The sequence below is a fragment of the Urocitellus parryii genome, chromosome 7 (genome assembly GCF_045843805.1).
Source record: "Urocitellus parryii isolate mUroPar1 chromosome 7, mUroPar1.hap1, whole genome shotgun sequence".
Lineage (NCBI taxonomy): Eukaryota > Metazoa > Chordata > Mammalia > Rodentia > Sciuridae > Urocitellus > Urocitellus parryii.
The window spans coordinates 109,156,830-109,228,918 of record NC_135537.1 but is presented as its reverse complement, the minus strand read 5'-3'; the positions used below and the strand labels follow the sequence as shown (position 1 = coordinate 109,228,918).

The 72,089-nt window shown below is 42.0% G+C and overlaps 2 long non-coding RNA genes across 2 annotated transcripts; both read right to left on the bottom strand.

The window, feature by feature from the left end:
• Positions 1–18,249: 18,249 nt before the first annotated feature.
• On the bottom strand, positions 18,250–23,839 carry LOC144255751 (uncharacterized). The gene is made up of 4 exons (XR_013343919.1): positions 23,775–23,839; positions 19,832–19,891; positions 19,590–19,728; positions 18,250–18,330 (listed from the first exon to the last, which is right to left on the bottom strand). It is a non-coding gene; the product is annotated as an uncharacterized LOC144255751 (long non-coding RNA).
• A 26,912-nt stretch (positions 23,840–50,751) lies between these two features.
• Positions 50,752–68,470, bottom strand: LOC144255875 (uncharacterized). The gene is made up of 3 exons (XR_013343971.1): positions 68,309–68,470; positions 58,437–58,518; positions 50,752–50,952 (listed from the first exon to the last, which is right to left on the bottom strand). It is a non-coding gene; the product is annotated as an uncharacterized LOC144255875 (long non-coding RNA).
• Positions 68,471–72,089: the final 3,619 nt, after the last annotated feature.

Sequence of the window (72,089 nt, the reverse complement as noted above, 5' to 3'; positions counted from 1 at the left end):
TCTGTGGATCAGCTGGAGTCAGGATGGTTTCTCTGCCTGAGAGGGAAAGTTCACTCCCCTTGCAAGGCTGTGGCAGGCACCTCCAGGACTCGTCCCATTCGGGGCTGACATTCCACTATGAGTGTGGTCCTCTATCTCATTAGGTATCACACACCTTTGGGTCCCTGAGAGGTACATGGAAGCCGCAAGACCTAGGCATGAGGGGGCTGCACACTTGGGCTTGGTGGTCTGGTGCTTACCTTGGGAACAAGAGATCCAGCACCTGCTGGGTGGGGATGGAATCCCAGGAGATTAACCCCATGTTGCTGCTGAAATGTAGGTTCCTCCCACCAATGACAGGCAGAAGCTCATTCCTAAGCTGGTCCTGCCTGTAAGGGTCAAGGCTCTGTACCCTGAAGGGCTCCTCCGTGTTCTGATCATTTTCACCCTGGGTTGGAACCAAGAAGGGTGGGTTCAAAATGGAAATGGTGACAAACAGAAAAATGACTTGTGCCAATACACTAGAGTCAAAGCACAATGGGACAGTTCCCATCAGTACAAACACACACACACACACACACACACACACACACACAAACAAACACAAACACACACACACACACACACACACACACACAAACACACACAGAGTAAGAATAGGAGTCCTTTGCTATTCATCAGGGATCAGACTAGAGGGCCTGCTGGGCTCACCTGCCCTGTGCTACTCACTGTTACTCTTGAGCTCCTCTGCGACAATTGCCAGAGGATCTGGCGTCTAAGATGAAGCCTCACCCAGTGTAACCACAAAAGGGCTAGTTGGCCCCCCTGAGATTCCTGGGAGTCTGAGGCTCGGCATTGTTTGCAAGGACAGGGGAACATCCTTCTCACTTCAGTGTCTCCATCCAAATGAGCTCGGATGGCTTGGTCAGTGAAGTGGGTGCCTGGATACCAGGGTTCCATGTTCTGTTTGATCCATTGTCAAGGCAATGATGTCATTTCCTGTGCCCATACCTGAGCCTCTTTTCACATAAGACCACTTTCAAAAGACCTATGGGCTGCTGATTTCTCCTCCATGCCTACCCATCTCAGGTGTTCACCAACAACTACCCAAATACCCCCACCAGCATCTGCCCTGCTTGGTGCCACTAGAGTTCCAGCTTGGAGCCTTCAAAAATGCATTCACAACCAGTCCTTCCTTCTCAGCAGCTTTTGGACCCTGGTCCCATCATTGTGTGACTCATGGTGTGCCCAGTCTTTTCTGGAAAGTAGGGTAGCATCTAATCAGGGATTGGTGTTCCTGATTCATACATAGCATATGGTTTCTATGAAATCCAGTGAGGGAGCAGGAGTAATGAAGCTGATTGCACAGATGACCTCAGGGAATACTGACAGGCCAAATGAAAAATATGTTCCAGCTAACCATTGGTATTTGGGCTTCTCAGCCCAGTCCTGTTTTTAAAAAAGGTGCAGATAGGCAGTGTTCATTAAAAAAAAATGTCTGCCATTTAAAAGTGGGTAATTTAAATGGCATCTAGTTACATCTGATAGAATGGTCTGGCAACATATGAATTTCATTCTAACAACAACAACAAAACATAGAAAAAAATAGACATAAAGATAAAAACTTGTCTTCACCAGGATGCCTAGAAATAGGTTTTATTTGGCTCATGCAAATATCTTTCAATAGAACTTCTAATTTCTGAATGAACTCATTCAATTTTATAATGTCTGAAACCCTCTGTGAGCATGGGAAGCACTGCTGACAAGATACCAGAGGGCCAGAGCACTTGTGCCCCCTGTAGGGGTGTCTCTTGGCTATCACCAAAGACCATTCCACTCCCGGGGCAGCTGAGAGCAAGCTGGGACTTGGAGCAAGGATTAGTGCTTCAGGTATAGACTATGCAAGCAAGGGACAATGTCTTTAATAAAACTAAAATTAAAAAGTCACTTTGAAAAAAAAATTTAAAAAGAAGAAGAAAATAAGGTCAAGTAGAGGAACGGGCAGAGGCATCCAGAGGAAGCCCATTTTCACAGGAGAAAATCCCCCAGTGAAAAGCATCAGAATAGATACCAAGAAAAATACCAACAAAAACCGTGTGCTCCCACTATGTATCTACTCCACATGCAAAAGTTAGAAAGCTAGATAATACAATCCTGGCCACAGGTAGAGCTATTCAGAAGAGCCACCTGGCAGTGCTTAGTCAAAGAAGTAAACATGCACACTTTGACCTAGAAATTCCACCTGTGTGTAAACCAGGTGGTGCTTAAGCAGTTTCACAAGGGGACATGCACAGGGAAATTTATCCTCAGGTTCCTTATAGAGTTGTCTGTGCTTACAGAAGGTTGAGGGCTGTCAGGGTGCCCACAATTGGGAAAGTGAAATGCTTAAAAGGTAATGGATGCCAACCTGGATATATTAATAGAAATCAATGAAAAACAATAGATTTACATGACAGTAAAATCCCTGAGTTCAAGTTCTTGCTAGCCTACCTACCAACAATCATGCTTGGTTAAGACACTGACATATTTCAAGGCAAAAAAAGGAGAAAATATAATGTCATTATTACTTTTCTTAAATGCAAAAAAGGAAATGATAATATTTACCCAACCATGACCTGTTATGCATAATATGTGAGATTATTGTGGACATGTTGGTAAATGATTATCTACTCAGATACGTTCTGCGACTCACCAAATGCAAAGGTCCATGAAGAATTACCTTCTCCATACATGAATTCATCGTCAAAAGCCTTGAGACAACAGGGGCTTCACAAAATGGCTTCTTGGCCAACTTGATGAGTGTGTCCTCGAACAATGCTTCCACCTGAAAGATGTCACCAACTTGTTCTCATTCACATTTCCACAGTGCCCCAAAAAAGAAACAAAGTCTGATACTCTATTGAGTGAATCCTCAAGTGGACCAAACACCATACTTCATTCCATATTTTAGAATTAACAAATGCAACTTCAACTCAATAACTTGCATTAGGCAACATGCAACCACAACCTCTTACACGTACTCTTTTACACACTCACGTGTCCTAGGTTCTGATCTAACTGTCCATTGAGCAGTCAGAACACATGCTACTTCACATTCCTTACAGGCGACCATCCCATTCTCTGCCAAGCTGAATACAAATCCCTGGTCACAGGAGAATGGAAGCCTATCTCCCACAACAACATGCATCAGGAAACATCGGGGTTTTCAATAAAAACTCTGGGGACACCCTTTTGAAAATCACTTAACCCCTGAAAAGGCGCCTGCCATTCTCCTTGCTGTGGGGGGCGGCGTATTTGAGTTGATTTTCAAACACCTCTTCACAGTTGAGAACATCACTGCACACACACAAAATAACAACAACAATTATTATTATTATTATTATTATTATTATTATATTATATTATTTTTAAAAATCACTGCAGAATGGCATGGAGTAGGGAAGCAGCTCAGGACAGGACACCCGGGAAGCTGAGAGAGTGCTCCCCTCACCAGGACAGAGTAGCAACCCCAGGGGCAGTCCCCAGAGACCCACCTCCTCCAGCCACACCCTACTGCCTACAGTTACCACCCAGTTAGTCCCCACCAGGGGTTCAATGCACTAATTAGGTTAAGGCTCTCCTCACTTGCACTGTCTCACACGGGAACTTTTGAGGGACACCAACAAACCATCACATCTGTGAGCTACAAACATCTGTACCCTCACCCTTTCTCATAGGATGTATTCCTGAGCTGTCAGCCCTCAGGCCTTCTGTAGTTTCATGGATTGGAAATCTCACTTATAAATGGTGCATCCAACTGAACACATTGCTCTACAGGGAGTCAGGTATTTCTGGTCCTATATACACTGGACAGAGAGATGTTGAGGTCCTACTACTTGTCAGGTACTGTTCAACATTCTGGGATACAGCACAGACCTGGCCTTGGCCTCCCAGAGTCTGTCATTTAGCTACTTGTTTATGTGTAGCCTGAGATTAAGCAAGCTTTGAGGGGAGGGTAGGGGTGTGTGTGTGTGTGTGTGTGTGTGTGTGTGTGTGTGTGTGTGTGTGAAGATTGTCACCATTCACAGATTACATTTAACTAATTAGTGTTGGGAGCATCAAAGGCAAATGAAACAAAACCTCTTCCCCAGGGCAAAAGAGGGGAAATAGGGTGCACACTCAAATTTTAGTAATTTTATAGGTTACTTCCGATACACTCTTATAATTTTCCTCATGTCTCTATGGTTCTACCCCTCATAAAAGAAGTCTGTATTTGTTGTAGAGGGATCTTTAAATAATATATTATGGAAAACATCAAAAGATAATGCCTTGCTTAAGAAAACAGCAGGCATACTAATGACCATTATAAAACATTGGGGTTTTTAAAGTCAGCATCCTGTTTTATACACAGTCTACTGGTAAGAATTACGCTTCCCACCTGGTGTGGTGGTGCAAAAAATATGTGGTTGGCCATTATTTTTCACATCCAATGGACTGTTTTTTTTTTAGTGGATTGATGTTATATTTTTATGAACAAAACTTCAGTTTTCATGAAGTCCAATATTTCTATTTTTTTCTAGTTGCCTGTGCTTTTGGCATCTTATCAAAAAAAAAAAATCATTGTCAACTCCGGTGCCCTGAATCTACTGCCCTATGTTTTCTTTTGTAGGTGTTGTATTAGGTAAGAGTTCAACTTCATTCTTTTGCATGTGTATGTCCCGTTTTCCCCAAAATGATGTGCTGAAAAGACTGTTCTTTTCCTCACTGAATGGTCTTGTGTCCTTTATCAAGAGTCATTTGATCACATACACCAGGGCTTACTTCTGGGCATTCTATTCTGTCCCTTTGGTCTCGGTTTGGCTTCCTGTCAACACCGCCCAAGGAGCGGAGGCCACACAGTCGGCACTGCGGGCCAGCCTTGTGACTGGAGAATGATGTGGGCTCTGAGGCGCAGGCCAGCATTCTGCCAGGTTTCCACTTAACACACTGAGGAGACTGAAGTACTTTCTCACACAGCTGTATTGCCAGAGGTCCGTGAGGCGAGGCCGCATCCTCTGAGTGGGGTCTCACAGGCGCCCATAAATGCACGGGCTGAGCCTTGCTCCTTCCTGGAGGCCTGGGGCTGCCCCTGCAGGTGGAGGTAACAGCTTTCCAACCTGCCCAGTGTCCTTGGTGGGCTTGGAGCGGTTCACCTCCTCTTCTGTCCTCTGTTGACATTAAGAGCCCTTGGGATTCCATGGGGCCAACACAGGTCATCTAGGGTGACCTCCCTATTTTTAAAGTCACTTGATTAGGAACCTGAATTACATCTGTAAACTCCTCATTTGTCTGAAAAGAAATAGATTATACACTTCCAGGGATAAGGGATAGAATCCTTGGGGCTGTAATTCTGCCCATCTTTCTCTCTCTGACCATGACCTTGCCAACCATCAGGACCTAGCAGATTCCTGCTGAACCATCCAGAAGGACAGTATGTGCCTACAATCCAACCAGCAGACAGACAGACAGACGAAGCAGCTGTCTCCTGACAGAGCATCGCTCAGAGAGGGAAAAGGCGGACTTGCTGTTTAATCATATTTATTGTACAAGCATTGAAGGATATAAAATTTGACAGTAATGGTAGCCTAAATTTAGACGGGTTCTTTTAAAATGGAAAGCTACAAGAGGTATATCTAGATATTCTGCTCTTAAGTATTGGAACCCACTTTCTATTCTGGAATCTTCTCTGAGTCTTGATTTAAGGACCTGCTCTGTCTTTGGGGGGGGGAGCCGTGGTGGGTTCTCCCAAGCACGCTTGTCGTCGTTTGGCCCCAGGAAACAGGAGAGGCAGGTGATCAGCAGTTGGCATCACCGTACCCTCCACGTGCCAGTTCTCTGCCTGTGTGGATGCTGCAGTGGAGGAAAACCTGTGTTTCTTTCTGGCGTCCTGTTTGTTATGGATCTGCCTGGTTCCTGGGGCTGAAGTGATGGAGCCCTGCTGCTCTGAGCAGAAAGCCCTTCCAGAGTGTGGGCGGGGCTCTCCCTGCACAAGTCCCTGAAGTGCCTGGGGAAGGGGAAGGCATCTGTCATGGAGTGATGGGCAGGACCCTCAGTGTGGCTCTCGCTCCTTCTGGGGCTGGCCCTGGTGAAAACATAAGCCAGGGAAGTCCCTGTCCTGCTGTGTTCTCATGGGTCTTTTCTTCCAGCCCTCCAATCCCTCCTGTAGGAAATCCAGTTTCCATGGAAGTGGTTTAACTGTCGCGTCTCCTCCTGGCCAGGCGTTCACTGTGGGTGCCCCTTTCATTCTTGCTGACGTCGGGGGAATCTATCTGCGCCTCCCGCCATGCAGCATGACCATGCTTCCGGTTCCCTCCATCGCTCAGGGCAGGTGGCTCTCCTCCTAGGTCTCCATAACTGCATGCAAGGGAGAGAGTTGGAGAGCGACATGGCTCAGGTCCTGTCCATGTTGAATGCTGGCGCCTTCCTAAGGCACCGAGAATGTCAGAAGGGCAGGTTTGGAGCGAGCTTCAGCATTAGGGACGGGGATGGCTCTGAGGACCCTTCGCAGCCCACAGGGGAGAGGGAGAGTGGGCAGGTTTTCCAGGGCCTGTGGGAGGGGGGATGTCGCCTGAGGCCAGCCTGAAAGGCCACAGAACCAGGATGGGCACTGGGAAACATGACCCAATCCTCCTAGGATGCCTGCCTACACCTTGCATTGGTTGTTCTCTTCGTACTTCATGACCTGCATCATCATCAACAGCCACATCTTCATGTCCGTCTTCCTGGTCTACAACAATGACCTGAAGATAAGTGCCTGAACCTGGAGCTGGGGGCCGGGAGGTGGGAGCGCCTCTGCTGACCCTTTGGAGGCGTCCCCTATTGTGTACTTGGGTGGAGCTGAGGGCTCCTTTGACGTCTTGCTCCTTTCTGCTCCACGGAAGTCTCTTACCAGTCTTCCTGGTGGGGCTCAGGATGTATCCGAGGAGATCCGAAGGACAGTGGTTAGCCAGGATACCCACCCTTGTGTGGCAAATCTCCTGGCTCTGCTTGTTGCTTTTAATGCCTCCTGAAGCTCATGGCTCTTTGCAGTGTGCATGTGCAATGGGACTGGGGATGTTCTCCAAGCTTCCACCCCTTCCCCCTCAAACGGAAGGGAACACTCTAGAGCAAGCCCTGTGTGCTCTACTTGTGACCACTGGCCTCCTGGGGGCAGAGGCTGGGCAGAGGTTTCTGAGTGCCCGGGTGTTAGGGAGCTGCATTTGCCTGGAGCTGCCCAACGCCAGCCGTCCCACTCCCTCGCTGCACGGACCTTCTTTTACTGTAAAACTTACTGCACAGAGAAACCTTTCCTGAAAGGTCAGTTTTCCTTCTGGCTCTTAAATTTTTGGTCCTGTTTTGAATTTCCTGTTGCTGAGGGGTGTCCCCACTGGGGGCAGGTAGAAAGTTGGGGAGAAGGACAGGGCTTGCGGTAGAGGGCAAGAGAGCAGTGGAACTGAGTCTCAGAGCTGGACTTTGAAGACATTTGGCTCTATCAGGGTCCCAAGGAACCTCGGGGCCTCCTGGCGCCAAGGCCAGGCCTCCCCTGGTGGAAGAGGCTGCTCCTCAAGGTCTGGGTCTCTCTTCACTTGAACTGCTGGACAAACAGTTGATGTGCCTCCTATGCCTCGAAACCAGCCTTCCTTAACATGCATCATCCAGCACACATGTCTTAGATGTGCTTTCTGTGCCTGGAACCACCCAAGGTTCTGCGGAATCCACAGTGACCGAGACCCTTTAAGCTGGTACCGTCCAGCTGTGGGAGCCCATCACCTGTTGCAGTGTTGCAGGACAGCTTCAGGGAGCAGTAGGACTGAGCAGGGAAGCTGGATGGCTGGTTCTAACCTGAGGGGCGTTGTTGAGTTTCCTCTCCTTCTGGAAAGTTCCCTGTGGTCAGACCAGATGGCAGCTGTAGGAGTCCAGCTCCCACAGGGGGTTTCAGGAGATGAACAGATGGTGAGGAGTCTTCGAAAGGGGGTGGAGAGACAACGCAGACACCAAGATGAAGGTGCTGAACCCAATCTTTACTTGTGAAGTTAATCATATATACTTTTCATTTTGGCAGGCTCACAGTACTTTGTGGTTACAAAACAGAAATCATTATTCAAAGAAGCAAAGTATTACATAGCTACAATTAGAATAGAAGAATGTATCTTGGCTTATGCATAAGCAAGCATTTTTACTTTCAGTTCACTTTGCTTTGAGCTGTTTCCACTTAGTTTTTAATAAGTTAGAAATGTCCCAGACTACTGGCCTACACCTTGACTATTCTTTCTTGACTAGAATTGGTGCCACCGTTATGGTAAGCGGTTAACTTTGAAAGAGAGGCTACTAATTTTAATCAAACAAGAGCAAGAGCACAAACCATTGTGCACAGGAATAAGAACAAGTTGCCCAGTACTAAGCACTAATCTGTCTTCTTAACATTAATTCTTCTTCTTTAGATTTTAATTTAATTTCTCAAAAACTTCCTCGACTGTTTTTCCTACAGGGGGTTTCTCATTAAACATTAACAATTTACGTTCCACAGTTGAATCATTGCATTTAGAGCAAACAGATCTATTCTTTAGAAGTAGTTGCATTAATTGGGAAATTCATGTTTTTTCCTTCATACTTAATGGTCATATGAGAAGTCGCAACTAGACTTATTAAAGGAATACAAAACCAAACCAGCCCATTCCCAGAAACATACTGCGCTCTTCCAGGTGATGGACGCCTGGCGCCATCCACCTCAGTAGGGCCTTGCCATTGCCTGAGTCAGGGGAGGGGGCAACAGGCAGCCTCGGCTGTCTCCTCGTCTCTCTAGCTGTCTTAATGGAGCCCTGTGTCCCTCTCCCTGTGTCTCTCTCCCCTCAGTGGTGCCCCAGCCCCTTCCTTTCTGGAATCCTTCCTTTGGGGCGGAGTGGAGTCTGGAGCCTTCTGCTGTCGGTCTGTTTCTCACCACAGATTGTCCTCCATGGGTTCCCTCATTGACACTTGGTAAGATGAGTCTGTGACCGCAGGCGTGGTCAGCAAAATTGACGTGGAGCAGGGTGGGTGACGTCCTGGTCATTGGCTGACCCGTCAGTGACTCTCCCTGAACTCCTCCTTGACCCCCACGTGTTTGGTGTTGAAGAAACGGACATCTTCTTGAATCTTCTCTTAAAATACCCCACTCTGCTTTTCTAAGAACGGGGTTCGAAAACTGGCCTCTCTGAAATGTCCCCAGGTGCTGGAGGCATTCCGCCTTCTGAAGTTCAAGGTGGGCACCGAGGTTGCGGTAAAGGAGGCTGCGTGGAAGCAGCTGGTGAAGGTGGTGGTGCCCGACATCAGCACCTCCCACCTGGAGCTACTTCTGAGGACCTCAGACGAGGGACAGAGGGACACGTGGGTAAGGAGCCATCACCTCTGATGGCCCTCTTCACTGTGCTTCCCAAAGCGATGGGAAGCTGGGGATGTGGCTCAGTGGTCGAGCACCTGCCGAGCGTGGGTGAGAGGCTGGATTCAAGTCTCAGCACCACATAAAAATAAATAAATAAAATAGGGGTATTGTGTCCATCTACAACTTAAAAAATAAAATAAAATAAGCGATAGGAAAAGCAGCAGCGCTGCACAGTCACTCAGGATCTGAGGTGTTGGTCCCAGGATCCCTGTAGACACCAAATCCCAGGATGTCAAGCCCCATGGGGGGTATGGCAGAGCAACTGCACAAAACCCAACACATCTTCCTGTACCCTCAGATCATCTCTAGATTTCTTCTAGTAGTTAATGCTGCGAAAATCCTTGTTACACTAGTAGTGACAGGAGAAAAAGTCTGCAAGTGTTCAGTGCAGACGCATTTTTTTCCCTGAATATTTTTTACTTGAGGTTGGTTGAGTCTGGGAATGTGGAACCCACAAGACAGAGGGATGACTGTTATTTTAATTAATAAATTTTATTAAAAAATGGTAGTGAGGATTGAACCCTAGGGTACTTAATCACTGAGCCACATCCTCAGCCCTTTATCTTTTTTATTTTAAGATGAGATAGGCAGAGTTGCTGGAGCTTCACCATGATGCTGACCTTGGCCTCGGCCTTGTGATCCTCCTGAGTAACTGGGATCACAGGTGTGAGTCGGCAAGACAGGTCCTCAGCATTTAGCCGGCTCTATTTTGTCACTTGAATCATGATTATAAGTTAAATGAGACCAAGGTTCACCTGATTTGCAAAAGGAATTAGTCATGGCCTTTTTTATAAAGATCCATCCATGTGGTGAAGAGAAGATGCCAGCAAGCCGCTGGGTTGAACAGACTCCCCAGTATTTTGCCTTTAACAAACAGCTGCCTCAATGTAAACATCACTCCTGGGCCAACCTGTTTTTGAGGAAGATAACCAGTCAAATTTGCTGGCTTACTTCTGTTCAACATAGTCCTCGAAACACTGGCCAGAGCAATTAGACAGTCAAAAGAAATTAAAGGCATAAAAATAGGAAAAGAAGAACTTAAATTATCACTATTTGCAGATGATATGATTCTATACCTAGCAGACCCAAAAGGGTCTACAAAGAAGCTATTAGAGCTAATAAATGAATTCAGCAAAGTGGCAGGATATAAGATCAACACGCATAAATCAAAGGCGTTCCTGTATATGAGCGACAAATCCTCTGAAACGGAAATGAGGACAACTACTCCATTCACAATATCCCCCCAAAAAATAAAATACTTGGGAATCAACCTAACTAAAGAGGTGAAAGATTTATACAATGAAAATTACAGAACCCTAAAGAAAGACATAGAAGAAGACCTTAGAAGATGGAAAAACATACCCTGCTCATGGATAGGCAGAACTAACATCATCAAAATGGCGATATTACCAAAAGTTCTCTATAAGTTCAATGCAATGCCAATCAAAATCCCAACAGCATATCTTGTAGAAATAGATAAAAGAATCATGAAATTCATATGGAATAATAAAAGACCCAGAATAGCAAAAACAATACTAAGCAGGAAGTGTGAATCAGGCGGTATAGCGATACCAGACTTCAAGCTATACTACAGAGCAATAGTAACAAAAACAGCATGGTACTGGTACCAAAACAGGCGGGTGGACCAATGGTACAGAATAGAGGACACAGTAACCAATCCACAAAACTACAACTATCTTATTTTTGATAAAGGGGCTAAAAGCATGCAATGGAGGAAGGATAGCATCTTCAACAAATGGTGCTGGGAAAACTGGAAATCCATTTGCACCAAAATGAATCTGAATCCCTATCTCTCGCCGTGCACAAAAGTTAACTCAAAATGGATCAAGGAGCTTGATATTAAATCAGAGACACGGCATCTGATAGAAGAAAAAGTTGGTTATGATCTACACGCTGTGGGATCGGGCTCCAAATTCCTCAATAGGACACCCATAGCGCTAGAGTTAACAAATAGAATCAACAAATGGGACTTACTCAAACTAAAAAGTTTTTTCTCAGCAAAAGAAACAATAAGAGAGATAAATAGGGAGCCTACATCCTGGGAACAAATCTTTACTCCACACACTTCAGATAGAGCCCTAATAACCAGAATATACAAAGAACTCAAAAAATTAGACAATAAGATAACAAATAACCCAATCAATAAATGGGCCAAGGACCTGAACAGACACTTCTCAGAGGAGGACATACAATCAATCAACAAGTACATGAAAAAATGCTCACCATCGCTAGCAGTCAGAGAAATGCAAATCAAAACTACCCTAAGATACCATCTCACTCCAGTAAGACTGGCAGCCATTAGGAAGTCAAACAACAATAAGTGCTGGAGAGGATGCGGGGAAAAGGGCACTCTTGTTCATTGCTGGTGGGACTGCAAATTGGTGCAGCCAATTTGGAAAGCAGTATGGAGATTTCTCGGAAAGCTGGGAATGGAACCACCATTTGACCCAGCTATTCCCCTTCTCGGTCTATTCCCTAAAGCCCTAACAAGAGCATGCTACAGGGACACTGCTACATCGATGTTCATAGCAGCTCAATTCACGATAGCAAGACTGTGGAACCAGCCTAGATGCCCTTCAATAGATGAATGGATAAAAAAAATGTGGCATTTATACACTATGGAGTATTACTCTGCATTAAAAAATGACAAAATTATAGAATTTGGAGGGAAATGGATGGCATTAGAGCAGATTATGCTAAGTGAAGCTAGTCAATCTTTAAAAAACAAATACCAAATGACTCCTTTGATATAAGGGGTGTAAACAAGGACAGGGTAGGGACGAAGAGCTTGAGAAGAATATTTACAGTAAACAGGGATGAGAGGTGGGAGGGAAAGGGAGTGAGAAGGGAAATTGCATGGAAATGGAAGGCGATCCTCAGGGTTATACAAAATGTCATATAAGAGGTAAGGAGGGGTAAGTCAAGAGAATACAAATGGAAGACATGATTTACAGTAGAAGGGGTAGAGAGAGAAAAGGGGAGGGGAGGGGAGGGGAGGGGGGATAGTAGACAATAGGACAGACAGCAGAATACATCAGACACTAGAAAGGCAATATGTCAATCAATGGAAGGGTAACTGATGTGATACAGCAATTTGTATACGGGGTAAAAGCGGGAGTTCATAATCCACTTGAATCAAACCGTGTAATATGATGTATTAAGAACTATGTAATGTTATGAACGACCAATAAAAAAAAATGAATAAAAAAAAAAAAAAAAAAAAAAAAAGATAGAAAAAAAAAAAAAAAAAAAATTTGCTGGCTTGCGGGTGGTTGATTATGTTTTTCAGGCTACAGCAGAGCTTTCTGCTGACTGGTGGCTCCTTCCTTATGTGCTACTTTCAGAAGACAGTTTTAATAATACAGGTCTTCAATTACACACCTCACTCGGTCTCACCTCGGAACAGGTGAAGGAGGGAAAGGGTGCTGTGGAGCGTCCCACGTCCCCACTGGGTCAGCAGATGTGAGGACTTGTGGATTCCAAGGCTGACACAGGAATCCTGTTAGCACCCAGAGTGTTGGAACTTGAATCCAGTGTTAAACAGAGAAGCATAAAATATAAGGGCAGAAAAAACGGGTGGAGTAGAATTATAATTTTTTTTTCCTTAGTGATATCTACTTTTTGTGGTCTCAAATGTTTTCTTAATCTTTCCTTTTTTTAAAAAAATTGATTTTTTTAGTTATAGGTGGACACAGTACCTTTATTTTATTTTCATGTGGTGCTGAGGATCCGACCCAGTGCCTCATGCATGCGCTCTACCTCTGAGCCACACCCTCAGCCGACAGCTTAATCTTTACTTTTTAACTGATACAAAATAACATAAAATTGTGTATATTTATCGGGTACCCTGTGATGTTTTGACACATGTGTACATTGTGTAATGTCTTATACTTGTTAATAAAGAGAGTATGAGGCAGGCAGTGTGGTCTACACTAAGGATGGGCCAGCCACAGTCCACTGGCCAAGTGGGACTCCCTGTTTTTATAAATGAAGTTCTATTGGAACACAGCCATGCGCATCCATTCATGTGCTTTCCATGGCCTCTTTCATGCCCTAATGGCAGAATCAAGTAGTTCTGACAGAGATGATGGCCTGAAAAGCCTAATGTAGTTACTATTGGACCTTTTAATGAGAGCTTGCTGATGCCTAAACTATGACATTACATGGCAGATGGGTACAAATTCCTTCTTAACAAAAAATTACTACGGTCTTGATTTTCTTTGGTCTGTCCTATCTGCTGAATCTTCTGGATTAACACATACACATTCAATTCCATCCACTGATGACATTTCTTTAAGTTATATGCTGTCACTGGACATTCATTCTTTAACTGAGTTGGGAACTGGCCAAGTGGGAGAGAGGTGACAGGGTGGTGGGGACATAGGACCCCAGGCATTCAGCAGCTCTTGGGACCATTGGCTCATCAGTCAAGTGGGTCCAAGTGGTTTGAGAAAACACACCTGCTTTTCGGCCTGGGCTAGAGGGTGAGCGTGATGAGGCCATGGGTTTGAGAGTTCGTGGGAAAGGACAAGGCAGTCAGGTGGGTGGAGAAGAAGGTCGGGGCCCAGGTAGAAGTACATGGGTTTCACCAGCTGCCACGGTGCATGCCTGTAATCCCAGCACTCAGGAGGCTGAGGCAGAAGATCGAAAGTTTAAGGCCAGCCTCGGCAATTTAGAGAGGCCCTAAGAAACTTAGCAAGACCCTGTCTCAAAATAAAAAAATAAAAAGGGCTGGGGATGTGGATCAGTGCTTAAGTGCCCCTGGGTTCAATCCCTGGTACTAAAAAAAGAAGAAGTATATCGGCTTCATACGTTTTGGAGGTGGGGAGAAGGACCGGCAGGACACATCAACGTGGGCAGCAAACCTAGGTGGGGAGGAATGAAGGGACAAGAGACACGAGGGAGGACAGCAAGAGAGGAGTTCTGATCAAGCTGCAAACTTTTATTGTTCACACAGGGGATGGGGAAGCTCTCTAATCAGCAATTGCTGGATATGGGTGGTAAAACTGCCAGCTGCAAGATGTCTGATGATCCTGATAACTGCAGGATATTCCAGGGAGATAGGTAGCTGCAGGATGTCTCCCAGGAGGCTGTTTCTTGTAAATGTCAGGCTATTCTTTGAAGGAGAATTTCCTTCTAACCCCTGAGAGGTCAGGGGATGGCCTGAGGGCAGAGTGAAGGGCACTGAGTGAGTGGGTAACATGCAAATGAGCAGAATACTGTCCTGCTGCCTTAAGTGGGTGGAGGGTCTGAACAAGGGCAGGCAGGTGGGACGCTGGGGGACAGCAGTATGGCTTCTTGCCCTCGGGCTCCCCCTTGTGGGGGCTTCAGGTCTTCCTCTGTGAAATGCAGAGCTCAGAGTCTACACCAAATTGACTTCACATAACTCAAAATGGATCCTCCAAGAATACTGACTGACTTTTTGTTGTTGACCAAATATGAAAAATAATGAGAAAAAAAAAAGGCTCACAGAGTACATATGGTCCAACACTATAGACAGTATAAAAGTCCCGAGTAGAGCAAGGGTCCATCTTCCACATGGTTATAGCAAGAGCCAAGTGCAAACGCTGGTATTAAGGCACACCCTGTTCCCTGTAGGGAGCAAATCTCAGTCTACTCTGCAGTCTCTATAACTAACCCTAACCCTAACCCCTAAGACAACACTTTGATCAGGGGTCTCCTTCAGCATGTTTTGTTTGTAGTAAGTGCAGAACTTGGAAAATCTCTTCTGAACTTCAGTTGCTTTCACAGTACAAACGATTTACAGCTTTAGAATAACTATATACAGAAGTTGAACTCCATACAGATAATATTGAAAACATTTAAAATACTATTTGACTAAGGCTAAGGTGACACTGGCATGAATATCTAGCTCAGGGCTGGTTCAGCCATGGGCTCGGCTGTCAATACGTGAATACAAGTCTTGAACAAACATAGCTGCTACGCTGGTGTTTAACAGAGACCGCTAGGCTTCTGACAAGACGAGCTAGAGACATTTTTTGAAGTCTTTCAGTATAGTCAATTATTTGACCAAAAATGTAATTACTCATTGTTTTAATTGACATAAAAACAATTCAAAATATAAGACTATAAGACCAAATACCCCATTTTTCATGCTTCCTCCGTTGATTGTATTTCTGGGCTCTCAGTTCTTCAAAGGAAAATTCTGATTCTCCATGAATAAGCTTTTCCTTCCAATACATAACGACCTGTTGAACATCAGCTCTGGCTGCTGAAGATGAGGGCACAGAGCACTCTGATTTAGAAATCACGATCACCCTTTGTTCCCTACAGGGGAAAACACATCACTTACAACAGTGTATGGAAATAATTCTGGAAGGAAACTAAGTAATAGAACTATGCAATGATTGTACTTGCATATTTGACTCTTTATCACAAGCTGAAGGTATTGCTCCAGACACTTCTGAACCCTAAAATACAGAAAACAAACAGAAGCATTAACTTACTGAAAAGAAAACTTTACACAAATTACCTCATAAATCAATATGACAATATATGAGTAGAAAGGCTTCTTAATCTCCAGTAGATTTCTACATGTTCTTGGTAAAATTTCAGTTAATAGCTAAAGCTTTAGTTTGCATCATCATTGGTAGTATAATTTTTGCAACAAAAAGAGCCCATAAACCTTTAAAAAAATCCATTAAAAATTTCTTCTGGTATTACTGAGGTTGTGGATGCCAACAGCTGAAGCTCTGGGTTTTTAAACTGGCTCCAATTGGGTATGAATCAAGGTAGGAATCCTGGGCCTATGAAAGAGGGAAGCAGAACAAGGAGGAAGAGGATCTTGGTAGGAGAAAAACTGCTGGGGAGGAAGTGAAGAGGAGAGGTTGTATGGAGGGGGCCCTTAGGTCCCATAACAAGTTATATTTGTGAGTTGAGTATAAATTTAGGGTAGATGGCCACGGGCCCAGAAAGCTGACATGGGAACGGGAAGCTGACATGGATGTTAAGTCACAGGAAACAAGGTTAAAGAAAAGAGATGCCAAGGTGGATACAGAAAGGAGCCAGGAGGACCGTTCAATACCACTCCTAGTTTCTGTACAACCTATAATAGTCACCATTACCTGATTCTTAGAGATAGATGCTGAGTTCTTTCCTTGACTTGATTTTGATGGTACCATTTGGTTTAAAATTGAAGCATTATGCAGAGGTTCCGAGGTCCTAGCTATAAGGGAAAACAGGATAAAATAAGGAGAAATAAGAGAAAAATCACAGTAACCAAAATTATCACACAATACATCCCCTTGATCTTTCAGTAAGCAGCACAAGAAATAAATCAATTCAATCACACTGTCTCAGAAAATGGAACTAAAATATTTTGTAAGTAAGTATTTTAGAGACAATTTCTGACCAAATCAAAATGTTCAAGAAGTACCCCCAAATAACTGTAAAACTGGTTATTTAATCAGGATAGGATAGTCAATGCAAATTGCTGAAATGTGGCATTTATTTCTAAGGGAAATAAAGCCCTGCCATGTTTCCTAAAGTTGCCATCAAATACATTTGATTCAATTCAGAACAGATGGAGTTCAGAGTATCTCTTTTTGATTTTGTTTTTTAAATCCCCAAAATAGAGTGTAATCATCAAGTAGATTTGTCTCCTTTAAAGTGCATTATTACCAAAGTGTCTTCCCCAGTACCTGAGACAGTATAGTTTAGTTTTCATTAAATACTAGAAGGATTTGCTTTTTAAAGGGAAAAGAAATCAGCAAAAATTAGTAACTAAATTACCAACAATCTGACAGTGCAGAAAGTATTATTTTACCTTGAGCTGGCAAATGGGTTTCAGTGAGACGTGTCTGAAATAACTAAATGATAGAAAAGGCATTAGTATAGATTTTAAGTTTACAGTCTAATATATACTGTATTAAAGTAGAAATTAAAGGTAACAGCTTACTATATGTTAATAAAGACCAAGGTTGAAGTAATATAGTCAGACAAAATGCTAGGAATATTTTCATATCTGATGTACATATATTAAAAAAATTCCTCAAGTCTGTAAATGTTATAATAGTGTTTGGACTCCTACTTTGGTTATTTTACCCATTTGGAACAAAATGAATATTAACATTTGGGAGAAAGAAGTGAAAGTACAAAGCTTATTCAAAAGGTATCTAGATCCATTACTGCCCATGCTCTGTGAGGACATCTCAAATGGGCCACTTCACAGCATTTTTACACATCAACTCTGTGGAATTATATGCAATTCCTAAGCCTGACATTGGGGAGTAATGCAAGCAAGAGTGCATACTAAAAAGAGGAGAGATCCACAACCAAATGCTAGACCTTGTTTTGCTCTTAATTCAAACAAACTAATGGTAGCAAAACCATTTTACATGATGGGGAAAGACTGAAAATTAGGTGATACTGAAGAATTACTTTTAATTTCATAGGTGAGATCATCTACTAAGATTCTGTAAGAAATAATCTTTTGGAGAACTTATAATAATAATTGGGATAAACTATTTAGCTAATTCGAATCTCCTATAAAAGTCCTTAGCACAGAAAAAACATGATCAAATGTAATAATTATGGAAAGTAGGTAACGGTAACATTTCTGAGCAGTTTCTTTTCTTTACTCTGTAGTGACCAAATTTTCCACAAGGTTTCCCCATAAAATAGATAACAATACAATGTAAAAGCAAACATTTCCTCTCCAAGTAGGAAATGCCAGGAGGAGCTGTACGTAGAAGCTACCTGTACTGCTGTTGCAAGAGCTCTTGAGGTTCAGCCTGGTTTTGAATTCCTCTCCGAAACACAGCACTGGCCTGCTGCAACTCCCCCTGGGCTTCCAGATGCCCTGCCCAGGAAATGTACAGAGGAGATGACTGGATTCCAATCCCCTGGTTGTACAGAAACTCAAAAAACTGATGTGGGTCACTGTTGTATTCAGCCTACAGGAACCCAGAAGAAAAGCACAGAAGAACAATGAGGCAAGGGTGGAGGAAAGATGTTAAGAGCTGGGCTGGGGCTGTGGCTCAGAGGTAGAGCACTTGCCTAGCATGTGTGAGGCCCTGGGCTCCATCCTCAGCACTATATAAAGTAAAATAAAGACATTGTGTCCACCAATAACTAAAAAATAAATATTAAAAAAAAGATGTTAAGAGCTACAGGGGTGCAGTTGGATAAGAAGAATAATTTCTAATGTTTTAGAGCATAGTAGGGTAACTATGGTTGGCAAATAATATTTCAAAATAAAGGGGTGCATGCAGGAGACAGAGCCAAACTGGCATTTATGAATGAATGTTCCCAACACAAAGAAATGATAAATTTATGAGGTGATGGATACTGTATCCCATAAATGTGAACAATTATAATGTGTCAACTAAAAATTTTAAAAATATATAAATACCAAAATAAATTAAAAAACAACAAAAAAAATAAAACACAGAACTGCTAATCTGGGTCAGCCCAGAATCTAGCTGGCCCTCCACCTTTCTATATTTGTGGAGGCTTGAGGATATACTATGTAGGCAAAGGTGTGTATGGTTCTCTGGTCACAAGCCTAAGTTAGGATCATTCCTTTACTTGACATTCAATATCCCCAAAATTACCCAAACTATTTCCTTAGACAGTAAGTCTATAAAAACCCATCACATGAAGTATTACTTGTGTCTTGCTCTGAGCTTGCTCAAGGTCCATAGGTGCCTCCAACCAGAACTCTGTAATTCAGTGAACGAATTCATGTTTGCCTTATCCACTCCACTCGTGATTTTTTATATCTCCAAGCCTTTAACTTCCAGGTCGAAGAGATGCAATCTTCAGGCCTGAGCCTTCATTCTCCCCTTAGTACTAAGTGTAGTTTCTGAGAGCCAGAATGCTCCCCACTGTTTACTCCCTGGAGCTCTCCTGGCACCTGGGAGTTTCCTGCTCATCACGTTTCCTACCCAACAAACCCTCTTTTACTTTTTGGTTTCTATTCCATGTTGGAACATGTGCAAACTTGAAATAAAGGAGAATTTAAAAACTGAATCAATGATTCACTATACAGAGCCAAGGCTATACGCATCTCTAGTAATCCAACTTTTAAAAATTTATGACTGGAAACAAGGAATTAAAATAAAAGGCAGTCTAAAAGATCTTAAAATATAGGTCAAAAAACAAAAGTTCAACATGATTACAGATTTGATTATCGATATGAAAGTATACTCACAAATTTTAAACAATAATTGATGAATCTTGGGTCATTGTGGTATCTCTTCGTAACTAAAAATTCCTTCATTAAATGTTCTAGTAGCATTATCAAGTAGTCTTTATTATCAGGAAAATTCTCTTCTACCCACTGCATATAGCTAGAAAAATATGGATAATGTTAATTTTCCATAGTACAACATATAGTTGGTTTAAAGGAAAAAACAAAAACAATGCCCCTACCCCCCAAATCCAAATGCTAACCTTTCCCATTCACCAAGTGGGTCATTTCCTTTGTAGCTCTGCATATGGGCTTCAAACATTCTAGAACAAATAAAAGAATGCACATGAAAATTATGGATAATTTATAAGAGCAAAATATTTAATTATATATGATTTATATCATATATTATGTTTATATTAAATATTTATCATATATCTATATATTGTATTATATTATATAATATATATGTGATTTATATACCTTAAAATAGAAACCTTAAATACCAACCTAAAAGCTATATAAAATTTAAAAGAGCTCTCAGAGGTGGTCAAAAAACTCAAAACAGTCAGTATTTTTCCAGAGGAAAGTTTATCCCTAGCTCTATCCCAGAGTCTCCTGCTTCTGTCCCTGGTCCCCAGGGTTGCTAACCACGCTGAGGGTCAGTGCCTGGAAACTTGCTGCCCCTTCTCCTAACAGTGGGATATAAGCTAGACCCTGCTCAGATCCCTTCTCTTGCTTTCCAGGAGCACAGCGGAGACTGAGTTGGAATAAGATCCAATAAGGGCTTGCCAGCAGGTGGATAGACAAGATTCCACAACTGGACACTCTAGATAGAGTTCATTTCCTGGGCCCCAATGTAACACAAAGTTCCTGAGGAAGAAAAGATGATTGGCAGTTTTCATGAATCAGTCACTAGAATTCCCATAGAACTGTTTCCCTGACTTCCAAATACCCAAACACATCTTAAAAAAAAAAAAATCAACCAAGCAAAGCAAAACTCTTGTGGCAGTTCAGGTGCTAGTGGGGCAAACAAGCAAAAAGAAATTAAATAGTGTCAGGTTACTGTTGAGAGCCACAGCCAAAGGGGCCCCAACAAACTTCCAGCTGCCAGCAAACTTCTAGCTGCCGGCTGATGATTGGCTCACAGTGGCCCCAGCAACATCTAGCTGATTGGCTCCTCTGCGGTCATGTTCATTGGGCTGTTTCCCTGCCCTTCAGACTACGGAACTGCTCATTGGGGGACTTCTTTGGCTCCGCCCACGCGACCTAGCCAATCGGCCTCAAGAGCAGGAGGATTGTGGGAGGTGGTTGTTGGTGTGGGGAGGGGAGGCTTGTGGAAGCCGGTGGTGGCAGTTGGGCTCTGAGGGTTTTTCCTGAGGAGCTGTTTTGCTTGGCGTTTGTAGTTCTAAAAATAAAGTTAGTTTCTTTTGACAAGTGGCTCCTGAATTGTGCCCAGCCAGACTGCGGCAGGTTACATTAAGTACCAAGAAGAAAAAACAAACCAAATAGAAGGGGTAAGAGTTACTATTTTCAGGTAGGGTGGTCAGGGAAGGCCTGCCTCTGAGGGCACTGATGGGATACCACCAGAAAGCCACAGAGCTATCTTGGGAGAAAATGGTCAAGGCTGAGAGAACTTCAGGAACCAGCATCTTCCAGGAACAGAAAGTGAGCCAGTGTGGCTTTAGTGTGATAAGCTGGGGAAGTTCTAATTTGCATTTTAAAAGTCTTCCTTCCTCCATGTGAAGATGGTAGGGATAGGAAGCTACTGAAACACCCCCGTGACTGGTGGTGAGTTGGACTACATGTGGGGAATCCGACACCTCTCTTAGGGAAAGGAAAGGACTTCCTGATGGGACTGTGTTCTGGGTATGAGTCAAGATGAGAAGGTCTCCTAGGTTTGCTATCTGAGAAATCATTAGATTTTTTTTGAAAAAGGGATTTTAAAGAATACTTTGGTAAGAGACAAGAACACACACCTCAAAATACTTCTTTGGCATATTTCAAGGTGGATAGTCAGAGAATTGCAGGCAGAAATGGCTCTGAAAAACTATTCTAAGAAAAACTTGCATCAATTCATATTAGCAAGGTAAACAGATCGATTTTCTCTAAGTCCACCTTAACTCCTCATTTCCCTTCTGTTTTTTATTTTGATGCTCCCAGGGTCTTGCACAGGATAAAATCTGTATACCTTTCCCCTTATTAATCTATTTATTGTCAATTTATTCCACACACTCAATTAAGGACCCTCAGAAAGTAGAGAATCTTAAATTATATTCTAGCTATCACCTCCACAGACAAATGAAATCATTGTGTCTTAAGACTAAAAATCCAGAAGCCATGATAGGAAAAGCCAGAAAACTTCAACTATATAGTAATGAAATGCTTCTACATGTCAAATAAACAAAATTTTTTAAAACTTTCCAAGTCAAAAGAGAAATGATAAACTGGAAAAACAAAAGGACTTCTAAAAATTGAGAAGCAAAGTTATAAACCCAATTTTTTAAATGAGCAAAGGGATTAAAAAGCATTTCACAAAGAAATACAAATGGCTCTTAAACTTGAAAAGATGTTAAACCTCTCTCATAAGAGAAATTCACTGTCAATAAGATACAACTTAATCAATAGATTTTGCAAACAAAAATTTTAAACACAACAAAAGTATACAGGTAAGAAATGGAAGCAGGCACACTCAAATCTTGCTTGTAGGTATCTTACCAATATCTCAGATGGATTTGCTCTTCATCCAGGTAAAACACTTTCAGGAATCTAGAAAACTGATACATCTGGGTATATGCAAAATACCATTGCCATTATGTACACTTTTTTTAACTACAACACTGTTTGTAACAGCAAGATATTGTCAACAACCCAAGCGTCTGTCATTGAGGATTTTTGGATCAATTATGGTATATGCAATATTAAACAGTTGTCTAAAAATTTTTTTTAAAAAGAGTGCTATGTATTGATAAAAATCTCCAAGGATATCTTAGGCAAAAAAAAGAACGGAGTTGCTCTGCTACATTTCATGTGAGATGAAGGCAGACACATACATATACATACACTTTAATAACGTTAAGTATTTATATGTCTAAGAAGAATCACTTGAAAAAAACTAATAAATAAATAAACAAAGGATACATATGATAGGGTGAGAGTAGACAGGTACAGGAATTGTCAGTGAATACTTCCCAAATCTTTCTAAAACCATACAAATATATTATCTATTTTTAAACCTTAAAAATGTTTATTTGTAAATTTGAATCTTTCTCATGCCTCATAACAGAGGAACAAATCCCTATAATGCCAGAACTCTTCCTCCAAAATGTGTAATACATAACCTTTTCCCAAAGTAGTTCATGTTCACACCAACCACATTCTCCAGGAAAATGGCTTAAATACACTAATAACAAATCAACCAGTTCATTAGAGCAAATTAGTCGTTAGTAAGTCAAAATAAGGGCTGAAATACATATTTCCCTTTAAAAATGGGGGTACAGGGATAGGACTTCCAAAGAAAAAGTCTTAAAAAGATTTTTGTTTTGAGTATATTGACAACCTCGGTCTTGTGATCCCCAAATATCTGGTAAAACTAACCCGTTTTACTTCTGCCACATATGATTTAACCGTATCAATTTTTTTTTTTTTAATCACCAGCTGGGCAAGTCACACAACCGTTAGCGGGACAGAATAGATGAGTCGACAATAATCAAGGCACTTTTTTCATTTAAGTGCTGTGTACTAAAGACTTTTTAAAAGAGCAGTAGGATTATGAGTAAGAGAGCTATTGTATATTCTCTCCCTCTGTCGTATAATTTTTAAATGAGTGACTTAAGACACGCAGGGCGGGGTTTTGGTGGACTGGACACACTCCTCCCACAGCGGCGCCCCATGCCCGCGGATAGGTTTCCTTAAGGAACAGCAAGACCTCCAAGGGCCTCCCAAGCTGCCGCAAGGCCCCTAAACGCTCGGCGTGGCTGCAGATCTGGAGTCACCAGGGTCTCAGTGGTACCACCCTCTACTCGGTGACTCGGAAGTGGCCTGCAGCCTTGAGGCGAGGGGAGGCCCAGACCAGGAACACAGGCAGGTCCGTGCCAAGGGCCCAGGGGCGGAGGGCCAGAGCCCTAACTGTCCCAGCCCCCTCAGGGGCCCAGAGTCGGGGATCATGAGCTCGCGGCGCCCACACTCCACTAGCCGGACACTCACTGAAAGACATTTTCCGGGTTATCCATGGCGAGAGGACGCAGGCCGGCTGCAGGACCACAGACAAGGAAAGCTAGTAGCACCGCCGATTTGAATCTCCCGCGCAGCCGCAGTCGCGGTGCCGAGCGTTGCAAAGCGCCTGGCCATTGGCTGTGGCGCAGATGGTCTGGCCAATCGCCGGGGCCGTTGCCGGGAGACCAAGTTTCGCCCCCTGCTCGCCGGCGGCCCCTTCCCACTTCCGGCCGGCCGGCTGAAGCGAGAAGAAAGTGTGCGGCTGCTGGGCGGCCAGGGAAAGCCGGTGTGGCTCCCGTGTAGGGATTTCTTTTTCTTTTTTCTTTTCTTTCTTTTCTATTCTTTTCTTTTCTTCTTTCCTTCCTCCATCCCTCCCTCCCTCCTTCTTTCTTTCTTTCTTTCTTTCTTTCTTTCTTTCTCTTTCTCTCTCTCTCTCTCTCTCTCTCTCTCTCTCTCTCTCTCCCTCTCTCTCTCCCTTTCTCTCTCCCTCTCTCTCTCCCTCTCTCTCTCCTCTCTCTCTCCCTCTCTCTCCCTCTCTCTCTCCTCTCTCTCTCCTCTCTCTCTCCTCTCCTTTCCTCTCCTCTCCTCTCCTTTCCTCTCTCCTCTCTCCTCTCTCTCTCCTCTCTCTCTCCTCTCTCTCTCCTCTCCCTCTCCTCTCCTCTCTCCTCTCCTCTCTCCTCTCTCCTCTCTCCTCTCTCCTCTCTCCTCTCTCCTCTCTCCTCTATGCAGCCCTGGAGTCCTGAGAGCCACGCCTCCCTGTCCCCTTTGCTTAAACTGCAGTCCTTGTGCCCCGTACGTAGAGCAAGGAAAAGCGGTCCCACCCTCTCCAGGCCGCCGCGCGGGGAAACGCCCGCCTGAGGATTAGGGAGGAGGAAAGGAAGCCGTCGGGGTGGAGGCCTCCCCTCATAGTGGCGACTTTCCATCCCGCGTCCCGGGCTATCGGGAAAGCACCAAATGACCCAGCCAATGAAGGCCTCCTCGCGGATCCTAAAGTGCTGTGCACTGGAAAAACCTGAGTGGTCTTGGTTTACTAACTGTAGCATAAGGGCACACATGCTTTTAGGTAATTTTCTGGTTGGCAGCGTTAATTATGCATGGCATGTGAAGGTGGTGGTTTGGGACCCTTGAGACCTCTGGACTTGGCTGATGTAAAAGACTGGGTGCCCAGGGGAGAACGAGGGCTTTGGAGAGGTTACAGAATGCCAGGGAAGAAGTTTTCAGCTTTTTTTTTTTTTTTTTTTTTTTTTTTTTTTTTTTTTGGTTAGGTCTAGGCATTCTGGAGACCAAGTTCTCAGGTATTATAAAATCCTATGATCAGTGTCCCGGTATCCAAGAAGAAATAGAAAATATGTGATGTTCCTTAATTGAGAGTGAGTGGGAAAAAGTTAATCTTCTCTGCCCCTTGGTCTTTAATAACTTACCACTCTACCTCTCAAGGTTGTTCAAAGACTATTTGACAATGTAAGTGGAATATAAAGTACTGTTCATGTGATTACCTTCCTTTAAGAAAGAGGTCTTGTGAATGTTCTAGCTCCCTTAGGAGCTAGAACATTCACAAGACCTCAAGTTAAATTCCAAAAACAATATATATATATATCAGCTTCTGGAAATCCAGGTACTGAGTCTGGAATTTCTTCCAGCAGACCCATTACTTTGGAGCTATAAAGTGTCTGATTGACGACAGAGTTTATTACTCAGAGAATGCTCACTTTGAAGTCTTTAAACAAGTGCTAGTTTCTACTAACCATCACTAGAACTGAGACATTTTTCATTCTACCAACTCAAGCATCTGATAGTGGCTCAGTAATCAGGAAATGCTGATATTCACCATCTGTCGTGAAGTAGGTGCCATTAGACTTATACGTAATTACAACCTTAGAACTTGAAATTAAGGAACTAGTGATTTTATCTGGGACATGAAGATACAAAGAAAATGTCTAAAAGTGGTGTATGTGTATATTAAGAGCCAGGTGAGAATTCAGACCGTATCTGCCAGGGGAGGTCAGAGAAGTGGGGAGGTAATGAGACCTTCATTCATGTAAGTCTTCACCTGGGAGGTAGGGCTTAAATGGGCCTTGGATATAGGTAGGTAGGAGAGAGTCCAGGAGAGGTAATTCCAGGTATAAATCTGGATTAGAGGGAGATCACCCTTGAGGACTCATGTTAATGAGTAAGAAATCCTATCTCAGGGGACTGGTTTGATATTTTGATGTCAAGTTGAGTGCTAGAATAAGGAGTTCATATTTGATCACATTAGTAACAGGTCTTTCTGGAACAACATGTGTTGTGGTTGTAAGGGCCTTATGATTAGTTATAGTTAGCTCTACCTGTTTTCTGCAAGCCATGGAGATTGTCTGCCCTCCTTTTCTTCTGCTACCAGGAGTTCCTCTTACACTAAGCTTGTGCATGGGTAAGGTATTCTGCATATGCTTCCACACTACCCTTTATGAAGGCACATTGACTCTCTTTTTGTGTTTTATTTATTCTAATTTGTTATGTACAACAGCAGAATGCAATTCAATTCATAGTACACATATATAGCACAATTTTTCATGTCTCTGGTTGTACACAAAGTAGAGTCACACCATTCGTGTCTTCATACATGTACTTAGGGTAATGATGTCCATCTCATTCCACCGTCTTTTCTAACCCCAACTCTCTGTCTTCCTCTCCCTCCCTTTTGCCCTATCTAAAGTTCCTCCATTCTTCCCATGCTCCACCCCCCCCACCTTCCCATTGTGAATCAGCATCCTTATATCAGAGAAAACATTCGGCATTTGGTTTTGGGATTGGCTTCCTTCACTTAGAATTATATTCTCCAACTCCATCCATTTACCTGCAAATTCCATGATTTTTTTCTCTTAATGCTGAGTAATATTCTATTGTGTATATATACCACATTTTCTTTATCTGTTCATCCATAATGCCAATTTTCATGAGTGTATCTACAAGTAATAGTAATAAAATATGAGGGTTGTCAGTGGTGATTAGAAACTGACATTTTTTTTCTATGAGTGACATCTTAGCTTACTTGGTCTCTTCCTTTTGTCCATACCTAGGGAAGTTGCCCTCTGCCATTATTCTGAGGAAGAATGAAAATTATTCTCCTCACAGTGTGTTCATCTTGATATCCCCCTAGGTTAATTAACTCTGTGGTGTCTGGGATTGGGGGGGGGGATAATGGGAAGAAAGGGAAGTATAGGCAGAAGAGAGTGGTTTGCAGATTTTTTTTTTGTACCAAGGATTAACTCAGGGGCACTGAACATCTTCATCCCTTTTTATTTTTTATTTTAAGACAAGGTCTTACCAAGTTGTGTAGGGCTTCTCTAAATTGCTGAGACTAGCTTTGAACTTGTGATCCTCCTGCCTCAGCCTCCCAAGCCACAGGAATTATAGGCATGTACTATTGTGACCAGCTAATTTTCAGATTTTAAATTGGTTTTGAGACTAATGGAATGTAAAGAGGGGAATCAGATTTTATGAAAGTAGAGTTCTGAGAACACAATGATGGTTTTGATAACTAAAAAGAGAAAAGAATAAAAAGTCATTTGGGGGGCCTAGAAGAATTGACGGAAACAGTCTATTGGATCCAGAGAAAGCTGTAACTTTGATTGGAGATGTGTTGAATAGGATAGATGTGAAGTTAATCCTGGTTGTCGACCTGACTGGATTGAGCAATACCTAAAGAACTGGTAAAGCACACCTCTAGTGTGTCTGTGAGGGTGTTTGCAGAGACAATTGGTACAAGGATCCGCAAGAGGGGAAAGACCTGCCTGAATGTGGGCCATATTGTCCAATATGCTGGGGATCCGCATGGAACAAAAAGCAGAAGTGGAAAGTTTGCACATGCACCTATTTGAGGCTTCTTGAATGGGTACTGCCATCACCTACAAATATTAGACCAGATTCTTTAGCTTCTGAATGTGGACTTGGAATCTCCAGAGGACTTCATGTCTTCAGCCTTGGACTGGGGTTGCATTATTGGTCCTTCTGGTTCTAAGGCTTCTAGTAGTACCAGCAGCAGCTTCTTCTTCTTCTTCTTCTTCTTCTTCTTCTTCTTCTTCTTCTTTTTAGTTGTAGATGGACACAATACCTTTGTTTTATTTATTTACTTGTATGTGGTGCTGAGGATCGAACTCTGTGCCTCACATAGACTAGGCAAGTGCTCTGCCACTGAGCTACAACCCTGCCCAGCTTCTAGCTTCCTGGACTGAGCAACTGCTGATCTTCCCAGCTCTCCAGCCTGTAGACAGCCTTTGTGGGGCTCTCTGACCTATCCAGCCTCTGACTGTGTAAGCCAGCCTGATAGATGTCCTTGTAATTACATATACCTTCCATTGGTTCCATTCTTCTGGAGAATGCTGATTGATACAGGATCACCAAGCATTTTTCCTTCTATAAAATATACAGTAGAAGAAAGAGACAGACATGGTTCACTGCCTTCTGGAGCTTATTGAAAGGAGTTTCACATGCTGCTTTCTGAAGCTAGAATGAATATATATATATATATATATATATATATATATATATATATATATATATTTTTTTTTTTTTTTTGCCTAAGAGTCTTATCTCTACAAACCAGGAATAAATGAAGAACCTATGAATAGCTTTGATACTTCAATGAAGAAAATCTATAAACTCTTAAATACTAACATTTTACAAAAATGAATGCAAGAAGAAAATACCAAAGAACTAGTAAATGTGCTGCTCACTTTAAAAAAAAAAATCTCTACTTGGAACCTTGTGTCATGGACAGGACTCCAACATCCATCTCATCTAACAATTGTCTTTAATCTCCCTCTGCTCTTTTTTCTCAAGCCTGAGGTGAGAGTGCAATAATTCTTGTGGTATATTGAGTCTGTTAAATAATAATCCTCATTTCATTAATCCACCCTTTGTGTTATTTTTGGCATTGCCATTGCTTCAGTGTTTGTCACCTTATGTCCCCAAACCCACCCTCAAGGGGAGAGGAGAGGTTTTGTTTGAACTGTGTGAGAGCACAGATCTGCTGTGTTTAATCCATGCCTTTCCTGAGTCAGATGTGGAAATGCTAGCTCTTCCTGTCAAACTCTATTCAACTTATAAGCTGATTTTAATATTAAAATGCCGTCCATCTAAAATATCTCTTAGACTTGTCTAATTTTCTTAGGGAGGCCAATAAGGAAATCATTTTTATTTGTATGTGGACTTTTGGTGACTTTGCATTCTACATAATTTCCAAACTTTTTGGAAAAGAAAACTCAGGTCACAGGGTAATAAGCCTCACCCTTGATTTTCCCAAGACACAGCAAATAAGCAAATGACCTAAACTCACAATCTGTGTGACAGTTTGCTCATCTTCAAATGAAAAACGAAACCCATATCCTTTTCATCATGTTTCTTCGACTTTCTGTGTCCTTTAATCTCATAAGATTTTCCACTTAATCCCTGATTTGTCTTGGGAAGTCACATGATGTCAAAGTTAGTGCAGTGTTTAGAGAAGGATAATGATGACTTTTCTCTAGGTTCTGCGGATGTGGCCTAAGCAAATAACCTCAGATATACCTATGCCTTTCTTTCCTTGAGAAACAGAGCCATTTAGAGTAGCAGCATTAGATGTATGGTGAGTGCATTGTGCTTGAAACATTATAGAAGATTGGAGTAGTTGTAGGGCTGGGGTTGTGGCTCAGAGATAGAGCACTTGCCTAGCATGTGTGAGGTACTGGTTTCAATCCTCAGCACCAAATAAAAATAAAGATACTGTATCCACCTATAATTTTTAAAAATAAATAAATAAATAAGAAGATTGGAATAGTTGTAGAAAGCTAAAGAGTAACTTAAGCGACTACCAAATACTAAGATTTAAAAAAAAAAAAAAAAGAGATAGCTCCATCTTGGAATTTTTTTCCCACATGAAATGTGTTATGACTTTGAAAGATGTCTATGAGATTAAGGCCCAGTATCTTCTCTGTCACAGCAGCCTGGGAACAAGAACGGAGTCGGCAGGAGCAGGGGACTGAATCCCAGCTTCCTGTCCCCAAGCAACCTTGAAAGGAATCTTTGGTAGAATGTGCAGTCCAGCATTCATGCTCATATTTGTGTGAAGTACTCAAGTGAATACCAAGTTGTTTCCCTTTTAGTCCCTCTTCTTTCTCGTTGCAGGTGGCTTGTTCTTCCTAAGTGCTCCCTTGCACCCCTGCTCATCTTCCCTCCACACTGGCTACTTGACTTTGCTTCTTCAGAAGGCCTCTCCCTTGTCAGCATGGAGCTCCTCCTTTAGCGGCTGCTTCTGAACACTGGGTTGGATCCTCCTCTTGTTGTACATGTTATACTAATATAGTTTCTGGGGCAAACTGTCCTGTTCATTCTTAGAAACAAAACACATACTTGAAACTTTCCCTCCATAAGGGCATTTTCCTGAATTCGTAGCACTCAGTCCCCCCCTCAACTAGGCCCCTTAAAACTGAGTTGCTATAGTTTGGATCTGGAATGTCTGCAAAGGTTCATGTATCCCCAGCTCGGGGTTATTGGGAGGTGGTAGGAAACTTTGAGATGAGACTTGCTGAGAGGCTTTCTGATCATTGGAAGCATAATCAGAGTAAGTATTGAAAATAATAATTTGGCCTTTTTATTTGGGTGAACCCAAATGTGAGACACTTGGAGGCTGCTATGTTTGGGGTAGGTATCCCCCAAAGGTCCACATGTTAAACTCTTGGTCCCCAGAGTGATGCCATTAGAACTGTTAAGAGTCAGGGTCGAGTGGAAGATCCTTAGGGGGGCTGTAAAACCCCAGTCCCTTCCTCCCCTTCAGTTTTACACCACAAGATGCTCCCACTATGATGTACTGCTTCACCACAGGCCTAAAGCAATGGGGCCAATAGATCATGGACTGGAACCTTCAAATCTGTGAACCAAAATAAACATCTTCTCTTTATGAGTTTATAATCTCAGGCAGTTCATTATAGCAATGGAAAGCTGACTAGGGCCAAAAGAAATAAGAGATGGAAAAATAAGTTCTCCAAGAAGTAGTAGACCCCCTTTATGATCATTTCTTGTATTTGCATTAAGTATTTCCTGTGGTATCCTCTTAAAAACTTCAAGCTTTCATTCTGTTCTGCTCTTATCATTATTTTCTCAGTCTAGCTGCATGTATATCACTGAATAAACATTTTCCTATTCAGACCCAGTTGGCTTGGTGAAGGTTTGGATGATATTAAAATTTGAAATCACTCAGAACCCACAGAGATCAGTTTTCCCCATTTTGTTAGCCTCTTTGGTTTTTCTAAAATCTATGGTGCATTTTTATCAGTATCCATCAACTTTTTCATTAATTTATGTCATGATACAGTAATTGGTACATATTTGGAAGAACACCAGTGGCATTTCAAAGACTGATAAATCTTTCCAGATATTTTAGTTGCAAGGAACAAGAAACCCAGCTTGGAGATAATTTATTCACCATAAAGTAAACTTACTTAATAACACAATAAACTTACTTAATAACACAATAATTCTGACTGGTGGGTGGGCTTCAGGTAGTTTGATCAGGACTCTAACTCCCTTTCTCTTCAGTTTTCTCAGTTCTATTTCATCTGTATTGGTTTTGTCCTCAGGCTGACTTTCTTCATGGCAGCAAAACAAAAACTACTTACTGCACAGTCCCAAATGCCCTCTATGTCACTCCTAACTAGTTAGATTACTTTCCTTCCCATGAAGCCTCCTCAGAAATAGTTATATGCCCTTGGAAAATCTGGGGCTTTGGGAACTGAAATAGGAAACTTGTGCTGGGGAGGCCCTTTCAGGTATACAGCAGTCTCCTTATAATCACAGTTCTCCTTTATGGGGAGGTGGCCCGTGCCTTGTTAGGGGGCTCTTCTTCCTGCCAAGGAGGGTATCCACTATCTAAGAAATAGAAGTCTAGAGTAATTATTGAAGAACAAAAGACAAAGTTGGAAAGACAGTTTCAAAAAGGTGGAGCCTTGATAGGTCCAGTCCACACAGGAGCTGGAGCTGGACAGCTAGAAGGTGGCTCCTGTGGTTTATTTAAGGGGCACATCAAAGGCAGGGATAAGGTTTCAGGGATGGAGTCTTGCCTTGTGACGTGATGTCTTGTAGTCAGCAGCTTGATTGGCATCTTGGCAGGTCCCACCCATTTCAGAGGGCTGTGCAGCTATAGCAGGGCACCCCATCTCTGGTGCTGAGTGGGACCTTGGGCAGAGCTGAAGTTCACCTGCATCAGGAGGTCTCTACCTGTGGGGGTGCCATGGGAAGTTCCCAGTGCCAGACCTGTCCCCTCACTGGGTTGTGATACCCCTCACTGGCTGTGGTGCCCATTGTCCACATACAGACCAAAGATGGATCTTGACACTGTGTCACGTTGAAGAAGAAATTTTAAAACCACTGGAAATAAATGGGTAACTCTGGCTAACTGCAAACTACTGACCCACAGTTGCTTTGGTCATTAGTGGGTGACTGCTCTTCATTTTCTTCCGAAGACAACCTTGACCATCACATTGCTATGAGACTGTCACATTGCTAATGAGAGGCCAAAAACCACAGGGCCTGCTTACAAGCCCAGTAGAGGGCAGGCTGGGGGGCTGGAAGATGGTGTCCGCCTGTCCCGTGTTCTCTGGACTTCCATGGCATTTGGAAAAGAAAAAAAGAGATTTCAGAAAACACAATGCCCTGTTCTATTTGGATTAGCTTTTCTTGTAAACCCTCTTTTAGAGAGAATTGTGTCCCTCCTCTGAAACTGAAATATAGAAGTTCTAGCCCCAGCACCTCAAAATGTACCTCTTTTAATATGCTATCTTATACGAAGGGAAAATTTGAACACGGACACCTGAAAGGGAGGACAGTATGGAGAAGCAGGGAGAAGGTGGTCATCTGCCAGCCTGGGACAGAGACCTGGAACAGATCCTTAGTGGTCCCTGGAAGGAACCAACCCTGCTGATACCTTGGTCTTGGATTCGAGCCTCCAGAGCTATAAGAAAATAAATTACTATTGTTTAAGCCACCCAGGCTAGGGTGCTTTGTTAGGGTAGTTTGCTCCAGCAAACTAATACTGACCTCCAATGTATGTCCCAATCTGGCCTGTTTCCCTTCCCTCTAAATGCCAGTTGAACCAGCAGAGGTAGGGGGTGATGTCTGACAGGTAAGACATCTGATGGAAGTTAACAGCTGTCAAATCACCTTCAGCAGGAGGAAGAAAAGGCAGCTCCTGGCAAGTCAGAGTTGGCCTGGCACCAGCCGCTGACCTGGGCTGTTGTGCTGAACATGAGCAACTGCACTGAATGTTCTCAGCAGAACACTCACTGGATTGTACCTGCTCTTGGCAGCACCCAATCCTTGAACCCCACATCCCTGTCCACATAATCACCAAACACAAGACCAGATCTTGTAAGTCTTTCTGACAGTTTCTTTAGGAGATGTGTTCCCCTTAGCAAACTGTCTCCCTTGTGGCAATGAACTAATAAACCTAACATGCTTTCTAGTTGTCTTTGATAGACAAGAGTTTCAGAACCATTCTGACTTTGTTTTATATACACCTGAGTCATTGGGGTACCTCCACCCTACTCTACCCCACCCAACCAGGTCATTTTATACAGTTTAATGCCATTATACAACACTAACTTGTTTTTACTATCATTACATTAATAGCTTTTGTACTGATTTTATTATTGAATTTTCCCCTTTGTTTCACGTGGAATTTTTTAAAAAAATATTTAGTTGTAGACAGACACAATACCTTTATTTTATTTATTTTTATATGGTGCATAGGATTGAACCCAGTGCCTGATGTGTGCCAGGCAAGCGCTCTGCCACTGAGCCCCAACCCCAGTCCTAGCTTGGATTTTCTTAATATAGAATGTAGTATAGGAGGAGGGTTCCATTTTAGATTTATAATTGTGATAAATTTTTTAAAAACTCTTTATAATTAGAGTTTCATTTTAACTTTTAAGTTTTTGAGTTTAGTCAGCTGCCTACAAGAATGGAATAAACATAATCCTCTTGTCTACAAACATAAGAGGTCAGGGATGAGCTCTTGTAAATAACCCTTTATTCCCAAGGTAACTTTTGTATGTGTTAGTTTAAATATCATTCTTGAGGCTTTTTAGGGTTTTATGTGAGCTCCTAATGGGCTAGCATTTTTATCCATTTTTATCAGGCCCCATCAGCCTGAGTACTGCAAAACTAGGGTCCCCCATGGGAAAAATGGCCCTCTCAAGTCATCCCTTGCCAGTGGAATTGACAATGATTACAGTTCTTTTGGGAAGTGCTATCAATATCTATCAACAACAAGCCTACCCAGCTCACTCCCAGGAAGAGAAGCCATGGAGTGAAGCACAGTTGGGGATAAGGGGTGTGTAGAGGACACCCAGTGCCTAGTGCCCAGCAGCCCAATGCTGGAGTGAGGCGTGTGTTCAGACACGGGACGGCAGTGTGAGCTGTAAAGCAGTCAACCTGGAATCTTACACACACTAGAAGGATCGAGTCTGGTTTGCAGCGATGATCTTATGTTCGGTTCTGCCCAAAAAGCAAGAGGCAGAGGCAGGAAAATAATTCCAATATTGTAAAACAAAGGTGAAAAATGCATATTTCCACATGATTATACAACAGAGGTACAGATAAGAAAGGGTATTGTTATTAGTTTTGTAAATAGTTGGTTTACTAGGAAAAGGACAGAGGTGTGTAAAGAAGGAAATAGAAATAGGGAGGGAAAATGGAAATTTTCAAAACTTACTAAACTTTCTGAGTAAGTTCAGCATTAGAAAGAAGCCAGAGGAAGAGCAAAACAAGTAGGGGTGGGGGTGGAGAGTAATAAAGGCAGCAGTAATAAAGTTCCCAAAAGCAAGCAAGAGAAGGTCCCCCAGAATAACTCCTTGAACTACCTCAGCATCAGCATCCCCGGGAAGAAGTGGAAATGATGCACCAGAGTCCACTCATTGTGTTCATTATGCTTGGCTGCACTGAAATTTGTGGAGCAGCCCATATCATCAAGAAAACTCAGACATGGTGGGATGTTTCTCTGGTTTTACCCTGTTATAGTTTTTGAAATCTTGCCTCCCTTCAGTGTTTCACTCTTCCTAAATACAGCTGGGAACCCCTAAGCTAGGAGAGGGGCTGGGTTATGGAAGAGACTCTTACCCTCTGCCTCCCCACCCACCCCTATGTCTGGCCCTGTTTATGTCCCCCATGCCTCTGCCTTTACTTAATTCAGGAAATGCATGGTACAAACTGAGCTGGAGGAGAGGGTCCAAGTCAAAGAACTTGCCAAGGAGCTGATACTATGAAGTAAGGGACAAAGCTTCAATTGTGCAAGACAGGATGGAACCAGGAGCCAGCAAAGAGGCAAAACGTGACCTGAAGCAAGTGATTTGGGAAGCAAGATGAGAAGGTCCTGCTGAGCCCCATTAACAGAACAGGGCTCACAGCTCAATGGTGCCCTGGCCAGAGGGTGTGTTGGGTCACCTTAGAGATGCACAGCTCACATGGAGAAACGTGTATTTCCATGCAACCTGAGTGGTCCCCGCACATAATTTCCCAAGTGCTTCTGCTCTCAGAGTGAGTGTTCCCTGTTGCTCATCTGAACTGGAGCCACCTGTACTATATGCAATTTGAAATTACACACTGGACTCCTGCTTTGGTCTTCATGGCATATTTCAGCATAAGCATGGAACCCTTTCTTCCTCTTAGAAGCCTACCTTTCTGAGCCGAGGATTCTCTTCTATTCCCTGCAGGTGAACTTGCAGCTGCCACACTTTACAGGTACTCTTCCCTGGATTCCTCATGCTGGGCCTTGGTGCACCTGCTAGTCTGAGCTTCTGACACCAGTCCCACAAATGGGGTTATTTTCTAGGGAGTAGGGTCAAACCCCAGCACCATTTGTTGAAAGACTCATCTTTCTCAATTGAATTTCCCTTTTGAAAATCAGTTAACCACAAATATGTGGGCTTATTTCTGGACTCTCATTCCATGATCTACATGTCTATCTTTATGCCAATACCACGCTGTTTTAGTTACTGTAGCTTTGGAGTAGATTTTGAGATCAGGGTGTGAGTCCTCCAACTTTGTTCTTTTTCAAGGTTGCTTTGGCTATTTTGCTTCTCTTCTAATACCACATGAATTTTAGATCAGCTTGTCCACTTCTCCAAACAAACAAACAAAATCATTGTTTTGATGGTGACTGCATTGAATATATACAACAAGTTGAGGAATATTCCCATCTTATCAATACTGGTCTCCAAACAAGAACACAGAGTGTCTATATTCAGGTCTTTAATTTCTTTCAATAATATTTTATAGTTTTCAGTAAACAAGTCTTGTTACTTAGCTATATTTATTTCTAAGGATCATATTCTTTTTGATGCTATTGTAAATGGAATTGCATTCTTAATTTCATTTCTTGATCAGTCATTGCTAGTGTGTGGAAATACAATTGATTTTTATATATTGATCATGTAACCTGAAACTTGACTGAATTTATCATCTCTTAATAGTTTTGTGGTTGACTCGTCAATATTTCCTATATGTGAGGTCATGTCATCTAAAAATAGTAAGTTTTACTACTTCTGTTCCAAGTTGGGTGCCTTTCATTTCTTTTTCTTGCCTAATTGCTCTGAAGAAATTTCAGTGCAGTTTTTAAATAGCAGTAGTGAGAGCAGACTCTTTGTCTTGTTCCTAATTTTAGGAGAAAAGCTTTCAGTCTTTCATTATTAAGTATGATGATAGATATCCCTTTATTGGATTGAGAAAATTTCCTAGTTTGCTTAGTATTTTGTTTTGATTTTTATCATGAAAGGTAAGTTCTCTTTCTGTATGGATTGGGATAATCATGTGTTTCTTCTGCATTCTATTAAAACTATGTATTGCATGAGCTGCTGTTGTGTATTCATTCACTCTCTCTTGCATTCATGGGATAATTTCACTTAGTGATGGTGTATAGTCCTTTTACTATGAGGCTCAATTCAGTTTTCTGGTATTTTGTTGAAGATTTTTGTCTGTATATTCTCTAGAGCTTGGTAGTTTTAGGTCTAGTTCTCTAGACCTTGGTAGGGTTGGTAGTTTTTATTTTTGTGATGTGTTTATCTGGCTTTGGTATCAGGGAATACTGGCATCATATAATGAGTTGGGAAGTACTCTTTTCTGAATGTTGGAGAGTTTAAGGATTGGCATAATTCTTCTTTAAATGTTTGGTAGAATTCTGCTGTGAAGCAATCTAGTCTTGGGTGTTTCTTTGTTGAAAAGTTTTTAAAAATTATTGATTGAATCCTTTTACTTGTAAGTTTATTCAGATTGTTTTTTTTTTCTTGAGTCAGCCTTGCTAGTTGGTTTCTAGGCATTTGTCCATTTTATCCATGTGACCGATCGTGTTGGTGTATAGTTGTGCAGAGAGCTCTCTTATGATCCTTCTAATTTCACTAGAGATGGTAGTAACACCTCCACTTTCATTCCTGATTCCCTGCACCACTTTTTCAGACTTGTTAAAAGTTCGTCTCTTTTTTTGAGCTTTTCAAAGATTTACTTTTTGATTTTACTGATTCTCTCTGCTGTTTTTCTGTCCTCTACTCTAGTCTGTTTGCCTTTCTGCCTGCTTTGAGTTTAGGTGCTTTCTTTTTCTAGTCCTTTGAAATTGGAGGCTGGTCACTGACGTGAGATCTTTCTTTTAACGTAGGCAGTTACAGTGCATTTTCCTCTGCCCGATGCTTTCGCTGCAGTTCATGGTTTTTGGTGTGTTGTTTTATTTCTCAAAGTATCTTCTAATTTTTCTTTTTTTTCTTTTTTACCCATTAGTTATTTAAGAGTGTGCTGTTTAATTTCTACATACTTGTGAATTTTCTAAAATTCCTGTTACTGATTTCTAACTTTATTACATTGTTTTGGAGAATACACCTTGTATAATTTCATTTGTTTTACTTTACTGAGGCTTATTTTTTAAATATTTATTTTTTATCTTTAGGTGGACACAGTATCTTTATTTTATTTCTATGTGGTGCTGAGGATCTAACCCAGTGCCTCATGCATGCTAGGTGAGTGCTCTACCACTGAGCCACATCCCCAGCCTCACTGAGGCTCATTTTGTGGACCACCTGTGGTCTATCCTGGAGAATTTTCCATGAGCCACTTAAAAACAACATTGATTTGGCTGCTGTTTTGTATAATGTTCTACATATGTCTATTAAGTCTAGTTTCAAGGGTTCTTCAAGTTTCTACATCCTTGTTTGTCTTTTTTTAAAAAAAAAATTTATTTTTTAGTTGTAGTTGGATACAATACCTTTATTTTGTTTACTTATTTTTATGTGGTACTGAGAAGCGAACCCAGGGCCTTGCACATGTTAGGCGAGTGCTCTACCGCTGAGCCATAACCCCAGCCCCCTTGTTTGTGTTTTATTGAGTTGTTCCATCCATTATTGACAGCAGAGCATTGAATTTTCCAACTATTCTTGTTGAGCTGTCCTGGCTGTGGGCTGGAGGCCTCAGTTCCCTCCCCACATGGACCACTGCCCCAGGACTCTTGCATGTCCTCATGGAAGGTGGCTTTTCCCAGAGTGAGGGATCCAAAAGAGCATGGCAGAAGCCTCAATCTGTTAGTTTTCCTTCATATCTTTTGGATCTCTGTTACTAGGCACATACATTATATATTCTTCATGAATTGATCCTGTTGTGAATGCATAATGTCCTCCCTATGCGTTGTAACGATTTTTGTCTTATACTCTGTTTTGTCTGACGTTAGTAGCCACCCATTCTCTTTGGGTAAATGTTTCAGGGAATATCTTTTTCCATCTCTCTAATTTCAACTTATTTGTGACTTTAAAACTAAAGTGAGGGGCTGGGGATGTGGCTCAAGCAGTAGCGCGCTCACCTGGCATGCGTGCGACCCAGGTTCGATCCTCAGCACCACATACCAACAAAGATGTTGTGTCCGTCAAGAACTAAAAAAAAAAATAAATATTAAAAATTCTCTCTCTCTCTCTCTCTCTCTCTCTCTCTCTCTCTCTCTCTCTCTCTCTCCTCTCTCACTCTCTCTTAAAAGAAACCTAAAGTGAGTCTTTTATAGATAGTACCTGACTGGGGGATGTTTATCTATTCTGCCAATATCTGTCTTTAATTGGAGAGTTTAATCTATTTACATTTAATGCAGTTACTAATAATTCTGCATTTTTTACAAGTGTCTTGTATCATTTTATTCCTCAATTCCTCCATTACTCCCTTCTTTTGTGTTAGTTGTTTTCTTGGATACCATTTTGATTGCCTTCTCATTTCCTCTGATGATTGTAATTAACATAATCAAAAATTTTGAATTTAATTTTACTCATTAATTTCTTTTTGAGACAAGGCCTTTCTATGTTGCCCAAGCTGGTCTTGAACTCAGAGGCTCAAATGATCCTCCAACTTCAGCCTCCTGAGTAGCAGATGTGCTCCACCACTCCCAGCTAGTTAGCATCATTTAGAACAATTTAGCTCAAACCAATGCCAGCTTATTCTCAATAATATACAAAAAATATTGCTCCTATGTATTTCTGTATCCTCTTATTTTATTTCTCTAGGAGGAAGTGGAATTAGGTTGTTTTCCTTTTTGGATGTCTCCAAAACATCAGTGATCAGCATCAGCATATATGTCATTGTTATTGAGAGGCATAGAATTGGAAAGAGAATTAATAGACTCAGAGAGTTAAAGGTTTCTATGATGGTTTTCTCAGATCAGCAAAGCTAGAGTGAGGTATTCAAGCTATTCAATAGCTCATATCTAGGATTTTGTTCAACCCCAAGTAATTAGAAATTTTATTGTTAAAATTAGGTGTGTTCCAGGGTTCCATATCTATTCACTGGTTTAGTAATTTATTAGAAGGAGTCACATGACTCACTTATAAAATTATATAATTATAAAATTATACTTACAGCAAAGTGTATTGCAAAGGATTCAGTGCCAGAATGGTAGATAAAACAAACTCATGGGTGAAGACTGAAGAACTCAGGCAAAGGCTTTCTTCCCTCTGCACAGGTTATGCAGACATATTTTTTTCCAGATTTGAAATGACAGAGACACATGAAAAATGTCTCTTCCCAGGGAAGCTTACTTGAGTTCTTAAACAGAACTGATCACCTGGACATATCCCTGGTACATATCTGCTCTGTGACCCATGCCATAGACCTCAAACCAGGCAGTGGGTGCATAAAATAAAGGCCATGTTAACTAAAAATGATCCTGATTATCTACTACACCTTGCCTTAGTGCTCTGGGCACACAGGATAATGTAGCTTGTGAACATTCCAAGGGTTACCTCTTAGATCTTGACTCCAGACATCCTCAGAGAAAAACTAGGAGTGCATGAAAGGGGCCTTACTGCATTAGCATTTTCCTTATGAGATGTTACCATACAAATAGAAGGTTGGGTGTTTGCTTTAAGTAAGTTCATGATTGTGCAGAATTTATGAGAGCCGTAGAGGAAGAGTGTACAAATATGACTAAACAAATATTCCTCAAGACCAAGAACACTGAAATGGAGTCATCTATGCACATGCATAGGTTTAGCCATTGAATTTCCCGGGCATCAAACAACTCATGCCAGCTGTTCATTACCAATATTACAGATTCCTTCGTGGTAGCAAAGCTGAGCTTTCTACCCACTGCTTGCCTTTTGGGGAGAGTTAAATGAGTGGGAAGGCAAAGAAGAACCCAGACTCCAAAGGAATCTCCTGAGGTTGAGTGGTACAGGACAGTGATGGCAGTGGTACAGGACAGGTCCACTCTGAAGCTCCTTTGGCACTTTCCTGCATCTCTAGCTTGAACCAGGTGCAGCTGGTTCAAGACAAGCACAGCTGCACATGCCAGGCACATGCCATCTCTGCCTCCCTGTCAACAACACTGCCCTCATGCCTGGGCCACATGCCTCACTCAGGGGAAAGCCACCTCTCTGTTCTTCAGGGGCAGTGCTGCTGTGACTGTTCTCCCATCCACTCTGAGAGCTGGGCTGGGTCCATCACAGCATCCCTGCATCCAGCCTCTGCTGGATGGCAAGAACAAAGTCAAAGCTCTTCATCTGTCACGAGGAGTCTGTCTCTACCATCTTGCATCTCTCTCTCCAAGAATCCATGCAGTACCTGGGATGATTTATGTCCCCTCTCCCACCCTGGAAGCATCATGCTTGAGGGACCCTCACTTCAATTTTTAAGATAGGAAAGCAGAACTTTAGGGAGCTTAAGTGTCTTGACTCTGGCCATAGCCATGAACTGTGAATGTAGGCAGCCTCCTCAGGAGCTCCCTTAAGTCAGATCTAGTGGGGCCTGGACACACATCCATTTGAAAGCCTCTGCTTGATTTTCTTTGGGCTGGGTCTGCTATCTCCCCAGCAAAATCAACCAGTTCCTCAGCCTCATGTCTTGGAGTAGAGTCCATTGTTCTCCCAGGGGCATTCTCTACCTCTTCAGTGGAGCAAGTTCCCTCTTGGGGAAAAAGGGCCATTTAACTTGCCTGGTGTGGCAAATGGCTCACTCTGACCACAATATGGACATAGGACATACTGTGTGCTCTGATACCATTCTACCCAGATGGGGGGAGGTGTTGGTGATGTGGTTTCAGGGGTTGGCTGTGATGCTTCCTGTATTTCCCAGCTGTTCTTGTAGCATCACAGGGGAACTGTGGTGGTGGTGGGGGGGGACTGCCGCCATTGACAGTTCAGATACCCAAAGTAGTTGTCTCCCCAACCCCTGCTACACTGCTCAGATGTGCCTACAGGATCTTCAGTGGCTTCATTGCCTCCTGGCCTTGGAACAGTCTTGTCTGAAGGACTCCAAACCTTCCTAGGTGGAGGGACTAAAATCTACCTAGAAAATCAGCTGCACAGAAATGCAGAGAGGAGACATGCCAAGACGGAGTCAGCACTGTGCAGGGCACCTACGTCAGGTCTGGGGCCAGTGAGTAGTTCAGTTTGATTGTCTGCTTTCGTATCCCCTCCTGCTGCCTCCTGCAGGTGCTGGTGAGACTCTTCCTCCTGGGCTCCCTTGCTCTTGTTCTTTTGTTATTTGGGGTGTAGTTCTTTCTGGAATTCTCTCTCATTTTTAAAAAAAGTTTTTATGTAATTTTATTTGCCTTATTGCTTATGTAAGGGTGCTGAAGTAGGACAGGAGTTGCGACATGGAGAGAGATAGATTTTGTAAGCTTTGAAAAGTGTTTGAGGCCAGGGGCTGGGGCTGGGGCTCAGTGGTAGAGCGCTAGCCTAGCTCAAGTGAGGCCCTGGGTTCATCCTCAGCACCACATAAAGATAAATAAATAAAATAAATGTATTGTGTCCACCTACAACTACAAAAAAGTACTTTTAAAAAAGTGTTTGTATCTTTTATTTGGATTAAAACTTGATATAACATTTGCCTCTGTTCCATCACTTGGCCATCATTAAGTCAACAAATCTCCCGAGAACCTAACACCCAGATTTCTTTATGACTTTTCAGTTTTGTTTTTAAATTAAAAAGCTCTTTTGGGAGGGACTTATTTTGTGTTTTCTCAGTTTTCTGGTCCTTTCTGTTCCAAAGGGGATCTGTGGCAGCCTTTCCCAAGGAGACCCTCCTATAAATCCATTTGACTGACTTCAAGAAGCTGACAAAATTATTTAGCACTGAATCAGTTTTCCTGGAGTGTCCAGCATTATCTAAAGGACCAAGTTTCTATCCTTATTCATACATATTTTCAATGACACTTATAGGTTTTTTTTCTTTGAGAAAATTATACTGGAACCATGGGCAGTTTCCCCAAATGTTTTCTTTCTAGATGCATTAAGAGTTGTGAATGCAGTCTACCAAGATTTGCAACCATATACCTCAACCATGGTACCATTGAACTGTCAGATTAAAATGGCAGGAGGGAAACTTCCTGTCCTCTTGGTGACCATGGGGTGGGGTGCAGGTGAGAAACAGGGAGGCTACATGCACCTGCCCTTTCATTTTCTAGGTGTCCTGGAAGCGGCATGGCTGTGGAGTCACAGGGACCAAGTCTGGACAGTGGCACTATTTCTCCTCCCCTGTGTGGTCTCAGGAGCACCACAGCCTCCGCAGGCCTGCTTGCTTACTTTTTAAAAAATTCTATACAGTGGTTGTAAGTGGGATGATTTATGCCTGTGTCTGGGATAAAGGGTAAATCAATGATTTATTTGGTTTGATTTGCCTCATCACCAAATCCTAAGACACAACATGCTCATGTCCGTTTTCCTGACTTCTGGATGTATAAGGCAGAGCCTCATCAGAATGAAGTGAGCACCAGTGCATACCAGTGACACTGTAGAGGACACCAGGGCACGCCAGTGACACTGCTGCTTTTGGGGTGAGCTGGTGAGCAATGGAAATGAGTTGGCTTGCTGTCTCGACCTACTGGTTATTGGGTTCAAGGGCTCAAATAACAAGAGTCAGATCCTATGAAATGCACTGTCAGTGCAAATGAGGGGATTGCCAGTGGAAGAAATGAGGCACAGATGGCCTTGGAAAAACGTCACCAGGGCTGTGACAGTAGAATGCTTCTACAGAGACTCCAAGTGGTAGAGCATGGGCATCCTCCTAGCATTGTCCAGTTTGTGGAATAAACTGCAGAAAAAAGGAGGGGACTCTTGGGTGACCAAGCATCCTGGTTTGCCCAAGACTGGATGTGGGACTTTCAGTGCTAAAACAAGGATAGGTCCAGGCACCTGGGAACTCCTAGGCCAAAAAGAGGTAGCACTCAGAGGAATAGCAGTGTAAGAGAGATATAAAGGGAGACTATGACCTTTGTCCAGGGGAAGGAGCTGGGGGCATTGTGCTGGGCTTTGCCAGTGGCCGCTTGGTTGAGTGTGGACACTGCTACTTGCCTGTCTAGCTTCTGTCCTATTTCCAGGAAAGCATTTTCAAATCCCTTAACAGAGCTTCTCCATTTAGGCCTCATCCCTAAGGCCTTCTCTCTCTCACAACTCTCTCACTTTACCCACTCCTGCAGGAGGTGATGGTGTCAGATTTAGGGCCTAATGGAGAGTGGAAGTTGGTCTCTAAGAGAGGTAAGTGAGGAAGGAGAGTGACCTAGAGATAAGAGATAGTGACCTAGAGATAAGTCATAGAGATAAGCCCAGCCTCACTCAGGAAAGGTTTCCGGTGAGTGCCTACTGAGCACTGTGCACATTGTCCTAGCATGTGTTCTGTGTGTGCACTATCATGTTCACAGTGGGGAAGATCAGGATCTCACAACACACCTGTGTGTTTCCTAATAAATTACTGCAGTCTGTTCTAGATATGGTGTCCTTGTAAGTGTACAACCACTACAAGTATACATGGTGGCCTGGCTTTTCCTCTTGGATTTAGATTGTGCCAATCTCATGGCTGGGAACATGTTCCTATCCAGTTTTTAAATTTAAAAAGTAATTTATTTTTTAGTTGTCAATGGATCTTTTCTTTTATTTATTTATATGTGGTGCTGAGGATCGAACCCAGGGCCTCACACATGCCAGGCAAGTGGTCTACCATTGAACTACAACCCCAGCCTCTCCTAATCACTTTTTGCTTGGTTAAATTTTAACCTTTATACCTCAGTGTCCCCAAATTTGTATCAGATGGACTAACCCTCATATATTCATATTCACATGGGGCTTCTACTACCAGACCCAGAAATAGAAGTTAAACATGAAACCAGAGAGGCTGCAATAAGGAAAATATCCATATAGACAGGAAGTATACTTTAAACCAAGGATTAAATCATTTTTTAAAAAAAACAGATAGAAAATATTTTGGGTCTGTGGGCCACATGGAAACTGTTGCAAGCACTCAGCTCAGCTGTTGTGGCATGAAAAGCTGCCATAGACAGTGTGTGAATGTATGGGCATAGCTATGTGCCAATAAAACTTTATTTATAAAAATAAGTGATGGGATGAATTCCAGGCATTGTAGCATCAGGACCCTGCTTTAGACTAGGTGTTTCAATGCCAGATACAAAGATCATGTGGGGAAAATTGTTTAAAACACATGCCCAGGCCTTATTCCTCAGGAATTCTGGTGCAGAAGACTGGTATGGAGACTGAGAAGAGACAGTGGTAAAATAAGTTTAAGTATTATAGAAATGTTTAAGTATTATAAGTTTAAGTATTATAGAAATAAAAAAGTAGATTAATATAATTAGCACCTGTCCTACCATTACCTGTTTCAAAGCTATCAACGTTCTGCTGCTTTTGACTCATTGTTTCCTCCCTACTAACTGCTCCCCTCCCCCGGGAAGTGCTAGGGAGGGAGTCCAGGGCTGGCACAAGCTGGGCAGGTAGGTGCTCTACTCCAGAGCCACACCCTTTGCTGCTTTTGTGTTTTCAATCAGTATTTTAAAGCAAGTCTCAGACATCATATCATGTCACCTGAAACACTTACAGATGTGCAGAGGACTAAAGTGGATGGGAGAACAATGCCATATGATAGCAAAAGAGTAACAGTTCCCAAGTCTCTTCTTATACCTGTTTGTGTGAAATTTTCCTCAGTTGTTTCAAATTTTTACAATTGGGGAAAAAATCAAGTTTTGCAGTTGGTAAAAGCTGGATGCTTCTTATGTAACGTGGTCTATGCATCAGTTCAATGGGTCTTTTGAATTTTTGCTGTTAATATTTTCACTGTAAAAATTCTCCCTCCTGGGCTGGGTTGAATCTCAGTTGTAGAGTGCTTGCCTAGCATGTGGGAGGCATTAGATTCAAATCAATCCTCATTACCAAATAAAAAAATAAATAAAGATTTGTGTCCATTTACAAATAAAAATATTTTTAAAAAATTCTCTTTCCTTTTCCTTATGCCCATTTTGTTGTTGTTGAAATACTTGACCATTTGCTATGCATTTTTAGCTTTTAGCTAATTTTATCTTTATGGGATCTCTTAACATGTCTTTCTTCCCTTGTATTTCTTAAAATATATATATGTAGTTGGACACAATATCTTTATTTTATCTATTTGTTCTTATGTGGTGCTGAGGATTGAACCCAGGGCCTCTTACATGCTAGGTGAGTGCTCTACTGCTGAGCCACAACACTGGTCCCTCCCTTGTATTTCTTATATATCATTTGCCTGACCTAGAGGCTTGATTAGATTTGTGTTCAACTTTTTCCCCCTCAGAAAAGTTAAATAGGTGGAGTCCTGTGCTTTCCATTGTGTCACCACAGGAGCCAGAGTGTCTGGTTGTGTCATGGCTAGGGGGCTTGGTGTTAGCAGTTTAATCTGATTGCTACCACATACTTGCCAACCTGTCATTAGCCAGTGTTAGTAGCCCTGATGACCACTACCTACCCACCTCCATCATCTCCTGGGATTTGCCAGATAATGATTTCAAAAGTTTTATTCTTTCACTCTTATTTACTGAAATATATTCATAAAATATACATCACATATTCCAGGTGAGAATTGTGACAGATGGGAAAGGGCTGCTCTGCTGTGTCAGAATGATCTGGTTGACCCAGGTCTCTGGCCTCATGTTTCCCTGGGTTGAAGAATTTTGCAAGCTACTTTCAATTTCATGTGTGTATGAGCGTGTGTGTGTGTGTGTGTGTGTGTGTGTGTGTGTGTGTGTGATTTAAATCCTTTCTTAAGCTGCTTATGTTTTTCTGGTTGCTCAAATTGGGCATTTTGGCTGTTAAGGACTCCTGTGTCCCTTTGACAAAACTTCCAGGATGACATCCTTGCTTTATGGCACTGCAGAGACATTCAAGTTTCATCTCAGACATTCCTGCCTTGCCCTGGAATCAGCCTTTCTCCAGGAGCTCTGATTCCCCTAGTAGGGAATGGCATTTAGAGATCTGAATCTGGGTGCTGGGTGCTCACTGCTGTGGGGTAGGTATTGCTTCTGGATTTTTTTCATGAGCAGAAGTAGGTCATGCAAGTCAGTGAAAAATAAACAGTGAAGTCATACTATTTCCAACTCAAATTTAAGATAAATCCAGAACTGGCTGGACTTTCTCTGTGGACTCAAGACCAGAACCATCACAGTTCACAGCCTAATTGTTTCCAAGAACGGAGTGCATGGGAACCCTTGATGCCAGCCTGCCTGCTGGGAACTTTAAGGAGCATAAGCATGTATTCCCAGCAGGAGGCCACTTGTGCCTGTGGGCCTCATGGAGGCCAGAGTGAGTCCATCAGAGTCCACTTGTGGGAAGGCTCTCATCCTGGGGAGAAGAAGAGGCTGTTGTATCAGGGGTGATCTCATAATGAAGCCATGGCTGTTTGGAGGCGAGCTCATTTCTGAGGACAACATGGTAGCTGTTTCAGGAATCTGTCCCTTCCCTCTCCCGGAATTCCTGTCTAGCACTTGGCATAAGGGAGAACAGTAAGTAAAAGGCTTACTTACATAAAAACACTGGGGAAGACCAGTTTTCCCATTGCAAATGCTGTCCCTTGTGATGACATGAAGGAAAGCTGTGTTTCCTGGTTCTTTTCCCCACCCAGTACCTTCTATCCCAGCCCAGGGCTGCATGTGGGGTGGGGAGGTGCAGAGGTGCTCATGATCTATAGGAAAAGCCTCTCAAGGTTCCTGGAGAAGAAGGATGGAAGGGCTTGATAGGGGCTAAGCTCTGCATAGGCATGAGCCAGGTAAATCTGAGTAGTAAAATACCTTTACTAGAACTCCAGAAATACTCTAGCTGGGCAGTATTGGGAATTAGGCAGACATTACGATATCCACATTTTTCTCTCTTCAAACCTCAGTGCAGTGGCCAGATGACCCATAAGATGCCACACTCTCATCTGAAAAGAAGGTCTAGTTGGACAAGCCCCAGGGGTTGGAATTCTTAACATTTTTTTTTAGTTGTAGTTGGACACAATATCTTTATTTATTTATTTTTATGTGGTGCTGATGATCAAACCTAGCACTCTCACATGGTAGGCGAGTGCTATACCGCTGAGCCACAACCCCAGCCCCCAACTCTTAACATTTTATGGCTCCATGACCTCTACAAATCATACTGAAGTGCCCCTGGGAACAGGCTGCTTCTGACCACAGAACCCTGAGTCCTAAAGGTAGTATGTAGTGTTTGTGCCCTAAGCCTCCATAAGAGCAGCATCCAGAATGTTTACTGAGGCCCCTCAGGTTAGAGCAGTGTGACATAGGGCATGACTTTGAGTTGCATGAGCCCTGGATAGGGTGCTTGGGAGGCCACCAAGAGCTGTGTGCCCTTGGGCAAGTCAGTCAACACTCCTGGTCGTTCATCTATGGGTGCAGCTTAAAAGAAACCTGCCCACCAGATCCACATCAAGACCCACTTAGCTGCTACATGAAGGCTCCTCTGTAAATGCCCAGCTGAGGGCCCTGCCTTGCCTCAGGGCCCAGAAGCACCAAAGAGCAAAGCCCAAGGCAGCATTATGGCCTTGGGCTTGTACTATCAGGCAGCCCCTAGGGATATCATCCAGATATCAGCCTCTGTGGACGAGTCCATCCTCAGCACAAGCCCACTGACTTCCTTTGTTCCCGGGTTCTTACTTCCACCTTTCTCCCCAGGTCTTCCCCAGCATTTTTCATGGAGGATCTCGGAGCCTGGCCAAGGGAAGCAGACCCATCTGCCTGTTGTCCTTTGACCGCTCATATGCTACTGACCGCCTAGAAGGAGAATTATTAGCAGAATGCTTTTTTGGATATTGCTGTGTAGAGCAGCTGGGTGGGTGGTGGAGTGGGCAACACTTCCCACCAGACTCACCAGCCATAGCAGGGTAGCCATGTCCTCATATAGTTGCTTGGGACACTCCTCTCCTCCAGCAGCTGGCTGATCAGTGCAGTACCCGACCCACACTGAGTCAATCAAAGTCAAATTATCACAATTGGAGATGAGGAAGAAACGAAAGTATTTCTGATGTCGAAAGCTGAGGAATGTGGGGCTGGGAAACTGTGAGCCTCTAGTATCTATCTGCTGGGGACTTAGGTCTCCCCAGAGACCAGCCTGATTTAGGGGAGGGGGGGCAAGAGAGGGAGAGAGATCCAGAGACGGAGAGTGAGACTGATAGAGTTGAGGCTCCTGGTCTCAGTGTGACCTTCTGACCTTCCCCAAGTATGATGTCCAAGTTTTTCTGGAGTTTTATGAGCCAATATATTTCCATTTTGCTGAAGAGAATTCAAATTGCTTTATAACTGAGAAAGTTCTGGCTAATATGTTAGTTTAGAGAAGCCATATTTGATTTTTCCTCTCTCTCCATATACACTTGTGTACACATGTGCATCCCCCCCCCCACTCACTTTTCTTCTGACTCCTTTAGAGAAATTTACCCTGTTACCCCTTAACACTACAATTTGCTCCTAAAAACAATAACATTCATTTAAAGACCCATAGTACAATGGTCAAAATCAGAAACCAACACTGGCTCAGTGATATTATGTAATCCATCTTGTTTAAATTTCACCAATTGTTCTAACAGTGTAGGACTCCACTATGCAGCAGGGTTGAGAATCAGAGTCTGAACCAGTGTCTCAGCCCTGGCTACACAATAGAATCACTGGGGATGAAGAAGAACTTTTAAAAAAATTCAGATGTCTAGGACCTATCTCTAGAAATTAGATTTACTGGTCGGGGTATATGGGTTTTGCCACTTACTGAGCATTTAAAAAAAAAATTGCAGGCTACTCTGATGCATGGTTGATGCAGAAACAAACCCAAGTTCTAAGCCAATTATGGTTTTTTTTCTTCCCTTGTTGGTCAGTGATTAATTTGAGGTGGGTATACTAGGTTGAATAGTGTTACCGAAAAAAGTTAACGTCAACGTGGAATTTCAGAATGTGGCCTAAAAACTTGGAAATACAGTTTTACAGATGTGATTAACTTGAGGTTGGACTGGTGTACATCTTAGAATAAGGAGACTTAAAGACACACAGACCGCAGGGACGAGGGCCTGTGAAGATGGAGAGATCAGAGAGATGAGCTAATGCCAAGGAATGGCCAAGATTGCCAGGAGCCACCAGAATCTGGGCAGAAGTGAGAAGGTTCTTCCCTGGAATCAAAGCACTGCTGACACTTACTTTTCAGACTTCTGGCCTCCATGTCCATGAGAGAATAGATTTCTGCTGTTTACCGCAACTGGTTTGTGCTCATTTGTATGGCAACCCTACAAAACTAACCCAGTGGCCATGGGAACTAGATAAGCCAAGGCAACCTGAGGGTTTCTACTGAATCATTTATTTGACCACTTTTCCTTGCTATTATTATTACAAAACATTCACAGGACAGGTGGTAGTCTTAGGACACACTGATTCTTCTAGTATCTTCTGGATAGGCCAGAATAAGCTTCTTGCTTCGGGGTGCTATATTGTGTCTCATAAATGTGGAGTATGTATACTTTTTTGAACTTAAATCACTTTTTCTGCAGAAGTAGATAATAGTATAATTGTGTTCCAAAACACTGCCTACATGATAGTCTACTAACTCTAATTTCAACTGTATTTACATTACAGACTGTGCAAATATTCCTGTGGTCAATGTGTTATTTATTTACCTATTCTTATTTTAGGAACTGTTAACATTTATGGATATAGCCATTGATTTTACTGAAGAGGAGTGGGAATGCCTTCAGCCTGCTGAGAAAAATTTATATAGAGATGTGATGCTAGAGAACTATAGAAACTTGGCTTTCCTGGGTAAGTTTAACTTCCCTTTAAAATTATTAATTACTAATTATTATTTAATTTACTTCTGTTGCAGAGTATCTTCTGGAAATTCTCTATAAAAATGAGTTTCAGATTTGTGTTTCAAAGAAAAAGGGCATTTTTAGTACAGATATTTCTCTCTCTCTCTCTCTCTCTCTCTCTATATATATATATATATATATATATATATATATATAAAATAATTTTACTCTTTAATCTGTCTCTTTCTTTTTGTGTTGCACATCCTTCACTTTAGATAAGTAGTACCTAGTATAATTTAGTAATGTAAACTATTATAGACTACACATAGTAGGGGACACAGTTGAGTCATTCAAATGTCAAGGAGAAAACCAAACTAAAAAATGTTGAAAGAGTAGTCAACCAGCAGAAGAAATTTTCAGAAGCTTAGGTTTATTTATTATGATTGTAGTCATTGAACACATACTGCCCTATATTTATCACATTTTCAAATTCCTTGTTGTTCTCTGTTTTCTTCTTAATGATGTCCCAGTTTATTCAGATTAGCCATCAAAACATAGCTTTTGTTGTGAGGGCCAGCATGATCTGTTTAAAATCTTCTTGTTAGGAAACCTTTAAAGGAGCAAACAGAAGAGAGAGACACACACACACACAGTGAAAAGGAAAAAAGAAAAAAAAATGGCCACCCCTCTTAGCAGCTGCACATATAATACCCCAAAATTACATAGGTTCTGATACCATGACTACATTCTAACCCAGTGTTTCTTTAACCCCATGTGCTAGCTAACCAAGATTAGGTACAATTAATACAAATATAGAGCCCCTTCTCCCTAAGGACATTACCACAGAAACTAGATAGTACACCTGTAGAGTTGTCTTAATATCTTCAGGGAGAAACTGCTGGGCATTACAATTGTGGGACTCCGGGTGCCAGTTACAATCACTCCCACACTTTCCTGTCTATTCCAAGATCAGAATACCTAATACCTCCCCCCTTTTTAAAGGCCTTTTGAATAAATAATATTACTTATCTCCTTAATGCTGGTGGGGGCAAAAAATAGGGCAGGCATTGACAACAGCAAGTTCCAACATCAGTAAACATCCACCTATGAATATTTTTGACCCAGATGAAATTGAGTAAACATGAAGTTAACCAATCCAACAAGTCCAAAATTCATCGTCTTGTTGAACCGTATTAATGATATCTTTAAGGTAATCTAAGTTTTTTGAAATAAAATTACTATTATAACTTAAATTGAAGGTTCACATGGTATTAAATTTCTGATATCCTTTATGATGTAACAATAACAGAAAATCAATTGCAGCATAATTGTCAAGTATGGCTTGACAATGTTGTTTTTGTTCTTCATTAAGCCTATTTACATCCATGGAGGCATGACTAGTACTGTTTATGATAGCATAGGCGAGTTTCATAGTAGTTTTATAAGCCCATAGAGCTCATCCAGGTAAACTCAGCAAAAAGAATGTCAAAGCATTAAATTCTGCCTTAGAAAGAAGCTTCATTGAATCATCACAGTTTTTATCAAGAGAAATAGATCTTTTATGAATAAACTTCACAGGATTTTGACCTATCAAATACTATGTGGATGGTAAGGACACATTATTCTGCTAAGACTACAATGAATACCATGAGATATTTTTGCAGGTGTATAACAATTTTATGCAAGTGAGTCAAGATATTGTAATGGGTTCTTGAAGTCCAGGATCTGGCAGTACTGAATTTCCCAGAGCTGGTGTACAAAAACAGAGCAAAATTCTTGTTAAGACCAAAGCATTTACAGAGTTTTGTGTGAGTTTAGCAATCAAAGCAGTAACAAAGTTATCTAGAGTACATTCTAACCCCATTTTAGCCAACAGTTGTTGAGCTGAGGCTGTTAATTGTTTTATATCTCAACAAGTAACTAGAATTTATTATCTTGGGGTCCTCTTTTAATGTTACTCCTCTTTTGAGGATGAACTCTTATCTTCCAGGGTTAAATGAAACTTAGAAATCAGCTTGTGAAGTCACTGATGTAGATTTGTAATTGCTATTTTTCATGCATGAAGCTAAATTGCAAACAGGACATGTTAGCATAAGTGTAGCAGTCTATGCTTTTCCCCACGTGAGCAAAGGCATAGGAGCTTGTCATGCTGGTCAGGTGGAACCTCATATATTACATAATTTTATTGGTAATGGCTGTTTGAGAATAAAATATCTATTCAATGCAGATGACCAATTTTGAGTATTAACTTTATGTTGTATATTGAGCACATTAACTGTAAATAAAACAATATATAATGCATATTAATATAATAGAGGCTAGATCTTTGTTTGTTTCTGTTTTAAAAGGCAAGTATTAGGATACAATTTGCTCACTCAACAAAAGCTCATCCAAAAAATTATGAGAAATTTCATGATTTAAAACTATATCTCACTGATTAAAAATTGAGCAAAATGATGAGATGTAAAGGCAGGAGCATTATCCATCTTTAAACAAATAGGGCCTTTAGGAGCAGATCATGCTTGGTTTCTTTCCATGCTCTCTGCTGTAACTTACTTGACATTTTCTATTGTAGATTAAATTCTGTTATTAAATTTTTTCTTTTGTTTTGTGTTTTGCAATAATGCATTAGTAATAAATATTTTGAAGTGAATAAATCATTATAATTCTACTTTGTAATTTTTAAATATTTTTTATTTTGATTAATGATTTAATTTCTGGATCATTGTTTTTTATTGTGGCATGTTTGGATTCTTTTCACACACTATATATATATAAACTTGATACTGCTTGATAAACCTCTCCCATATTTGTTGAATTTCGGATTTGCACACTAGGAATACTCCTCTCATTTTTTCTCAAAAAAATTATTCACGTAAACATTGTGCCCATTGATGTTAATATTTTTCAACTTCACTGTCTAAACATTTTTAAAATAGTTATATAGTGTTCTTTGAGTAATTCATAATTTTCAGTATCCTAATGTTAAATTCTTAATGTTTTATTTTTGTTTTTTTGTCACTTGGCTTTAGCCATGCTTCTCTTTGTTTATATTTGCTGTACTATTTTTTATTTGTTCATTAAAGGAGCCAACAGTAGATTATATACTCCATTTTCACGAAAAAGTTATAAAACATTTAAATAAATAAAAATAGGCAAGAACAGTGCTGCATCCTTGTAATATTTGCTAATTGGGAGGTCATGCAAAAGTACGTCTTGTTTGAGAGAAGTCATAGATATTTAGAAACAGCATGGCTCAAACAATTTTAAAAAGACTTGTGTTGTAGTTCATGATATAGAATTTTTGGGGTAATCTCAAGCATTACACATGAAACATTAAAAGTTGGATGACATAAAGATCCAGAATTGCCAGTACTAAATATGTATCCATGAACAATTAAATAAGAAAATTGAAGAGATACCTCTGCTTTTGTGTTTAGTGCCAACATTTTCCTCAGTATTAAAGCTAGGGACTCAATGAGTGTGCCCATCAATGTCAAATGTTTAAAAATATGTACTTATATACTATTATTATTTAGTTATAAAATATTTTGTCGCTTAAAGTGTTATAAGAAATATATGCAGGACTTTGAATTAAGTGAAAGTTGGCATGCAGATATTAAGTTGTAGGAGCATTTCATTAACACGTAGAAGTCAGAAATTTAGTGAGCAAAATTTTGTCACCAGGGACTGTGTTTTGTGTAGGGTTGATATTATAGTAAAAGTCTCCATATTTTGATTTTATTGAGCGTAATAGGGTCAAGAGTTTTATTTTACCACATAGTGAGGGTATTATGTTCTTCATAAATACTAGTAGAAGGAATACAATACATTGTAAGAACAAAATTTATAATTATATGAAATAATGATTGTTAATTCATTCTATTTAGTCATTTTACCTTGTATATATAGTATAAATTACAATCATATATTTATAAATAAAGTTGTATTTGTCAATAAAGGAAATTCTCATATCACATGAATGTAAAAATATAAAAATCAATTTATTATACTTGATTGTCATGTGTTGAATTCATCCAAATATTATGGCCACAGGCTATGCAAGGTTTTTATAGTCTTTTAAAATGTTTTTACCAAAAAATTTTATAGACATATATGTGTATATTTCTTAGTAAATTTTTTGCTCTTATTTCTTTTTAAGAGTCCATTGCTTCTTTACCCTTGTTGAATATTTATGGTATTATCACTCAAAATCTACTAGTTATTTTCATGTCTCTATGTCATGGTAGACAAAAATAATTTTTGGACACACTTTAAAAAACCCAGAAATGTTTGTATATGTTTTACATTTCTCTTATTCTACTGACAGTGAAGGTAGCTGGTAGATATTTCCTTAATACCCAATACTATCTTATGAAAGAAAAAAGGCTGTTAAAGATTCTTTTCTAAACTTTATTATATTACTCTTATTAATGATGTCCTCCTCTTGGATACTGTGGTCTCTACAAGAATTTGGATAATATTCTCAAGGTAATTTTTTCTGTACATTTTTATTGAACTAATATATTTTTTGGATTTATGGTGACTTTGGACTTACTAATCTGGTACACTCCTGATGTACTTATTTTACCTTAACTTCATCTTATGTATGCAAAATATATTTATCCCAGTCTAATAGGTATTATTTTTTTAAATTTTTGTTTATTTCAGCCAGAAAAGGGCCTAAAACATATATTACATGAAGTGATAAGTGCAAAATATGAAAGTTGTGATCTTGACTATTTACCACAAAAGAAAATATGGAAAACTACAAGTGAGAGTGAACAACAGAAATCATATAAAAAAATCAGGCCTTGTTCATCACCAGAGAATTTATACTGGAGAGAAGCCCTATGAATATAAAGAATGTTGCAAAGCTTTTAGTAAAAAAAAAAAAAAAAAAAAAAAAAAAAAAAAAAAAAAAAAAAAAAAATCTTATTTACCACAGAGGAACACAAAATGGAGAGAAGCCCTACAAATGTAAAGAATGTGGAAACGCTTTTGCTCAAAAATCAAACCTTATTCACCACATCAGAACTCACACTGGAGAGAAGCCCTACAAATGTAAAGATTGTGGCAAAGCTTTTGGTCAAAAATCACACCTTATTTACCACAGCAGAACTCACACTGGAGAGAAGCCTTACAAATGTAAAGATTGTGGTAAAGCTTATCGTCGAAAATCAGACCTTATTTGCCACATCAGAACTCACACTGGAGAGAAGCCCTACAAATGTAAAGATTGTGGCAAAACTTTTGGTCAAAAATCACACCTTATTTACCACAGTAGAACTCACACTGGAGAGAAGCCCTACAAATGTAAAGATTGTGGTAAAGCTTATGATCGAAAATCAGACTTTATTTGCCACATCAGAACTCACACTGGAGAGAAGTCCTACAAATGTACAGAATGTGGCAAGGCTTTCAGTCAAAAATTCCACCTTACTTGCCACAACAGAACTCACACTGGAGAGAAGCCTCACAAGTGCAAAGTATGTGACAAAGTTTTTACTCAAATATTACACCTTATGTGTCACAGGAAAATTTACACTGGAGAGAAACCTTACAAATATAAGGAATGTGGCAAAGCTTTTAGCAATAAAACAGGCCTTATTCACCACAACAGAACTCACACTGGAGAATAGCCATACAAAAGTGAATAATGTGGAAAAGCATTTAATAAAAAATAAAACTTTATTCACCACAGCAGCAGACATCATGGTGAATGTGAAATGTGAATAAAGTAATGATACTTTTAAAGAAAGACTAAACCTTGGGCCTGGGGTTATGGTTCCATGGTAGAATGCTAGCCTTACATGTTCAGATCCTGGGTTCGATCCTCTGCACCACATAAAAATAAATAAGTGAAATAAAGGTATTGTATCCAACTACAACTTAAAAATAAACACTTAAAAAAGAAAGACTAAACCTTATTAACAACAGAATTTATACAGAAAAGAACCCCTACAAATTGAAACAATGTAGCAAAGCTTTTAATAAGAAATTGATTCTTTTCACCACTAGGCTACTTATTCTGGAAAGAATACATCTAAATGTAGAGAATGTAGAAACATTTTAAATTATATATTATATATTACTAGACATCAGAGAAAACACACTGGAGAGAAGCTCTACAAATGAGACCATTGTACCATTACTCTAAGAAAGGGACAACATTTAATCCTCACCACAATAACCATAGCTTAGAGAAAATTTTGTAATGTGAAAATTGACAATGTGACAATTCCTCTAAAATTTATTCAGCAACACTCAGCACCTGTGGACACACACTGGTTAGAGAAAATACAAATGGAAAAAAATGTAGCTACATGTTTCTTAAACACTGCTTATTTTTGGAGAATTCATTGTGCCCAGAAACCCTAAAAAGTTAAATAATATTTCCAAAATGTATTTACATTTTAAATTCATTGAACATCTGAAAACTCATACTAGTGGCGAACATTGAACAGATTTTGTCCAAAATGTATGCCTTATATAACAATGAAACATTTATAATAAATGTGAGAGTATAGTAGAGTTATTATCTATATATTACACCTTGATGTATATGAGGATCAGTAAAATACAGAACTCATTTAAGTTTAGAAAACAAGTAGTTGTCTTTAAATTTTGCTTAAATTTATTAAGCATTATCAAGTTATTTTGTAGAAATATCAGTCATAAATATCATATATGCATAGTGAATAAACTTCATCTTTGAAAGAATATAATTGTTTTTCTATATCTAAAATTACTATTTTCACTTTTGAATACTGAGAAAAGAATTATATGAAATCTATTTTTGATTTTTAACACTCAAGTGTAATATTTTAAACTTTAATATTTTTGTATTTCAGTTTAAGTTTAGGTATTTTTATACACTGAGCCACATTCCTAATCCCTCTCTCCACTTTTTCAAATTTTGAGACTGTCTTGCTAAGTTTCTTGAAACCACACTAAGTTGCTGAGGCTGAATTTAAATTTCTGAAATTACTCAGCTTCCCAATTTGCTTGGATTACAAGAGTTATAAGAGTTATAAGAAGGATATAGATATAGGAAAATAAGCCCCAGATTTTCATATCTTGATTTATACATTTTAAAATTTAACTTTTTAACATTTTAACATTTCCTAGTGATTTTAATAGACTGAATTTCCACAAACTTAAAGGTAGCTCTTACATGAAAGAAGAGCTTTATCTTATGTGCATAATGGCCTTCTAGACTTCATCCTCATTGGAGACATTTCATTTTTCATGGAATGAGGTCAATGATCAGTGTTTTCATGTACATTAGTAAATTCTGACATCTTTGTTATTCTATAGGTAGTGTTATTGTCAAGCACAGCAAAGGACGAGGCCCTTGAGCCAAGCTTGAACTCAGAACCTCCAAGGAAAAGAGGTGCCCAACAGAAAGGTAAGCAGAGAGGTTCCAAGACCCAAAGGGAGCAGAGATGTCACGTAAGGTTTTCTCATAAACATTTCTTAAACCAGAAGTTCTCCATCCCAGCTGCACAGATGGCCAAGATTCAACTAATGTAGTATCTCAGGGTTCCCAGGGGTTTCAGAACTGTAGCTCCAGTGGAGAACTGCAGTCCACAGATTGTTAGTGCACACTTCTATGGAACAGTAAACGGAAACCTAGAGTGTAAAGGACCTGCAGTCCCAAGAATTCACCTATTTCCTCCACTAGGACCAGGAGGGAAATGATGGTGGCTTTGTGCCCCACTGGAGACCCAGGAGCCACAGTAAGCTTCTCCAGGGTCTCCTGATCCTGCTGGCACAGCCCCTTGGCTTGCAGGAAGGGAGGGGCCCTGACTTACCCAGGGCACAGAGAGGCTGCCTGAGCCTGCCAACATCAGTGCAGTCCCTGCACCTGCCTGGGCTCGTGAGTTGCCGACAGAAAAAATGGTGCACTTTACATGCCCTGTCTCCTGCCCAAGTGGCACAGAATTCTACCTCATTGACAGGAAAAGCAAGAATACACAGCACAGGTCCAGCTGTCCAGGAGTTATCAGAACAGAGGAAGGACAAACATTAATGTTTAACAGAACAATCATTATTTGCAAAGTTTGTTAAGAGTCACCAGACGTCTCCCACCTGGGGCTTTCCCATTCCTGGTCATCCTTGTCTCTTTCTTCCTTGGTGTGTTTCTGAACCATCTGCATTCCACCAGCTTTCACTGAAATGAAAACAAAAGGCAAGTATGATTAGTCCAGATGGGGAACTGCCTCGGAGGTTTGCCAGTGGCCACAAGTCAGTTTGGAGACCCTGGCAGTGACAATCATTAACTGGGGGTAAGGGGGTAGTGTGGTTTTGAGGAGATTCAATGTGTTACCTGTGAAATGCTATCTCTTACTCCAGATGTTAGAAACTTTCCAAGACTCTGGGGTCCCTTTTTGGTTACCTCTCACATATTTTGTAAGAACAGTCACATAACCAAAGTGTGAAGCATGCGGAGCAGTGGCTGCTTAGTTCTGCACATCTTATTGATACAGGGGCTCCCTAAACCCTGTCCTACCCTGTAAGCATTATTTTCTCAAATACCAGTGATGCTTTTTATAGGTGACATAGCTACAGGTGACACAGAACAGCTACTATGTTAGTCACAGAGCCTAGTCAGGAGTGGCAAAGATTTCCAGAGCAGCCCTTCCCAGGCTGTGCTGTGAAACCCTCCTATTGGTAGATGTTCATTCTGGTTTAAGGAAAACAGCCTCATTGCATTTGGGTATGGTGGCACACGCATGTAATCCAGCAGCTCAGGAAGCTGAGGCAGGAGGATTGTGAGTTCAAGCCAGCCTCAGGAACTTGGAAAGGCCCTAAGCAACTTAGTGAGACCCTGTCTCTAAATAAAACATTAAAAATGGATGGAGATGTGGCTCTGTGGTTTAAGTGCCCTTGGGTTCATATTCTTCACATTGGGTTCAATCTCCCCCACCAAAAGCTTCATCAAGATCTAATTTATGTACAATTCATTCATGTAAATTATATAATACAGTGGTTTGAGTGAATTCAAAGTTATGCAACCATCACTACAATAAGTTTCTGTCACTCAAGCAGAAAATCCCACACCCACAAACAGTTGCTCCCTGTTCACCTGTCCCCCAGCTCCCAACAACCAGTTACAACAGTTACTTGGGCTGGTCTCTTCTGGACACCTGGAATAGAAATGGAATCATAAAACACATGGGCTTGGGTGGCTAGCTCCTTTCAGACAGCACGTGTTCAGGTTTGCCTGTGCTGCAGTGTGAGAGCTCCATCCTTCTCTAGGACAAAACACCCCATCGCACAGACTCACCGCGTTCCATTCCTCTATTCATCACATGGTGGATATATGGGTTGTTTCCACTTTTCAGCTGTTATGGATAATAAGCTTTGAACACATTTTGTGACTTTTTCTGTGTACATATTTTCATTTTCTTAGGTTTGCATTTAGGAATGAATGGCTGGGTCACATATTGACTCTGCATTACACTTGTGAGGAACCAGGATTGCTTTTCAGTTGTGCGCCATTTTCCATTCTCACCGGTGTGAGGATTTTTGCACATATGTCCACACTTGTTATTGTCTATTTAATTATAGCTATTCTAGTGGGTGGGATGTGCTATTTCATAGTAGTTTAATTCACATTTGCCAAACACTAACATGTTAATACTATCTTACAAGGAGAAAGAGAGTGGGACATGGGACCCAGGATCTAATGGGTATAGGAAATACTAGGCTGAACAAAAGCAAATGGGCTTCTTCTAGAGAGATTTTGGGGCCCTTTAGCATAGTAATGTGCAACATGAAGTTTTATGAGGGGCATAGAGCATGCAGTCTCCCCCAGATGTTTCTTTTACTTTTTTTTCTGTGTGTGTGTGTGTGTGTGTGCGCGCGCGCGCGCACGGACACACTGGGGATTGAACCCAGGGGAGCTTTACCATTGAGCAACATCCCCAAACCTTTTTTTAAATTTTGAGACAGGATCTCACTAAATTGTCCAGGCTGGCCTCAAACTTGTGATCCCCCTGCTTCAGCCTACCAGGTTGCTAGGATTACTGGTATGCCTGGCCCCAGATGCATTTGACTCAGTTTTTGTTTTGATCTATTTTTGGTTTTGCAGTAACGCTGTTATCATCTTTTAGCACCATAGTGTCCCATGGGATAGAATTTGGAAATACTATCCATATATCCAAAAAGCTGACCTCACATGGTGGTGTAGAGCTGAGGGTCTCTGAAGAAGCTGCACCCATATAGAAGATCTTGCAGACTGTTTGACTGGCTGAGCAAGAGGACTGCGATTGAGGAGAGATGGAAGATTTCAGATGGGGATCCCAAGCATCTTGGTATTTCTTAGGCTCTTTAGTAGCCACTTAATTTCAACTCCTGTATCTGCCATTATAACGTCAGATAAAACTCTCAGAATAAACCACTAAGCTTTGCAGACCTATAAGAATCCACCAAGCTAAGCATATTTAAGGTAATGGCTAAAACTACAGGAAAGATTTTCTCCCTCTGCTTATAGCCAGCCTACCTGATGACCTACCAAATGTTTGCTAAATGTATTGATTTTTGTTTTGTGGCTGTAAAAGTTGCATGGTGGAGTATGTCATGCAATGCCACTTCCCAGACCACAGTCACTCCTCTTTGGCTTAGAATAAACTATTTTCTTGTTTCCTGTTTCTTGTTTCTTGTTTGCATTTACCCCAGTTTCTTGATGCAGGCCTTAGGGAGTCCCACCCTTGCCCTACTCAGGGCAGCTACTGGGTCTTCGGCCATGAAGCATCCACATCCCACAGTACCATCCATTTGTCACTCCAGCTCCTCCGGAGTCCCAAATCTGGGTGGACCTTGTTGGTTCACAAAAGTCCAGGGCAAGTTGATGATGCTGATGAACAGGAAGAGACTTTGAAGTCACCTCAGGCTCACATGCTCCAAGTTGATTAGTCTTAAATTTCTCAGACTTCAGGAAGACGATGACGCTTGCTTCTCAGGGACAATGGCACCCTAGCAGCTGTCCCTCAGATGAAGGCAAAACAGGCATCAAGTAAAATAAAGGGTTGTGTTTAAACAGTTTAAACAGTGCCCATGCTGGTCTGGGATTGGAACCACAATCTCCCTGTGCCCCACCACTTCTTTCATGGAGCGGGGACATTCTACTTTGGAAAGAAAGAAATAGGATCCTGTTTAGTGATCCGCTTTTTATCCTAGGAATTCATTTCTAATCATTTTGCATCTGACTGTGAGATCTTATGCCTTGTGGTCTCCAACTCATCAAGTCTTTACTTGATAGGCTCTGCTTCTTTTCTCATGTTGCCCATTATAATAAACTTAACCATTTGGGCAGACTTGTATGTGCACTTAGAGTTGTATATGCAGATATTTTGTCACCTGGGGCCCTAGGAGTTAGTCCTCCTGTTGGTTTTTGTCTGCTCCTTCTTGCTCTCGTGCAGGCGACTATGGATCACATACTTGACTTCACCAGGCCTGTCAGGAAGATCTTATGGGGCCCATGGTGTAGTCAGCAATTCTTTCAAGAAATGCTGCTTCTGTTTCTACTAGATCAAGAGGAAGGTGCCTGAAAGTCATTACCAAGGATTTCTTAGACTGGAACAGCCAGACCTGACAGTGTAATCTGAACCCCACTCATAGAAGCCGGCCTCATTTACCAATTCTCAAGGAGATTTGTGCCTCCATTCAGAGCCCATGCTGACATCCAAGGCTACAAGGGCCCTTCCTTGCCATTCCACTGTGTTGCTGGGGAGGGTCCCCTCTGCCATGTCTCCCCCAGGGTTTGGCTTCTGAGCATGAAGCATTATGCTGGAGTCTGGGGTCTGTGAGCCAACTATCATGGTGTCTGAATTTCAGTTCCTTGTTTTTGGTTTCTAAGGATTTTCCTCACTTTAAACTCATATTAAAAAAAAAAAAAAGATAGTTGAGTACAGGAGGCTGAGGAAAGAGGATCACAAGTTCAAAGCCAGCCTCAGCAACTTAGTGAGATGCTAAGCAACTCAGTGAGACCCTGTCTCAAAATAAAATTCAATAAAAGGAATGGGAATGTGGCTCAGGGGTTAAGTTCCCCTGAGTTCAATATCTGATAGAGAGAGAGAGAGAGAGAGAGAGAGAGAGAGAGAGAGAGAGAAATCTATTAGTGGACGGCTTTTAAATTTAAGATTTCCCAGCCTGTATAGTACTCTATTAGAAATGGATTTTGAAAATAAAATTCTGCAGTACAGTAAATGTCTTTCCACTCTCTTGAAATGTAGAATTTGAGAATTATGTTTTTGACCAAAAGAAGGGCCTAGAACCATCCCATGAATTTTTTTTCTTTTTAAAATTCTTTTCGTAGTTGTACACAGACAGCATGCCTTTTATTTTATTTACTTATTTTTATGTGGTGCTGAGGATTAAACTCAGTGCCTCACACAAGCTAGGCAAGTGCTTTTCCACTAAGCTATAGCCCCAGCCCCCATAAAATGTTTTTCACAATACATTTTTCTTTTCTCACACCTTGATCCCATGCCCTTCAGAAATTGATTAGAGATTTTTTTTTTGTTCCACCAAAATGCATATGTTGAAGTCTTAACATCTTAAATAGTGTGCCTTTAAAGAGGTAATTAAGTTAAAACTAGGTCAGTTCCTGAACCAATAACACTGATGTGCTTGTGGGGTACCCCAGACTGTAGGGATGGACAGGGGCTTTCTGGTACGTACATACACACAGGTGGAAGTGCTAAAACTTGAGTCCCCAATATGCTGCTGAACTTGCACCCCAGATGGAAGGAAGGGAAAGTGCTTCTGAGCAATGAGAATCCACTGTGAAGGTGCTAAGGCACTCAGGCCACAGAGGGCCACTCCATTCACTTTCCAGAGACTGTTGTGGCCCACAGGCCCTGAGGGCTTTGTCTCAGCTAGAAGGGCTGGGTGTGTCTTCCATAGCTTTATACTCCATTCAGGACACAGCTTTGACCTCAATGACAAACTGGGTGGGGAACTGGGAGGGTCGGTGGGCAGATAACCATATCCCCTTCAAGCTGAGAAGTGTGACGGTCAGCAGTGTAGGGAATCTAGAATTTAGGAAAAGAAATTAGTTCTAAAAATGCCAGGGGAATGTAGGATCCCTTGCCTGGAGGTACTGGAGAAGCCCAGCAGTGAGGATTGTTGGCTGAGGCAGGGACTGTCAGGTGTTTGCCTATCCAACTCCCAGTGTCCCTTGCAATTGGTTTGGGGCCATTTAACTGGGTCCTAGACAAAGGAATGGGAAAAGTGACTGGTGGGCAGCATAGTGCTGTTCATCTCAGGACCTTAGATGTGCTATGTGGCAAGGGGAAATCAAGGCTGTGAGTAAGAGGCTGATCAGCTGATCTGATCATGAGAAGATTGCCTGCATTATCCACATGGCCCATGTGATCACAAGGGTCTTCAAACATGTAAGAGGTACAGAAAGAGTCAGGGTTGTTGGATGTGAAGGAAGAAGGATGTAAGCAGCCACTGTGGCCTCTGCAGATGGAGAAGGGACCACAAGGTGAGTGGGTGCCTCTGGACTCTGGGAACGGCAGGGGAACCGTTCTCCCCCGAAGCCTCCAGAAGGACCAGCCCAGCTGACACCTTGACTCATATTGGACTTCTCACCTCCAGAATCATAAGTTAATAAAGAAGTGAATTATTTTGCAGTTACTAAAACAAACACAGTGGCCTGTTTCCCACTTGACTTTAAATAAATACACTCATGTGTAATGATTTTAAGTTTACAGTGGTTTTAAACAATAACAAGGTTATTGTGTTTTGCTATAGTAGTCATAAAAACTAACCCAGTGAAGCATGCCGCTTGCGGGCCCCAAGCATGCTGACCCACACTTATCCCCCTCTGTAGTGGCTTTGCCTTGAAACAGCAGTGTCCTGCAGCAGGAGGGGTCTGGGCCTCTGTACTGTTTCTTGTAGAGGGTCGCCCAGGAAACAAATAAACCTTAATTTGTTCAGCTCACTTACTGTACTTTTTACAAAAGTGAATATCCTTTATATATATACAAAGACTTCTGAGGTTGAGAAGGGGAAACTATTCATAAAACCAAGTCAGAACGCACAGAGCACTGGCTGAAATGAAAAGGACACACATAGAAGATGTTAGAAGGGGAAAATAACCAAAGGTGGCTAGGGAACAACAGCAAAATCTAGAAAGGCTGTGTTCCAGCCTGACCAGAAGCTTCTTAAAACAAAACAAAACAAAAGAACAACAGAAAAAAAAACACAATAACTGAAGGCTATTTTCCCCTTGGCATGCTGGAACCAAAAGCACACCTCTGACCTGCATCTAGCTGAGAACATGAGGACGCTGTTGGGCAGTCTGTGACTATATGCTTAATACAATAAAAAACAATGGAGCTTCACATTTGTATCAGTAGAATGGCCTGGATAACTTGAAAACCCTCCTACAGGAAGATAATTGAGGGAGAAATGTTACCTACAACATTATAAATTCTCCCTTAACTCATGACTGACCAACTGGTTCATATTCATATATTCACTTGACTTAGTTCTATGCGGGGGGGGGGCTCCTACTTTTTGAAGAAAACTATATAACATTAGTAACATTCAATGCTATCATATCAGATTTATGACACCTCACTGACACATGGTTTTGGCTCCTCTGAAAAATGGGGACAGGAGAATGTGGCCAGCAACATGTATTTATTCACATCACTGCCAAAACCCACAGAGACTGGCAGAGATGAGTAACAGTATGGCTTGTAATCATGTCCTCCTTTCTGCTGTGGAAGGCTATTGCTACTGTTGGGGGAAATAGCAAGGAATCTCACTACTTTTAACTTTGTTAATCCAGTTTTGCAAAACTTCTCATAAAATAAGCATTCTTCACCCCATTTCTCTGCAAATATTTTGTAGCGGAGAACAGTGGTGGGGTCTCCAGTCACTAAATGGATTTCTTCTGCAAAGAGTTGGCAGAATGTGGTGTAGGTCATCCATCACTCTCAAGTGACGATACTTTGTATCTGAACAGAACCTTCCTTTCACACTAACCAGAAGCCTTTACAAACTGCCCCAATAATATCACACCTTCAGAGGCAGCATCTGGCAAGTGACAGGGTCCCCTGTCTGGCTGTAAGCAGCAAAGGCCCTTCAGCCTGGTCCCCTAGTCACATACTCCAAACAGTTTAGACAGTTTTTTAAATGGCACTGTCCTCAGGGTCCCAATGATAAGGTGACTACTAATTTAATTACAGTGCCAAGTGCTTAGAACTATGCTGGCACAGTATTACACCCAGCAAATTACAGTCACCATTTCCTGCATTCTGCAACCTAAATGAGGGAAGGTGACCGCTTGCACCATTAGCACACAATGGAGAGGTCTCACACAGGGAAGTTGGAGGCTTACCATGCTTTGGGGAATAGAAGGTGAGAAAGGGCCTGAAGTAACTCCCAGGAGAAAGCTGTTTGTGGAGTATCTCATGCCAGGCACATTGGGATCCCTGGGATTTAAAGATACCAATAAGACCCAGCCCTGGAAGCCAGGAGAAGAGAGGCAGACAGGGGGAGGTAAGTGCAATAAAGAAAATGGGACTACTGTGGCGAGAGGGAAGAAGGGACCTGATCCAGAGAGCAATAAAGAGAAAACACAAAAAGAACAGCAAGACAGTCACTGTAAGAAAATTTTATTATTTCTGATTAAGGATTTAAGCACAAGTTTGTTATCTAATTTAAGCATTTAATAAAAGTGTTCCCAAAGTTTTCAAGGCAATTATTTTAATTATGAATTATGCTCTTGGCTATCTTTGATGATTATTATAGTGGCTGGCAGAATGGCTTACTCTTTAGCAACACCAGACTGAAGAACATTGGGAGCTTCCTGGGAAAAGAGGCTTGCACACAGGTCCTCTGTAAACTGGGGAAAGCATGCCTCCCAAGAGCACTGCAGAGCCAATATTGCAATTTCCAACTACTGTACCTTCCAAGTACCTGTCTACCTAGGCCTCTGGGCTCAGAGCCCAGGGCCTTTCCTTCAACTCTGGCTAAGTCTTATTGGCCTTGAAAATGCTGTGTGACAGTGACAGCTACCCAAAGCACTCCTGCTAGACTTGGGCCCCACAGTTCAGAAATCCCTGGAGTTTACTGTGGTTAACTGACCTGGGGGCTTTGATCCTGAGGAGGGCAGCTGAGAGCTTGGAAGAGTCACAGCAGCAAAGGCTATGTGCTGGGACTTATCCAGAGGAAGATCTTCATGCCATTCTGGGATTTTACATTTGAGGAAATCTGAGTCCCAGAGAAATGTAGTGGCCTGTCTCCAAACTTAGAACCCAAGTTCACTGTTACATAGGTGCGAATAAATTGCCTCTTCTCTTGTTAGGCATAAATAAATCATTATTGTTTTAATTCAAAAGCCTTGTAGTTTACAATTCAAGCAAAATTAGAATTCTGCATAAATATTTCTCCCAGAGTTAACATGTACACTTGATAATTATGATCTTAAAAATATCCATATGGATATGTCTTTATATGCAATTTAATTACTGCTACTTTGATTTGGTATCATTCCAGCAAATATATTTGAATGAATTCACTACCCTGGGAGAGTGGACAGTCTCAGGAAGACTGCTGCTGCAAGGTTCTGGGGTGTCAACCCTACCATGAGGGTAAATAAAGGTGTTCCTCCCAACACAAAAGCACAGAGCTACAGGCAGCTGGGCAGGGACACCTTGCTGTAGGAATTAAAGATCAGAGCTATCCTTAAAGGAAATCCCTTCGAGGGTGGTTTTGCTTGTGTTTTGTATTTTGTTTTTCTGTGCTACTGATAGCACTCAGGGCACCAGGTACTCTGTCTCTTAGCCATACCTTAGCTCTTTGTTTTTGTTGTTATGAGCAAAAGCTCCCAAAACCATTTCCATTACAGTGGGACACTTTTCTAACAGGTCCTGATAAGTCCTCTTGGAACAGTCAGCCATTTTTTTTTTTTTAATTCTAGTGCAAGTTGTTGCTGTTGAGAGGCTGTCACTAGTGATGTATATTCCTCCTCTGCAGTGTAACATATTTAAAGAATTGTCCCTATTCCCTGTAATGAGGCAGAGAATTTGTGTCCTACAGTGGGAGACAGATTACGAATTCTTCACTATTAGATGGCATAGATGTGTCACAAAAAAAAGCTTCAGTCCTCAGAGGATTTGTCAGCATAAGATTGAGTTCTAGTACTGACGTTTGCAATTAAGACCCTAAAAGAACCCCAAACCTCAATGTGACCTGTCTTCTGTCACCTAAGTACTTTGATCTGCTCACCAGGTGTCTTTCCATATGGATCCACTGTCCCTTGAAAGGGCAGCAGAAATGGAAATCGACCAGTCTGGAAAACATCAGAGCAAACAGAACTGTGAGCAGAGAGAGAGAAGGCCCCAGTGAACTCAAAGGCTGCTTAAATTCCTATATTCTAAGAAAGATGGCTCTTTCCTGAGTTTAGCTTGTTTGGCTCAGAAGATTAGCATTTTCTTTCTTTTTTTAAAGCACATTTGAAAAACAAAGCTGAACGTGAAAGAAAGTAGGGTAAGAGAAGTCATACTCAGTGAATAAGGATGAAAATGATTTCTGCCCCTTTGGTTCTTTTATCAGTACCCAATGCTGTCGGGCTACAATTAATCATCCCGATATTAAAAACACAGACTCCTGTTACTCTTTAAAAAGGAAAAAAGAAAGAAACCCTGTACATTCTTAGTAAACAATAACAGCTCAAACTTTGTCTTTTGTAAAGTTGTGCAACTGGGCTTAGGCCAATGTCATTAGCAAGCAACGGTCACAGATAGACTATGTGTCGCACTCGTCATGACAGCGGGTCTTGGCGGGCGCCAACCGCAGCGGGTGGTGCAGCGGTGGAATCCCGCACAGGCCTGCGGACCGCGCCCGGGCGCCCGCGCTCGGGCATCAGGGCTCCCAGTTCCTCCAGGGCCTCCTGCGCCCAGCGCCCCCGAGAGTAAGCGGCAACGAGTCAGTACCTGCAGGCGGGTGTCCAGCTTTAGTCTGTAGTTTCCCTTCGGGAGGCGAAGACATGGTGCCACCGGAGTTCCGTGGGGCTGGGCGGCCGCGTCGACGCGGCTGGCGGACCTGAAGGGAGTGTGTGTGCGAGAGCGAGAGTATGCGCAGGGGGCAGGCCAGCCCGGAGGGCACGCCTCCTCCCCCCCCTGCGGGGGCGTGGCTGATGAGCGTCAATGTGGCACGCTCCGCCCTCCTGCACCGGGAGCGCCGACGTCACTGCGGTCGCCCTGCACCGCCGGCCTCCTGCGGGCCGTGCCACGTTGGGGATAGTGGGGAGGAGCGAACGGGAAGGAGGGCGTGGCGTTCGGTTTTAGGGGAAATAGGGGTCTTGGCTGGCTGAGGACCTGGAGAGTAGCTGGTGACTAAAAAGGGCCCAGCTTGAGAACACTCCCTCCTCCAAGAAACCGCTCCTGCCGCCAGTGTCCCCACGTGGACGGCCACGCAGTGGGGAGCTGAGATCTCTCTCGTCCTGAAGTCCTCAGCTAGACCCCTGATGGGACCCGGGGTCGGATTTTGTTAAGAGACGACGCAAAGGATGAGCCTGCTCCCCAGGAGAGAAAGGCAGCGCCTGAAAAGGCGAGTTCCCAAGCGGCTGGGTGGGTGCGGCCTTGGAGCTGTGGTCTCCCTGCTGTGCGGCCTCGCGGGTCTCCCCAGCGCCCTGCAGCTCCAGGGACTCCAGGCCCGCCATCTCCTTGGCTGGATTAGCAATCAGACATGCCCAAGACGTTGGAAGGAAACACCATCACCTCTCTTGGCTGTATGTTTGTCTGTGATGACAGAAGTGTTCAAAGTGGTCAGGCACCTGGCACCTTCTTACCAGCAGTCAACCTGGTTTTCAGTCAGCTCCCCTGTGGCTTCCCCCAATTGCGGGAAAATCCCTTAGACAAGGTCACACATGACCTCCATGCTGCCAAATCCAGTGGTCACTCTTCCATTGATTCTACATGACCTCTTAGCAGTACTTTGAAGAAGCCATCAATCCTCCTGTTCAGCTTCAGGGATGCCATGTTAATGCCTCGTCTTGCAGTTTTGGGTCCACCCTGGATGTACAGTCTAGATTTCTAAATATTTGAGTGTCCCAAGCCTCAACATTGCTTCCCGCCCCCGCCGCCCCTTTCCCTAGGCTTAGATGGTGTCTTTGCCTGGGTTCTGCTGCTACAACAATATCTGAGAAGGGGTTAAAGAGCAGAGATTTCTTTGGCTACTGGTTCTGGAGGCTGAGAAGTTCAAAGGCACAATGATGGCATATTGGTGAAGCCTTGGTGCAGCAACACCTCAGAGTGAAAAGTAAAAGGGTGAGGAAGAGGGCTGAACTCTCCTAATGAATTCACTGTAAGGGTGACCCCGTAAAAGCAAACTTGATTCATGGGGGCATAACTCTCATGACTTAATGACTTCCTATTGAGCCCCCATCTCCTGCATTGTTGCATTCAGGATTAAGTTCAACACTTGAACCTTGGAGGAAGGTGTCAAACCATAGAACATCTTGGATGCCTTCTATCACAGGCAAGCCCACGAGTATGACTTTCATCCACATGCTTACAGATCCCAGCCCTGCAAACCTATTTCTGTATCCTTGATATCTTGACTGATACATTCCATTGGCTCTAAAACTCCATCAAAGAAGATGCCTCCTTCAGGGCTGCCCAGTTCTTTGTGTCAGGCTACACACACTGATGCTGGCCATATGCTGATCTTGCACTCACCCTCCATGTTTCACTATCACTAATGGCTGTGGGCCACCTCATGGTTGTGATACATTGTCATTGTCTTGCATTCACACCAGAAGTTGCAAACCAGTAAGAACAGCTTAGAAGGAAATCCTGGAATAACAGAGAAGCACTTTTCTCCTCTGTAGTACTGGGGATCAAATCCAAGGCCTCACACATACTAGACAGGCATTCTACCAACCCAGCCCCAAAGTGCTCTTTTCACTAACACCTTTGAAGGAACAGAGAGAATCCAAAGACAGTGCTTTGGATTTTGAACTGAGAAGCTTTAAGAATACCTAACCAATTAATTTTATGAATATTTTCCTTTTTCTGTATCTATAAGACTAAAAATTCAAGGCTTAACAATTGTAAAAATAATTATTTCTAAGAAATACAAAATAAAAACTTTAGTTTGAAAGAAAAAATTATATTAAAGATTAATTGCCAATGTTTTCCTCTTTTTGGCACATAAAGTAGCAGGCATCAGCTGTGGCATCTCAGACTCAATAACAAACAGGATTGTTAGGGAACACTGGGGTAAAAGGAGGAGATTTCTGAGGAAAAAGCAGAGTGACCCAATGGTCTGGGAGCCACATACACCAATGGGATGGCCTGAGGCCTGAGAGGACTAGACTGATGCGGCCCTCTAGTGTAACAGCATGTACAGTGCCACATGTTCAGAGCAGAGTTCCTGGTCACCTACTTACCCACCAATAGCTTCCTCTCTGGAGCAGAGGCTAAGCTACTCCAGCAGTGTGCCAACTGGGCAGCATTCCTGCTGAAGAAGACACTGTCATTTAAGGAGGAATTGAACTTAGGTTTAAAAACACAGATTTTCAACCTCCCTTGCAGGGGGTGGTGAGGTGTCGCATTTCTGACCACTGAAAAGTACTTGGAATCTGTGGAGGGAAAGCAGAGGACAGTGTCCTGGTTTGAATCTGGAATGCCTCCCAGGAGTTAAGAGATGAGGCTTTTGAGAAGTGACCTCATCAAAGCCATTGAAGCCAAGTGGACCATAGGGAGGTGGGACCTTGTTGGATGAGGAAGGTCACTGGGGCCTTCCCTGGAGTGGTCTTTCTTCCATTCTGACCCATCCCCTCTCTTCACTGTGACCATGAGCTGAGCAGTTTTCCTCCCCCACACCCTTCTGCCATGGTGTTCTGCCTCACATTCTGCCCAAGGCCGTGGAGACTTTGGGCCACTGACCACTGACTGAGAGCTCTGAAGCCATGAACCAAGATAAATCTTTCCCATCAGGTATTTTGATAACATAACAAATGAATTATCACCTTGAGGCAGCCAAAGGCTTGAAAACCACACGTGAAGGATGGCAGGGCACAAGGCCAAAGCACATGGGACTTGAAAACAAGTCCCTGTTATATGGAGTCCTTGTGCTTAGAGGCTGTGTGGATGGCCAGATCCAAGCTAGAGACCTTGCAGTCCACCAGGCATAGCATGAGGGGGCCCTGCCCAGCTGTCAGCTCATCTCTTCTGGCTCCAGTGGCCACACTGTCCCACGTGATGCTCCTTTAGTCGGACAAGCTGATTCTTCCCTTCAGGCCTTAACATCAACCATTTCCATCACTAAGAACCATCTCTCCAGATCCTGTGTGATCGACTCCATCTTGTTTTGTAATCAGCTTCCTGAGGCCTTGTCTTGACCCATTTCCTGTGAAGAAGCCACACAGAAGCTCAACTGATACCACTTTTACTGATTGAATAGCTTTTCATCCTTGTCTTAAATCCCCCATGTAACTGTCTGCTCACCCATTGTCTTTCTCCATTGATGACAAGGTCATCTCCATCTGTCCATCTGTCCTGCTCCTGTGTCCCAGCTCCCAAAGCCATGGTGGACACCGCAGCAGTGTTCAGTAGTATCTTCTCATAATTCTGCAGCACAAACACAGGATTTCTTCCAACTGTTTACCTGAATGAAGGGAGCACAGGAGGACTGCATAGGGAATGAGGAGGATGCCCAGAATCAAAAGGCAAATGCCTCTAATCTTTCCTGATATTTACCTTCACTGTA